Below are 63,817 nucleotides of genomic sequence, written 5' to 3' on the forward strand. Positions count from 1 at the left end.
TAAGAATATCTCTAAAAAGTTCTTTAAATAATATTTTATTACTTATTTGAAGAGTCACAACAGCATTTAAAACTCTAAAAAATACTCTAATTAAGATTCTTCAAATAAGAAATGATTATCTCTTTTTAATTTTGTAGAGTTATTTTCTTCCTCTTCAATTTATATTTTATTACTTTTTATTGGAGAGAAGAGAGAAGTGCTTTAATTATTATTTATTTTTTCTTTGAAAAAATATTTATTTAATTAAAATAATATTAACTTATTTCTATTTGAAGAACTTTGTGAAGAATAATATATTTTTTCACTTTTTTTGTCACATAGGTAGATAAATATATATTTAAAGAATAAAACTAATAAAACTTTGTAGAGATGCTCTAAGAAATCATTGACACATTTTGTAAACTAACATTATTAAATTTAACTACTTTTAATATGAAATAAAAAATTAAAAAAATGACCTATTGGATGTGGTCAATTGGTGTTGACACTTTCCATTGTGATTCAAATGATTGTACATACAACGGAAGCATGTATGTCATGTTTATTAATTCATTCCATGAAGGATGGAGCGTGAGCAACCGGATAAAGATGCGCGTGAGAACAGAATAATAAGTAGATATTATGGTGAATGATAAGAGTGCATGTGATAGGCCGTTAAAGATTCGATGGGCCTTTCTTTCTCCCCTAGTCGCCTCGCCTCCCTCTATGATTGCACATACTGCTGCGTTAAGATTTTTTGTTTTTTGTTTTTGATTTTTTGGTTTTTAGAACAAATTTAGAGAGTCTTCATTTATTATTTCTCTGTATTTTTGTGTCACACTATCTTTTTTCTTTTTTTAAATTAGGAGTGCGGATAAAATTTAAATCGATATCTTAATTCTTAAATTTAAATTTGGATGATCAGTAAAAAAAAAATATTTGAAAACAACAAATCAATCCCATAAAAACTAATAAATACTTAATAAAGTGAATCAATTTCATTGATAGATATATTAGAGATCATTTTCTTTTGATAGTGGAATTAAAAATAGCTCATTTAGGTATAAAACTTTAGATCGCAACATAGTTGGCCTCAGTTTAGCGGTCAGGTCCTAATAAACACCCAACTTTATATTTTTTATAAGAAAAAAAAAATAGAGATGAGTTGAAAAATTTTAACCCTCCTTCCTTAAGATTTTAACTCGAGTGACTAATTCAATAAAAGTGTTTGAAACTCACTCGATAAAACATGAATACGACGGACATCCGATTTCAATACAATATGGATTTAGGAAAAAAAAAAAAAAAGACGGAAAAGCAAGGATTTTTCATTTTTATTTTTAGTCAAGAGTGACATAAGGATGACAGATTACCCATCCCTTCAACTCACAACAAAAAAAGTGGTCCTAATCAATTGATAGTTCGATACCCACCTCGCTGCTTATCCTACACACACCTTAGGTCCGTTCTCCCTTATCCTACGCACCCCCTTCCCTTTCTTTTCCTAATAAAAACAAACAAACAAAGGCCCACGAAAACAGAAATAATGAAATTGAAATTGAATCCCATAATTCATAAGTTGAAACTAAAAAGATTTCAAGAAGCCCAAGAGGAGGAAGAAAAAGAAAAAGCCAAACATGTCAAGTGCAGCCACTTGGAGCAGAGAAGAGGATAAAGCTTTTGAGAATGCGATTGCAATGCATTGCATTGAGGAGGATGACTCAAAAGAACAACAACAACAACAATGGCAAAAGATTGCTTCAATGGTTCCTTCTAGAAGTGTTGAAGAACTGAAGCAGCACTACCAAATTTTATTAGAGGATGTAAATGCAATAGAGGCTGGCAACATACCATTACCTAATTATGTAGGAGAGGATCGTGCAACATCTTCAACTAAGGACTTTCATGGCCCCTCCACGGCCGCGGATAACAGATCAAATGGTGTTTATGGAAGTGGGTTTTCAGGGTTGAGTCATGACCCAAGTGGACATGGAAGCAAAGGAAGCTCAAAGTCAGAGCAAGAGAGGAGAAAAGGGATTCCGTGGACAGAAGAAGAACACAGGTATGTATGTTTTGTTCAGGAAACTTTCCATTTATGGCAATTCTTAACGAACTTCTAACTAACTACTTTCATGTACAAAATTCAAATCCCATGTTATCTCACAATTGTTCTGGTTAGTACAAGAACTTCTTGGTTCAGAACATATATAAATTTTTTTCCAGGTTATTTTTGTTGGGTCTAGACAAATTTGGAAAAGGAGATTGGAGAAGCATTTCAAGAAATTTTGTGATATCAAGGACACCAACACAAGTGGCCAGCCACGCACAAAAATATTTCATACGGTTGAACTCAATGAACAGAGACAGAAGAAGGTCCAGCATCCACGATATAACCAGTGTCAATAATGGAGATGTTTCAGCTCATCATCAAGCACCAATTACAGGCCAGCAGCAGGCTAACACAAACCCACCAGGTGCAGCTACTTTGCCAATGGAGGCATCAGTCAAGCACAGGTCTCAGCCCCATATGCCCGGTTTAGGCATGTATGGAGCCCCGGTCGGTCACCCGATTGCTGCTCTGGGTCATATGGCTTCCGCCGTTGGGACTCCTGTTATGCTTCCTCCAGGTCACCATCCTCATCCTCATCCTCCTTATGCTGTTCCTGTTGCATATCCCATGGCCCCGCCGCCGACAATGCACCAATAGCATTCGCTATTTTGTGTAAATTAAAACTTGCATCTTAATCCTTCAGGTGATGCAAATCAATGCAAAAGAGTATTTTATTTGTTATTAGGAGCAACCTTTTCGTCAATAAGGGACTCAGAATCTTTTCTAATCGAAATTTGTTATACTATATATCAAAACACAATTCTCTTAATAATAATGCCTTTCAAATTAAAGCCAGGAGTAAACTTTTGAAGGCTCAATACAATTCTTGTTCAATTTGTTTGAATTACACCATATTAGATAACAAAATTTGTGGAATATACAAGAATTCACAAAATATAATATTAATTTAGGTATAACAAGAAATATAAAAATAACAATAATATTAAATGGCTATATTCTACCGTATAAAACATCCATTCAGGAATATATAATCTCATGGAAGATCAAGGTGAATTTAGTTATATGATCTCTCTCAGACAGCAGTAATTCATGAGACTCCCTAACAAGCAACAATTCTAAAGTTGCATGAACGATCAAGCACAGCGGTCGTAATCACGTTAATGAATGTGAATAGATACATTAGACTCGGTAGAATCTGACTAAATCGAACCCTTTCACTCTATGAGAAGCAAAGGGCAGAAAAAAGAGAAATAAGGTTCAAATATTCTAGTAAGTTGCATTAGAATAATAAAAAGACAAAAAGAAAGTGTTCGATATCCACATAAAAACTGCATGGAGAAAACCTGAAAGGTAAACAAAATGCACAAAATTACAGGATAGAAGGGATGCACAAAGGTAACCGCTACAAGTCAGTCAACACCCCTTGATCTTACTCAAAGATGCCCTTTAAGAATTTAATACAGTAACCTTTTCCTTCCCCATTTCCACCATATTGGGCGTCACCGCCACAAGTCAGTTAACACCCCTTGATCTTACTCGAAGATGCCCTTTAATAATTTGATATAATAACCTTTTCCTTCCCCATTTCCACCATATTGGTGCGTCAGCTCGACGTATCTTTTTAATTTGCTTTTCTGCAAGATGGGGATATATTAATATGGGATAATTTACTGGGAAGGAAAAAACAAAACCATCCCAAAATGATGCATATCCAAGACTTCCCACCCCTCACTCTCTCTTTCCTGTACATTTTTCTCGGGTATAACTATCAAAAATGTCATTCTTGTCTCACAAATAAGAAATACTAGAAGTAAATGAACTAAACAAATTAAGAAATACTAGAAGTAAATGAGCTAAACTTGAACCGTGAACATTTAAACTATTAAGAAAAGCTCAGAAATGGGCTCCTCACTTTTGTTTTCAGCAGCGTATATTTCCCATAGTGACTGCAATTCTGTAAAGCAGGATGCTAGAGAAGGCCAGAAGTTCATCTGAATCTTCAATACTTCAAGAACAGTTACCAGGCCAGATTTGGAAGGAGCAGAGTCACCTAATTCGCATCCAGGATTTTCACCCAGCAATACCTTTATTACCAAAATTATGTTAAAAAATATAGAAATATAAGACATCATCATTAAACAGAAATATAAGAAAACACAGTATCCATTTACCTCCAAAAAAGAAAAAAAAAACACTACCATCACTAATAGAAGTGCATTTTGTTACAGGGCCAATCTCTTTGTATGAAAGAATCCAAGGTATCAAGGTACCATGGATGTTTTTAAATGTGTGACCTTCCCAAACATGGTGAATCCAATAGTGATGTTTGAATAGACCAATAATAAGAGCTATACAAAATTTCCAAATGAAAATATCTATTCGTGAAATGTCCATTTTTCAGGTACTGGAATTCACCTTAATCACTGAAGTAGCAGAAGAGGATATTGAACGGAGGTTGTAGCTGCAAACAAATATATAGCTCATATAACTCCTCAAATCAAAGAAATAAATACTGTTTAAAACCAAAACTGACTGAAAATAATGATGATAAAACGAAGACCATATAATTAAAGCACAAACCCGCCCTCGAGTATAACAAGCAACTTGCCACCGGAGAGAGCATTCAGCATGTGTGTCATCTGTGCATATCCAGCAGGAGTTACCTACATGGAAAAATGTTCAGTAAGAAATCAACAGTCAAAATGGCAAAAACCCAAATGCAGACATACAAATTCAAAACAACAAAATGACAAACCATTTATTTTCTCAAGCACATCAAAATTTAAGTTTTCAAAACATTGTAAACAAACCATTTATTTTCTCATGCACATCAAAATTTGAAAGTTTTCAACACAATCTAAACAAGCAGAACACAATTATAGGGAGGACTACTACAGGTGACTTGAACCATTGAGGGCCCCCATACAAATTCAAAACAGCAAAATGACAAACCATTTATTTTCTGAAGCACATCAAAATTTAAAAATTTTCAACACATTCTAAACAAGAAAAACATAATTTACAGGGAACACTACTACAGTTGAACTAATGCTGCACTAACAAACGAATAATTAGCAATGATGCAATCAAACTAAATGATCAAAAATGTAAATAAGAAAACTCATGTCAATAAGAAAATCCTTACATCACAGCAGCCTAAAGGATCACCCCTTGCGGCATCAAATCCAGCTGATATGATAGTGAAATCAGGATCAAACTCCGAAGCTGAAATTATGTGTTTGAAAAAACCATCAAATAGATAGAAGTACTAATCGATTGCAGACGATACACTTGTTATAACATACAAAATTACTACAGTCAGCAGTTAAAATGAAAATACATAGTTTAAGGCTACCCTCCATGGACTAAAGAAGAGAGCATAAAATCATTAAATAGAACATACCATGTAAAGAGAGTAGCACACAAACTGTGGGGTTAATTCCGCAATGATTTCAAACATTAAACACCACAAAGATTAATTGGCATTTCATCTTACACATACACAGCAGCCAAGAAATTGAAACACTAATGATCAATATTCAGAAATCCTATCCAGTTTCCCAGAACTAGGGATGGCATATTTCAATCCATGGAAATGGTAAGATATACATCATCCATGACCCTTCCCATACCCATCCTTATATCCATGGATCCTCAAAACTTGAGAGTGGTTTAGGATTCGGATGGAAATTTTCAAGATTTGGGTATGAAATACCAAGAAAAATGCCATCCCTAATCTTAGAATCACGCACAACCACCAGTGTTTCCCTTCCAAACAACTAGCATTCTCTTATATCAGCAGTACTTATAAAGGTGAACCCATAGTTTATGATCCTACGCATTATTCCACAGCAAAATGGGCATCGCAGGATATATAATTACCCAACAATCTTGAAAGTATTACACTATTACACACGTGTGCACTCCATTGAATTCACTTTATTGCCCCTTCAAATTTTTATTGAACACAATATTAAGAGGCTAGTGTGTTCAAGAAGCTTCTCAAATTCAAGGAGTAATGAAGTAAATTTCAATGAAGTTAACATATCAATGAAGTTAACATATATGACATAAGTGTAATACTTTAACAAATGTTGGGTATTATTTCTTCAAATGACCAGACAAAAAGCTGATTTTTGTGCAGAGAATAAAAAATGAAATAAAAAACTTAAGGACATGCGTAAAAGCCATAGAGACAGAGTGAGTCACCATAGTTCTCCTCTATTAAACAGTCTTATTCATATTGTGTGCTAAATGGTCTTTCAGACCATTAGTGAGTCAAGCTAATATGTAGCTGGCCAGCACTGAAACCCAAACTTTTCAATCGCATGCACAAAGATACTAAGATGAAGTGAATCAGTAATGTAATAGTTCATGAAAAGTTTCCACACTACGACACAAATATTAATACCAAATACCTCTTCTTCATATGAACATACACATGCAAGGATAGAAATTAGGGAGAGTAACCTATGGGAAGAACAACATTCTGAAATGCAAAAACATAATCATTATCTCCAACTCCACCACGATTCCACGGAACATTTACACAATATCCTTCTGCACCATCAATACCAACCTGCAGAAATGTTAATGCCAATTAAACTATTTAATATTAGTTTGTATTGCAAAGACAGAATTGGTTAGCAGTTAAAATAAAAAAATACAGAACCAAGTAGACCAGATGGAAGAAATAGATACCATATTGCAAACAAGAATAAAATAATGATGCATGATGCATGCACAGAACCAAACAGAGAGTATATATATTTTCAGAGAGATACATCTTACCACTTAGTTTTCTAAATGAGCAAGCAGACAGAAGTATGAATTCAAAATGTTCAACAAGAGAAATTTCTAATACACCACATGTATCGATTCATGCCACAACTCATGCAGTGAATATCAACTTAAATGTGTTTATAAACCCTGGACAGAAATATATTAAATAACATAACAAAATGAAATAAAGCTCTATCAGACATGTGAATAACCTAGAACATATGTCAGACCTCATGATGTCATTATCCATCTCAGAGTTTTTGGTGCAGCTCTAATGCTCTGTATTTCCACAAGACCTCCACTGGTATTTTACCTCTTAACAGGAGTATAGTTCTTTCACCACAGAAGTTAGCCCCTCCCTATAACATCAGGATCTTTTATTCAGAGGCCAGGCTTCTGACCAATAACTAAAATAGTACTTTGTTTTCCCACCACCACCTTTCCAGGTTGGGAAAATGTTACAAAAGCGAATGGATCCTTTCCATAGGCATCTGGAAAAGGTTAATCTTCATCATTTATTGGTATGGAACCAAAAGCTCAATAAAAATGGGAGAACTTTACAAAGAAACAGGGGAGACTTTATAAAGAAAAGACAAGGGGGATGTAACCGAAAAGCTAATAAATGCATTTATCAGCCTTTGGTAGGCTCTTATTCTCAGGTCTGTATGAAAGGTATATTCTGTATGCCTAGACTTGAGAACTGCTACACTTATAAAGAAACCGTTATCATAACTTCATTGTCTTAACCAATCAACAAAGGAAAAAGAAGAAAAAAATGTCAGCATCATAACTACAGTCTAAGTCAGCAGTTCCTTGCCGCCATCTCCTATATTTAAGCTATGTTTAAACATCATTACACAGAAAGCAGTAGATATACTAATTAGAATAGGTCAAGCACCAACTTAAGAGATGTGAAAGAGAAGGAAACACAGTTGCAATCTGTGTTTAGTGGGGGCAAAGAAAAGAAAATATTTTCTGCCAATGCTTGCTCATTGCAATATTTTAATAATAAAAAAGCTATGGCAAATCAACAAATAATTAAAAAAAAAAAATCATACGACACAAAAAATTAAAGTCATAGCAAACAGATAAATCCTTGAACCCCCAAACCCAAAAACCTGAAGGCACACATGCAGCAAATCACAAAACTTAAAATTTCAATCTTTTTAATCTATTACCTACAAACATCTCACATTCGTGCTAAATGTACAGCCACGTCAACAAAGATTTGGATGACTCGAACTGAAAGAACACTTTGATTTTCTTATCTTCAAAAAAAGTGTTAGCAATCAATTACCTCATTTGCAGCTCCAGTACCGGGATAAAACCTTCCTCCCTCATGTCTATGTAAGGAAATGTACAGAACCTATAAGTGGAACCATGACATCAGCACTGAAAAATAAAGCCAAAAAACCAATAGGTGAATTTCCATGCAAAACCTTCAACTTTAAGTAATTTATCCATGAGAAAATGCAATGGAAGAAGCAGAGAATTTGTGCAGTGCAACATTCAAATTCTCATAGCATGCTACTTTTGTTTTATCACATTATCCAATATCTGATAAAAAGTTAACATAGATTGTGTCAATAGAAAAGGAGACTTAAAAAGGTGAACAAACTGTCCGTTAGCCCCAGAAATAGCATTTATCTTTTTTTAACAAATTATCAATAATTGGAGTTCAGGGTAAGGTAAAAAATCTTACATAAACAACCATTTTTCTAAAGTAACAGATTGGTTAGTTAAAAATTCGATTAATATTCTCTGACATACCGATTTGTTCCGCTCAAATATTTCTTGGGTGCCATTTCCATGATGAACATCCTGCAACAATCAACAAGAATAAGTTACTTCCCCAATTCAATGCACGGTGTATCAGATCCAGCAACTATGTATCAAGACCGTATAGCAGAAAATTACCCAATCAACTATAAGAACCTTCTTTGCACCTGCAGCCAGAGCTGCTAAAGCAGCAACTGCGGCATTATTGTGCAGGCAGAACCCCATGGCCTGGCTTACACCAGCATGATGACCCGGAGGCCGAACCTGACAATTCAAAATACGTTAAAGATAAACAACAAAAGGACCAAAATCAGTCAAGATTTCACATACATGCAAATGACAAATTACTCATACCAGAGCAAAACCATTTTTAGCACGTCCAGACAAAATTGTTGAAGCAAGATCAGCACACAAACCTGCTGCAAGCCTAGCAGCACGTGCTGAATGCTCATTAGCATACGTGTCAGGAGTAAAATAACTGCCAATCAGAAATAACAAGTTAATCATGAACCCAATGGCGTTTAAAAACAAAAACAAATCCTGTATAACTAGGCTTCAAGACAAGACCAGGCTATTAAGTTCCCGATAAATTGACAAAAGATAAGCTCAGCCAACTCAACATTGCATATGCCTCTTTCCCTAGACAACCCAAGAACTAAATGTTAATATGTTATTTCTTCCTCAGTCTTCCAAAAGTCTTATCTCACCATCTCCAACTTACTAGCAATTCGAAATTGTTTTTAAAATTTCAAATTAATGATTGACTCCCGGATATTCAACTTACTAATTAATTCTTTATAACGTACTCTATTTTTCTATATTTTGAGAATAGAATCAAAATCGATTGAATTTCGAAGATTCAAATTCGAAATTCGAAACAAAAATTCGAATTTTCTTTTGACTTCCTTTGAATCTTGTCATTCCACCTCTCCACCTGAGGTCCAACCTCCCATTAATTCACAAGAGAAAAATAGAGAGAAATTTGTGTTTCTAACAATTCCCTAAACATATTAAATGGCACAACATGTTAATATGGTGATTCTTTTATATATATATATATATATATATATATATATATATATATATATATATATATATATATATATATTCTTTCTTTTTTGGGCTTCAACCTATAAAATCTTACTATCGATCATGTGAAAACGTACAACCAAAGTATAACATAACAAGCTCTAAAAATTTGTTATTTCTATCTTCTTCTTTTTTCAATATTTTTCTCATACCAAGGCTCAAACCCCCTTAAAACCAAAAAAATAATTTTTCACCAACTACAACGTTTGATTGCAAAAACTACACCATCCAAACCTATCTAAAAAATACTTCAACTCCCTTCTAGTTTGAGTACTTTAATAGTTTATTTTCGTGAAGATAATACACATACATACTCACTTTTTCCCTCTTTCATACAAAAATGTCAAACTCCCTCCAACCCAAATAGATATTATTCACCACCTAGATGTTCTCATTGCACAAATTTACGTACAAACCGATTATAGATTACTTAAATTTCCAATACACACACACACACATTAGAGAGAGAAAGAAAGAGAGATGAAAGACGGATTAATGAAAAGATGATTGGTTACAAACCTAGAATGAATTTGACTTGAAAGATCCACAGCTTCAATCTGCTCCAAAGAATGAACCTATGGATCCCGAAATCGAAAAATGAGAAACATTAAAAATTATCACAAAAGTAATAACAATGTCCACCTCAAAAAATAACAGATAAGGACATGTAGGCCACCAAAGCTATATATCATTATTGTTGTGACACCACCCAGCCCCAACATACATAAACTGGCAATCATTCCGTGTTGCCATACAACCTCAGACATTCAACAGTCAATGTCAAGTTAACTCTCATTGCAATGCTTTTCTGCTTAAAATTTTCAGATGAAAACACCTAATACAATATAGAATGACAGGATATAAAGATCACAATATGACCCCTTTACGCTTCAAGGCTCAAGTTAAGAAACTGGCCACCAACCATCTTAAGTTCTTCTCTTGTAATTTCTCTAGCAGAAATTGGATGGCATCTTCCCGGAAATATACCTGCAAAGATCAAAATCACATTTCTTGTGTGCTCCAGAAACACGGATTAACCAAATCCCTAACCTAAAACAGAAAATTTGCAAAAGAAAAAGTACCAGCGGTAGCAAGGCCAGCAGCAATAGCTCGAAGACGATCTGGTCTTTCTGGATGTGGACGTGGCTTCATCTCAACCTACTCTTGCAAAGAATAACCAAGACAGAATTGTAAGTATTTATAAAACAAAGAAAAAAAGAAAAACCGCCACTCTCTCCACTAACTTTAGAAAAATGAACAAAACAGGATATTGGATAAAATTAAAAAAAAAAAAAAAAAAAAACTGTCATCAGAACTAAGCAACTGTATGTGATCACATAGAATATGATGCAATATTATCTACTAAACTAAAAGAATTTGTTGTTTTGCCATAAACCAATTTACCATGGGATTAATTCTGTTCATCTGAAGTTCAAAAAATACAGTTTGTATCACTCTTAAAGAAAAGAAATGGATGAATTCCAATCGAAGTTTTAAAGTTCACCAGATTCACAGTTTCCAAAAACTTTGAATTATCATAAGAAAATTACTAACATATGTTGTCATCAGTAAATTTGCTGCTTATTTTAGGTTTCTATTTTCTGAAGCACAAAATCATACTATTTAAGGGCATCTCCAATGTAGCACTAAACCTAACACCAAACCACCTTTTACACCATTTTTGGTGTAAAATGCTTCTCCAATGTAACACCAAAATCAACACCAAAATGGTGTTATGAATAGTATTGCACCAAATATGGTGCAACACTATTCATTTGGTGCTAGGGAAAAAAGTCCCAAATATTCTTATTACTTTTTCTTATTTACTTATATGTCCTATTTTATATAATATTTTAAAGTTATTATTATTATTTTTGTTATTATTTTAATTTCATTTTTTAATTTTTGAATATTATACTAATATTTTAAATAAAAAATATTCAACACAAAAATAAATAATAAAAATAAAATGCCAATAACATTAATTACTAGATTACATATTACAAAATTAAATTAACACAAATTTAAAAAGCTACTACTACTAGCATAAATTTCAAGAATTTCTTGCTCGACACAAACAAATCAAGGATAAAGAGGCTCACATTGCACTCCGAAATGCACTAATTGATCATTTATGAGATGAATTTAGTAATTCGAATAACTAGAGTATTATTATTGTTATTGTATTTTTCTATATTAATGTAATGTTTAATTTTCATAATGTACTAATTTAGTTAATTAAATGCAAATTTAATAATTTTCTATATTTTTTTTGTTAATCGATAAAAATTTACTTATTACTTAATTATCTATATTAATAGTAATATTTATTGCGTTAATTGAATTAATTCTTGAGAATTAAAAGAATAAAAAGAAGAATATTCTTTTTGGTGTAAAATTTGGTGTAAATGGGTTGGAAATGAAATAGTAATTTGGTGTGAAAAAGGTACATTTTTGGTGTTGGTGTTACACCAAAATGGTGTTAAGCATTGGAGATGGCCTAAGGCATTATCTACCCCATCTCAATTCAAGCAGAAGTTTGAACAGAATATGTTGTACAGCAAAACCTTACTTCTGAGTGTAGCAACATTCTCTCATCAAACCCTATTGCTGTGCACCTGTTGGAGAAAGAAACTCCGGACTGCAAGTCTACAGACAACCTCCCAAGTACAAACAGAATCAGATGAATGCAATATCAACAACATTAGCTTAACAATTAGATAGCACATGCTAGGTGATTCAGAATGATCTATTGGAAGCAAGAGAATATGAGATTTGTAACAATATAGATAGACATCAAGATGGATTCAAGTTTCATCGAATCAAATTTTAATTGAGCTTCAAGAAAATTTATTTCAAGAAAAAACTAAAATCTAGAATTATTTGTTAAAGAGACAAAGACAAAGACCGAATATGAGACCATTCCAAGAATTTCAATAAAATTCAGTATCATGATAATGGAAAGCTACATACATAAAACATTTTAACAAAGGAATTTTTTACAAATAATGGCAAACATACCAACTACGCTTAGTAACAAATCACCTTTATATTTCCCTTTGAATTCTAATTCAACATCAGTTGGACCATCTTGTGAAGAAGGTGATGCAAAAAATCCATGCCTCAGGATGCCGGATTCCTTATGTTCCCCACATATCTGCAAGGAGGACATTTCACCAAATCATTTACAGACAACAACATCTTTTATGTTAGATAGTTGCCAATGCAGAATACAGGTACGGCAGTACCAGACTAGCATCACACCACAAGTTTATAAGAAAGAGAGATATACTAGTTACATACATCACAATGGACAACATCATCCAGGTTGACCATCGTGCAGTTGGTGCAAAACCATTTCATAATCTCGAAATGTTTTTGCATGGGCTCCCAGTCACTGTCATCTTCATCATCGTCATCGAAGGAGTCTTGGTTGTACATATCTTGCAAAGTCAATTCTCTCTGTACCCTTGCCTTTTTCTGTAGAGAAGTAACATAATAAATAATATAAGTTTTTAAGTACTTAAGCATAGCCAATTCCAAACAACCGATACATCATGTGATTCACGTACAAAAACAACATCAGGCTGTATATTTGTATCTATATCTTCAGTTGCATCTCTGCTGGATACTCCTACCATGTGTTCATTGGTACAATTTTCATCATAAGGAGTAGCAATGGTTCCATTAGAACCATGTCTTCTTTTACAGTCTTGACGTGGAGATAGGAAACTTTCTGGGCAAATACTATTCTCAGCCTCCCCGTTCGCTAAACGGCTAGTTTGAAGTGCTTCTATAACCATACTGTATTCCGAGTTCGCATGCAGATGTTCTGCCAAAATCATCTTTCATTAAAACTTCAAACCACTAGCCAACAATGGCTAAAGATTAAGAATGTTAAATGCACTTAAAACTTGACATTCATTTCCTTTTCTTTTCCGCATCAAAGAAAAATAAAAAAAGGCTCAATTACACAGAAGAAGAAAACAAATACATAGTTAAAAGGACCTAAGAGGGAGGGGAAGATTCCTAAATCAAAAAAATAAAGAAAACTGCACTAGAAACTAAAAAAAAATGTATCATTGCCAAATTTGATAAAAAATGACTCAGCACAAACAGCTTTTTCCTTTTTCTAAAAGTTACCATGCACCCCGACCCAAATTAAACCCTATGGCCTTGAATAAACTTATACGGTATCGGACTTTGACTTGCAGGCTCTCCCTCCAGCATAATAAACAAACACAAACCAGAAAAAAAAATCAACTTACAGTCTTTGTAACATAATACAGAGGAACAAAGAATAAATTCCCACTTAATTTTACATCATTTTTCCCATTTAATCTCTTGTAATTCAAGCTTCCTTTTTTCTTTTTTTCCTTTTAAACACTTAGAAAAAATGAGCGTTCATTGGGTTTTCAAAATATATTAAAGGGTAGAATTCTATGCTCTCTCTAAAACTAGAATATACAATATAAAATCAGCTAACTTCAGTACCAAACTAAAACTAAAATTAATTTTTCTCTCCCAGGGAAAAGCTTAACAGAGACAGTAAGCACAAAAACAGCTTATAGCTAAACTAAACATTTACATATGCGTAAATGAATCTATAAAATAAATTATAATTAGAAGACAGAAAAAAATGAAGGCAAATTTCAAGCCTGCATCACATTCTACTGGTATTAATTCAAAAAGAAAAAGAAAACCTAGATTGTACGGAGACATAAATATCTGCAAATAGATCTTTGTTTTCATTTTTATTCGTTTGAAAAAAAAAAGCCGTTAAAGTATCGACGAGAACGAAAATTCACAGATCAATTAAAGAATAATTAATTTTTTTTTCAAACAAAGTTTACTGTGATCTTAATTCTTACCAGAGGGTAGTAGGAGCCGTAGAGCAAATCGAGGGGTCCCTCGATGCAAATCCGGCAAATTCGAAGGATGAGAGAAGCTGGTTACTTAATATTACTGAAACGGTGCGCTTTGACTTGCAATTCTTTTTGTTTTATTTTGTTTTTGCTTCTTACGCTTTAGATTTTTGATAAAATATGTTGGCCTTTTTTATATTTAAAAATTTGAAAGGAGTTTTGAGTTGATAAACTATCAATATTTAATTTTAAAAAACCATCAAATTTAACAAACTGGTGACCTCCGCCCATATAAAAATATTATAATAACAACGGAACTTATTTTGAGACAAATTAGCACTCGCACATGTTCAGTGGATTATGATAATGGTAGTGTACATTTAAGGGCACCATACTCGATAATGTAGGAATGGTTAGATTAGATTAGACGTTTATATTTTAGATATTAGTTACTCTTTATTATTTTTATAATAGTCATTATTCTCTTGGCATAAAAAATAAAAAAACTTTTTTTAAAAAAAAGAGATAAGTAAGCCATTTACTTGATATTTTATCTTAAGAATATAAAATAGATATTTATTATAACAAAAATATTTAAAATAACAAAAATATATACAAAAATATCTTATCAATATTTTTTTATTCACGCTCAAACCAACATTTCTTATTTTTAATATTCAAAATTTTTTATTTTAATCTCTGTTCATATGATTTATTTAATTAATAATAATTTTAAACAAAAATGTATTTAAAAATAAAGATAATATTGTAAAATTATGGTGTAATGAGAGTTATTAATTATTATAAAAACAATAAAGAGTAAATAGTATAGATTGATTTGAGTAGGAAAAATTCCCAATCTTCCTTATATTTTATTGACTTTTATTAATTTTTTTTTATCATATATTGGCGTCCAAACTATATGATACTGTATCCCTAGTTTCGCTTATGTAAAGGCATTTTTGTGACTACTGACATATCCCCTCAAAAGAATTTCGAAACAATAATAGGCTAGAAAAAGGCTTTTCATGGTTCAAGAGAAGAACAATATCTCTCTTTCTCTTGTTCCTACTTGAATCCCTCCCCTTTAGTAATGTATTTTGCCTCTGCTTTAATAGCCTAAAAGTCACATAATTTGCTTATTTTCGGAATTTCTTTGAGGCTAACCTTTTATTAATTGGATATTGCTTATCTTACGAATTGACAATGCATCGAGATATTAACCATCGCAACTCAAGTGGTCTTCCTTTAATGTGCTACTAAATAATGTATATTTATAACAATGCATGAGATAAATAATGGCGTAAATGTGATGGAGATAAATTTACTATTTTAACCTGAGTTTTATTTTTCAGATAATAAATAATTATAGGTTTATAGTTGTACTAAATATTAAAGGAAAATTATTATTGCACCACCTTTATTTTGTCTTATATCCAACCACTACAAATTTCTAACATGTATTTTGCACCACCTTTCTTTTCACATTTGTATCAACTAGCCAATTTTGCATTAATACTATTAAATAATTTTAATAAAATGACAGTTTTAACCCCAAATAAATTAAAAGACCATTTTATTTTATAAAAACTTTAAAAATAAAAAAATATAATGATAAAAATATCCCTAATTTAATAAAAATAAATCCCAAAACTAGAATTTTTATTTTTAATAAAAATTATTTTAATATAAAATTATAATTATAAAAATAATTACAAAATTTTGGGATTTAATAAAAATCCCCTAAATTATTAAAATTTTAGGATTTATTCTTTTAAGAAATAAATTCAGTTATTTTAATAAAATTTTACAAAATTAAAATTTTTTAATAAATAAATTCATTTATTTTTATTAAAATTTTGTAAAATTTTAATTTTTAATAAAATAATTATTAAAATTTTGTAAAATCTAAATTTAGTAAAAATTAGTTGAGCACCTCTATTGGGATTTATTTTTTATTAAATTTAGGGATATTTTTATGATTATAATTTTTAATTTTATAAAATAAAATAGTCTTTTAATTTATTTAGGGGTAAAATTGTCATTTTATTAAAATTATTTAATAGTGTTAATGCAAAAGTGGCTAGTTGATACAAATGTGAAAAGAAAGGTGATGCAAAATACATATTAAAATTTTATAGTAGTTAGATGAACATAAGACAAAATAAAGGTGGTGCAATGATAATTTCTCAATATTAAAATTTAATCCTTTTTTGCTAGCTATATTATCTAATAAACTCTACACAAACCCACACACAGTCTAAGTGGATCTGGGCATTAATGATCGCTCCTTTCACTTTCCACACCATACCCCTTGGAGTAACTAAAGGAGTGGCTTGGGTATACTTGTACTGCATGAAAAATACATTTATTGCATGATGAATCTATATCTATATCTATATATATAGAGTTGAGACTTGAGGAGGTGATGTGGCATCACTATTTCTCATCTTTGTATATTCTCTATTATCTAATAAATAGAGAAAGTTTCTTTTAGATTTGGCTTTTCATCTTTTCATAATTAATTTGATTGTTATTACACAATAACAATTATGTAAATATTTTAATGAGGCATATTCTTTGTAATGAACATCCAAGGGGGAGTGTTATGAATTTATTAAAATAAATGTAGATGTTCATAACATATATCTTTTAGTCTCCCCACTATCTCTCATTAGTAACCTTTAGCTTCCCTATAACTCCTACTATCTCACAAGGAATTATAATCCATAATTTTTCATTAATTTCATGGAGTGATTATGTAACTATAAAAGGGGAGCTCATTTTTTTATTTTGTACACACACAATTAGAATGAATAAAATCACTCTATAATATATTCTCTCATTTTATTATTTATCTTGCGTTGCTTCTTTGTTTGTATTGCTGGCTATTAGCTTTTTTTGTTTTTTATAAGGCTGTCTCATCTAAAAAAAAAAGCAATTTATATTTTTTTTTTCAGTTTCATCAAGTGTAAATTAAGAAAAAAAGATAATACTAAATTTTTTTTTCAAAGCCGCGTGAAGCGCGGTTCTATTTTCTAGTATATATATAAAGCTGGGACTTGAGAATGTGATGTGGCATCACCATTTCTCATCTTTGTATATTCTATATTATCTAATAAATAAAGAATTTTTTTTTTAGATTTGGATTTTCATCTTCTCATAATTAATTTGATTGTTATTACACAATAACAATTATATAAATATTTTAATAAGGCATATTCTTTATAATGAACATCCAAGGGGGAGTGTTATGAATTTATTAAAATAAATGTAGATGTTCATAACATATATCTCTTAGTCTCTCCACTATCTCCCATTAGCAACATTTAGCTTCCATATAACTCCCACTATCTCACAAGGAATTATGATCCATAATTTTTCATTAATTTCATGGAGTGATTATGTAACTATAAAAGGAGATCTCATCTTTTTATTTTGTACACACACAATTGGAATGAATAAAATCATTCTATAATATATTCTCTCATTTTATTCTTTATCTTGCGTTGCTTCTTTATTTGTATTGCTGGCTAATAACTTTTTTTGTTTTTTATAAGGCTGTCTCATCTTAAAAAAAAAATTAATTCATATTTTTTATTAGTTTTATCAAGTGTAAAGTAAGAAAAAAGGATAATACTAAATTTTTTTTTTTCAAAGCCGCGTGAAGCGCTTTTCTATTTTCTAGTATATATAAAGCATACGACATGGGATATACTTTTACTTGACATCAATTCATGAAGCATAATACCTTAGTTTTCACATGTATGGCGATCACATAAATTTAAATATCCTATAAATACGTTTGCATGTCCTAAGCAATAGGGGGAAAGCATTTGAACTAGCTTGCATGTCTATATTATGTCATTCTATGCGTGTAGACTATCACGTGGCAATCACACCACCACTTTTGCATGATGAATTGTGCATATTGAATGATAGGGCTCAAACATATTCAATGGATCTTTGACACATTTGATTAGAATTAATCTTAGTGCATGTTTGATATGACTTATTTAATGACCATAAGTGTTTATTTAATTCCATAAGCTCTTATCATATTTTTTGTTGTTATTGGGTGATTTTTCTAATAGAGCTTTTGAATTTTAAATAAACTATTTTGCCCCTACTAGTAAAAGCTCAAATTTTGGGTTTTTGGGAGTAGAGGTTGAAATTTTTTTTAATGTTAAAATATCTAAAATATCACCTACTTATTTGACAATCTTATTTTATTCTTTTCATAATATAACTTTAAAAAACTTGCATATTAAAGTAATTTCATAAATTTTTAATAAAAATTTTATTTATAAAAACTCTATTTAAATAAGTTTTATTTAAAAAACTGTACCAAATGGAACCTTATTTGACCTTATTTTTGGGCTAAAACCATTGGCTTTTGCTTGTATAGTTTTGTATCTCTATGACTTAAATATATATTAACTTATTATATTAAGAATGTGTTATGTTTTTATAATTCAAATTTCAAAGGAAAAAAAAAAGATTATCAAAAAAATTATAGTGGTGCTATTAATACTCTATAAAGTCTGTGTGAAACCCTTTTCAATTGAAATTCCATAAATAGCTCAAAGCAAAATTAATTTTTTTTAAAATAGGAATTTAATTGAACACCTACAAAATTGTTTTTAACAAAATTTATACCGCCACACAATTCTCATAACCAATAATTTCTCACAATCTATAGCTATCGTACATGTGTGTGTGTATAATTTTTTTAACTGAAAATTTGTTTAACTATTTGGTTTTCTAATTTTTTATTACTGTAAATACAAGTAGTAGAGTTTTTATAAAAAAAATTAATTTGGAAGAAAATGTGTTTGTATTTTATGAAAAGGGAATCAAGTCTATAAATTGAAGTGGGGTATTTTAGAAAATAAAATTAAAATGGGGTTTTATAAGATCTTTAGAGTGTGATGAGCTCTGCTCAAGAAATTAACACGTATATGGCACGGTATTTCACTCCCTTTGGGCTCACAAGTTCCCCAACGCTAGGATCTTAAAAATTGGTCCTTCTCCCATCTTATGTATTTTGTAGTTCAAAAGAGTACACCTTTTGACACCCCACCGAATGTCTTATAAACTCCAGCCCAGCCCATGAGGACTCCTCTTGTGCAGAGAAATGGTCCATTCGGCAATCAGTATTCACAAATCACCAAAATTGGTTTACACTGAATTCAGCTGCAGCAATAAATGAGGTTGACGGTTTCGCTGGGCTTGGAGTCGTCATTAGAAATTCGAAGGGAAAATTTATGGCTGCTTCAAGTTCTCAAATACCCTTTTTTTGGTGATATCGAATTTGTGGAAGCTAGTGCAATATTGGAAGATATCAAATTGGCAGAGGAGTTGGGGCTTATTCCACTCGTGGTCGAGTCCGATTCACTCAATGTCATTAGGCTCGTGTCAAAGAGAATTAGTAGCAATTTAGAGATTGATTGAGTTATATTTGAAATCAGTGGTTTTATTTGTAAGAAAAGTGTGTTTGTTGTGAAACATATTTCAAGATCTTGTAACTCAGCAGCTCATAATGCTAGTAAAATAGCATCGCTTAGAGCTCTATACATGGGTGCAAGAGGCGCCTCTTGACATTGCATTTCTCTTGTAATGTTCCTGTTTAATGAATCATCTTTTTTCAAAAAATAATGGCTAATTAAAAAAGCAAAATTATCCAATTATGGCTCTGTAGCTCTCGTTCGTTGCCTTCGGGGAAAACCTTATGTGAAGTAGGCACACTATCTTAATATGTTGAGGTGATAAGCTTGTTCATTAAAAACTTGTCATTTGATAGGTTTGATAAGTCTCTTAATGAAACCTATAAATTAAATAATATAATTTCATATTATTAAAAAAAATTATGGATTCTGCCATGAGACCAATTATTCGGATGCCCAATCTCGATCGTTCAATTGTATCTAATAGTTTAGGTAATTTTATCTTAATGATACATAATTTTATCTTATTTTCAGTGACATAACATTTTATCCATTAAATAATAAGAGGGTTAAATAAAACTGAATGGCAGAATAATTAAATAAATAATTTTATAGGCTATAAAAATTCATCATTCAATTAATAGTTTCTACATACTTGGATAATAGCGTTTCTCTTTTATCCAGACGAAATCTCTCAAGATATTACGTTGAGAATGGAGTCATTGTTTGTAGATTGGGCCGTTCAATCCTGTCCTTCATCACGAGTGGATTCAATCCTTTCCTTCATCACGACTGACGAGTGGGGGAGCCAATTTGGATTGACAGATCATATTCCTACGTTTTAACATGTTTCTATTACAATTTCTAGAGATTTGTAGTTTACTTAATTTATTTTTAATTTATGATAAATAATATTAACATAGATTCGTTATCTAAATTATAAGTCAATATAATATAATTAATTAAATAGTTAATCGTGTCGTGAATGAGTCATGGTGTTAAAATTTTTAATTTAAACTCAACAAGTTATTAACTAAATTGATATGGACAAGCTCTAATTAATAATTACATATTAATAATTACGTCGAATTTGATCCAATCAACTGCGAATTCTGCGATTGTCAAAATTTAATACCTAATAATGGTTATTGCTACTTTTTTTATTTTAATGATTTTGTTTTTAAGGTAAAAGTCACGAAAGCCATGATGGTTCGAGAGAAAAAAAATTCGTTATAGTTATGGGCAAAGGTAGGAAGGTGGGGCGAGAGATGGGACACATGTTTTGTTTGGGATTAGATTTCCACGTGGGGATGGAAAGGTACTGATGCCTAATTTTTGCTTTCTACGGTAATCTCTCATGCAAGAAGTTAGTACTTATCGTTAAAGGACAAAGACGTCCGCAATGTACAATTATGAACCGCGGCAATACGTTGAGCTTTCGCATTTGGACACGCCTCCTCTTTTTTTTTTTTTTTTTTTTTGTAAGAAAATATGGATTGCATTAAAAAGACAAAGCATCAATTAATCCGGGAGGTGGAACATGTCTGTACTCACCTAAACCTGACATAAAACTCCCCATCCAAGCAACAGTATGGGCAGTGGAGTTCACAGATCGACGAACAAAAGAGAAAATTACTTCTCCTAGAGATTGAGCTAAAACTCTACAATCAGTGATAATAGTACTAAAGTCATTAGGATAAACAACCTTATCATGTAAAGCATTAAAAACTTATAAACTATCCATCTCTAAAACAACAGATTGAAAAACAAACTTCTTGAGCCAGCTGAGAGCTTCCCTTACACCAATAACTTCTGCCTCACGAGCTTCAAATCTACCAGAAAGGATGTCACTTTTCGCCACAATAAATTCACCTCCAGCAGATTGGATGACAGCACCAAAACTAATCATGCCTCTTGAACTAACAATAGCTGCATCAACATTACATTTGAACCACCCTACACTAGGCTTAAGCCAGCAAACTGAGCCATGAGCATATGAATAAAAAATTAGAGGGAAATAGACACTCTTGCGAGCTTACTGCCAAAGAAACATATTCTACCTAGCAGTATTCAACACAGATTGGACCCTCCCATTGACATCATTCCAAACTTTGTTATTTCTATTCAACCACAATCCCCAGCAAACCATGGCAGCTAGGCTACAATCATCAATATTACAACAAGAAAATAAATCCTCCAGCCAATAAACAAAGCTCACACAACTCCCATTAAAACCCATCACAGAGGATATCCAGCAAGCTTTAGCAAAAGGGCAAGTAACCAATATATGGTAAACAGATTCAGATGAAGTGTGACAAATGGAGCAGAAAGCTTATACCTCTACTCGACGCTGCAAAAGGTTGTCGGCAGTTGGAAGAACATTTGCCATTGCTCGCCAAAGAAAATTCTTAACTTTTGCAGGAACAGGAAGTTGCCATAATTTACGCCAACCACTACTACTAGGGGGAGAATGCATAGTATCAAGAATTCTGTAGAAGCTACAAACTGGGAATAGACCTTTGGAATCAGGCAACCAGAACCAAATATCCTTGTTAAGCCTTGAACTAAGAGGAATCCGGAGAATAAGATCTCGGTCCCCGTTGTTGAAAATATCATCCATAACATCATAGTCCCAACGACATTGATTAGGAACCATAAGGCTGTCAACTGTTGCAGAATTGATGTTTGCTGGTAAAGTAGAAGTAATTAAGCCACTGTCCATGTTTGGCAACCAAGGGGCACTACCTATAACTGTTTGCTGGCCCCCTCCAATTTGAATACGACTACCTCAAAGAATAGCTGGCTGTGCAGCCAAATTTGATCTCCAAACATAACTAAGATTACTCCCCAGCTGAGCCTCAGCAAAAGATGTGTTAGGATAGTATCTCGCCTTGAACATGTGAGCCACAAGAGTATTGTGATTGGTTAGGAGATGCCAACCTTGCTTTCCAAGCATTGCAATATTAAAAAAAATGCAATCTTTTAAAGCCGATACCCCCATGAGTTTTCGGTTTACACAATCTATCCCATTTCATCCAAATAATACCCCCACTGCCATTCCCTTTTCTGCCCCACCAAAAAGAGTTCGTCATTCTTTCTAACTCTTTATAAAGCTCCATGGGAAGAAGGTATATATTCATTGCGTAGTTAGGTATTGCTTGTGCAACTGTCTTAAGTAAAATATCTTTACCTGCTCTTGATAACAATTTTTTGTTCCACCCTTACAAACGCTTCCAAACTCTATCACAGATATAACTAAGAACAGCAGACTTGCTTCTGCCAATATATGATGGAAGACCCAAATAAGTGCCATGGTCGTCAGTGCCCTAAACCCCAAGGAGGCTGCAAATATAATGAGCAACCTCATTGTTAACATTTGCGGTAAAGGAAATGGAAGATTTATTGTAGTTAACCTTCTGATCCGAGGCAGCCCCATACATAAATAAAATAGTCTTCATCGCACGAGCCTCTTGGACACTAGCTTTGAAAAATATAAAGTAGTCGTCAGCGAAAAAAAAATAAGTGAGGTATGGAGCACCCCTAGCAATCCTTACCCCATGTAACAGCCCTGCTCTCTCGTAATGGTTAATGAGCGAGCTTAGACCCTTGGCACAGATAATAAAGAGGTATGGAGATAATGGATCACCTTGCCAAAGGCCACGGCTAGGAACAATAGGGCCTATTTCCATCATATCCTAAGAGATTTTGTAGGTTACAGTGGACACACATAACATAATCAGATTAACAAAATCAGAATTAAAACCCATCTTGAGCATAATAGAAGATAACAATCCTCATTCGATTATATCATAAGCTTTAGCCATATCAATTTTAAAAGCTGATGCCCATTCCTTACTTTGTCTTTTCCTCTTTAGATAATGCATAATCTCAGCCGAAATCATAATATTATCAATAATTGCTCTACCTGGAATGAAAGCACTATGAGAGTCCGAAATGATAGACCCCAATACCAACTTAAGACGACTAGCTAACATCTTTGCAACAATTTTGTAAAGGACATTACATAAAGCTGTTGGCCAAAAATCAATTATATTATTTAGGAATTAAGATCACAGAGGTCTTATTCAAATCAATAGAAAACACACATTGCCTAATATAGTTCAGACACGCAACAAAGACTTCATCTCCAACGATTGGCCAAAATTTTTGAAAGAAAGCGAGATTTATACGATCTGGTCCAGGAGACTTATTTAGATGCATGTTGAAGATCGCATCACGGACATCCGTTGGACTAAAAGGCTCTATAAGAGAATGATTCTGCTCGGCTGTAATTCTTGGCTCAACACATTGGAGGACCTCACCACAAGAGCCACATTCACAGGAGAAAATCTGAGTGAAATACTTGTTAATTATCTTGTTAATGTCTTCCGGAGTAGTACACTGCTGCCCTTGAATATTTCGAAGCTTCTCAATCACATTTTGCTTCTTCCGAGCTGAAGACATAGCATGAAAGTACCTTGAGTTCATGTCACATTCTTTAAGCCAAATGGATTTTGCCCTATACTTCTAAAAAATCTCATGGCTGTGCAATAATTCGTTATAGCACTTCCTAACTTTAATAAATCTATCCACACTAGCCGAATCACATTTAACCCGAAACAAAGCCATTTTCCTCTTGCACTCCAAAATACGAGTTTAGAAATCATGCGTGAGGTGACTACCCCAACGAAGCAGAGCAGAGCTATAAGAAGAAATTTTATTTTAAATAGGCACTCCTATAGACGAAGCCCAGCTATCTTTCACAACTTTTATGCAATCAGATTCACAGAGCCAACTATTCTCAAACCAAAACTTCTTACTTTTAGGGGATCTCTCCACCGGAGCAGGATCAAGGAAAATTAGAAGATGATAAGAGCAAGAAACTTCCAGACTAATAACTTTCGCTTTCAGGAAAAGGTGAATCCAGGAATTAGAGGCTAGGGCACGATTCAACCGCTCCCCAACCCAATCTTCAGAACCCCGAGAGCGTTCCCAAGTGAATTGATAACCAATCATGCCCAAATCGAAAAGACCTGAATCCGAAACAGCTTCCTGAAACCCATACAATTTCCACTTCGGGTGCACATGCTTCCCATACTTTTTGCTTGAGTGGAGGAGATCATTAAAATCACCCATACAAACCCCATGGTAAAGATGAAGACAAATCAAGAGAACGCAACAAGCTCCATGACTCACGATGACAGACAAATTCTGGAAAACCATAGAAGCTCGTGACGCGCCATTGTCTCCCCTCTGAATTCCCAACATCCACATCAATAAACGTCTTCCTAAACTTGAGTAATTGAACCTTGTAATTGGGCTTCCAAAATAAAACAAGCCCACCACTCCGGCCAACCTTATCTACCACAAACAAACCAACATAACCCAACTGGATTTTAAGCTTCTCTAACTTATCTCTATGGTATAATGTTTCCATCAAATAAATAAAAACAGGATTATACTGCTTGGCCATGTCTACAAGAACCTGAATTGTTCATGGGTGGCCTAATCCACGACAGTTCCAGTTTAAGCAACTCATTTGTCTCAGTGGGCCTGATTCACAGGTCCCACCGCTAGTCCGTTTTTTAACACATCTAAGTTCTCCATCATGGGAATTGTACCCATCTCTTTACAACCCACTATTAAAAGCGGCCCATTACTCGAACTTCTGCACTTAGCATCTGAAATAATTAATTGAAAATCATAATTAAATTCATTTGCCTTTACTATAGCCATGCCACTAGTAAAATCCCCCGAATTCTGGCCATTAATGCCCATTTGACTCCAACCTCTAACAAGAGTGGGAGGCTCCAAAGTAATAGGCACATTCCTATCCATCTGCTCTTTCCCACGAGATTTGTTCCCATCCTTCGCGGATTTTGTGGCCCCATTCTCACCCACCACCATTGCAATCCTTGAGTTTGAGTAGTTACCAAGATTGCCTGCCTCCATCTCTGGTGGTGTTGTCCTCAACTAACGCTCACTAGAATTCATCATACCTCGTCCAGGTGGCGCTTTCATCCATATACCATAGGGTCTAGCAGCATTACCATCCACACCATTATACAAAGAAGGGGAGTTGCGCTTAGTATAACCAAGAAGACCACATATGAAACAGAACACATTGAGTTGTTCGTATTTGAAATCCACCAAAAACAATTCCCCTCATGTTCGTTTCAACTGCATTCGTCACTTGAGAGGCTTCCTTACATCAAGAGACACCCTCAGCCGCATATAATTTTGCCAAACACCTTTGAGATTATTCTCGTCCGACTTTATAAACGAACCAATATAGTTGCCAATACTATGCAAGATCCGTTCAGATTGGAAACCAAGAGGCAAATTATAAACTTAGATCCAAAAGTTGTATGAAACAAAAGAACATTTTGGGGTTGCTCATCAGCACATAATCTGTGAACAATGAGAATGTGTTGATTAAATGCCCACGGTCCAGAATCGAGAACCCTCCTTACATCAATTTCATGAAAGGATTGAAACAAGAACAAAGTAAGAGATAAGTCATTGATACAAACACCCTTTCCCGGTCTCCATAATGCCGCCATAGTATTCTTTATAGCAGCAAAGTTGATCACCTTATCAGTTAAGAGACGTCCCAAGAGTTAATAACGAGAATCATTTTTAATCCTCCCATTATCTTCATCCTCATCTTCAGCCACCTCAAGACCACCATTCTCCTCTTCATCAAGTTGCAAACGTTCACATTCATTATGCAAATCAATTGCTCCTCGACTACTTTAACCAGCCATAGAGGAACGAAGAAGAAAGGACAATGAAATTGAAAGAAAAAGCTAAACCAGCTAAGAACCAATCTAACTTGTCAGTGAGATAAGACGAAGCAAACTTGCCAAGAGACAAGAAAAAATTTCTCTTTTGAACTACGGCTATATATAGTTATTGTAATTTTTCTCAACCTAAATATAAATTCGTGACAAGGAATAAGCTTTTAATAAGAAATATGCGACCTTAATAAAATAACGATAACTTAAAAGAAGAATACACAATTTTATATATATATAAAATAACATATGCTGAATTAGATATTGTAATTTTTTAAATTTATTTATGACTTTAATATTGTTAAAATCCCTTTTTGGTAAGTACAAATATATTTTATTGCTTTATTTGTTTATATGTAATATTCCTCTATTGTTTTAAATTCAGAAGAATTTAAAAGGGCTGCGTGATATCTCCAGTAAACTCAAATTGGCCGTGTCTTGTGTGTAAATTAGGTAGATGTGTATCCTTTGGGTGAGCATTTATTGATGATGCTAAGTTGGTGGAAGCAGGGAAATTTATACATATGGCCCAAAAATTCTGATAATTTTTAAAAGTAGTCAACCTAAGTTTTTCTATCATATCTAACCACACATAATTTTTAAACTTAAATCCCTCAAACCTATCAACAAAATACCCAACAAAGTACATTCTCACCCAAAACTCACCAACGCTCACCACCCTTTACTCACCAAAACTCACCACCCTCTACTCACAGCATCATCAATTGAAAAGTAAGAAGATTAATATTTGTCTTATACAATATGTGTTATTATTTTAAATTATTTAGAATTTATGTGGATGTTTTTAGTAAAACTGAGTTAGGAAACAAACCCAGAAAGTGTGCAACATGTACCTGTCATGCATGAGGTTATGCGATAGGTAGGGATGGCAAAATCCAAGTGCAGGTCCGGGTTTGGCCTTTGCAGTTCCGAACCCGGACACTAATTTTACTTTGCTGTATCCGAATATAAACCCAAACTTTTCAACTTCGGGTCCGGTACGGGTTTGACATGAAAAATAACGGGTTTTTCGGATTTCGGATTTTGAGCCCGGATTTGATTTCAGATGTGGAAAACAATCATCTTCAATTATTTCTTACAACTCTGAATTTCTAACTGCAAACGGATGAACACACAACAACATACATGAATACTCACACCCAAATCTACTTATGGTTTTTTTTTTTTTAGCAGTAAGCTAATCAGGCTTACTTAATATTGATGGTGGACAAAAATCCCTCACGAAGTAACAATACTCTCACAAAAATAAAATCTAAGTAAAGGGCAGAGCAATATTTGAGACGACATAAAAGCATAACAAAATACAAGTCCCAAGAAGAGAACTGGAATTATATAACCTAATCAAAAAAAGAGAAACCCATGTCTTCATCACTCTCCTTCTTTTCTTCCTTCTTCTCCTCAGCAGCAAGAGCCTCAACAGTTGTTCCCCCTCCTCCTGAAGGAACTGAAGCTTCAACTCCAATCTCAATGAAACCACCACCAACAGCACCGCCAATAATCACTTGGAAAACAACAGAGGTAGGTGTGATGAGGGAGAAAGAGGTCTGAACCCCATCAGAAGAATCAGTAGAGAGAAGTCTGAACCAGCTTTCTCTGGAGCTCGTATGTTGATGCTGTAGAGGCTTCTAAGTCTCCCCCCTCTATCTGCTTTCTACTCCATTCAACTTCAACCCGTATCACCGTCGTCGCCAATCGCGATAAAGAATACTAGAGAGGCGGCTGATAACGATGATTGTAATGAACACAACTGCCAAGGACAAGGTGGCAAAGTGGTAAAGCGATGAGAGTGACCACAATGAAGATTTGATGAAGGGAAGAGGAAGCAGGCGATGAGGCTGTGAATTGAAATTTGTAAATTAGAGCACACAATTTCTTTTAACTTCTCTATTTATATTAAAAATAGTTTTAAAATTTAATATAAAAATAAAGATATATGGGTATGGGTTCCAGATTTTTGGGTTAAGATAAAACTTGATTCGGGCCTAAATATGTCCGGGTTCATAGAATTACATCCGGATTGGGATAAAATTAAATCGGGTACGGGTTAAACCCGGTTCGGATTATGCGGGTTCATCCGAGTATGGAAAATATTACCATCCCTAGCGACAGGTGCTTATCGCATCGTGTGTGACAAGTGCATATCGCACATTTTGATAGTTTTATTTTTTTTAATTAAGTACTATTTTTTTTCTTAATTATTCAGCCTTAATGTAATCAGTTGTTCTTCGATGTGTTTTAAAAGATTGTGGGAGGAATTGATAGACAATCCTTTTGAGTACAGAAATGGAAAACATAAAGTTTTTTTTTTTAATTCAGAAAGACTGTATGTTTAATGCATTTCTCACAAGAGTATATGAAGTTTCACAAATAAATTTGAATGATTATAACATCTCATTGAAGTACTATAGCGTGATCTTTAGCGCATCAATGTCGTAAATATCAATAAAGTTCAAACCTTTAAAGTTTTCATCTAATTGTTTAATATTCGCCATTAGATTACCATTAAAATACAAATAACGTAACCAGTGGTTTGCCGCAATGTTTGCTTTTCTATATACATTGTCTACACCATTGCAAAATTCAATAACTAAGCACTAGTCAGTGATCGATAACCGCACTAGTTGACCACCAAAATCAAACCATAATTGATCTTTATCACATGCATCATGCACTACTTGGTAGTGCGTTGTGCATAATCACCACTAAACACATAGGTATCATCTTTGCAAAATGACCAAATACATCTTTCTTGAATAATCTTAATTGTTATTTTGTTAACTTTAAGGGTGTTTGCAGATCAGATTTTGTGGATTAGACATCAATCTATATTCGATTCATGATTTTGCGGATTGTAAATTTTTAATCTAATCCAATCCACAGATTGGCGAACTTAATCCAAATCCAATCCATTTGTCTGTGGATTGAATGCATATTTAACCCAATCCATTATTTTTGCATATTGATTTATGGATCAAATTTTTTTAATTTTGTTCATTGTACAAACTAATTAAATAAAAAATCTTATATAAAAATAATTTTATTACCAATCAAATTCAAAATTGAATAAAATTTCAATAAAATTAAGTGTTTAAATAAATATAAAATAATACATTCAAAGTCTCAAAATATAATATAGTGAAAAGAAAAAAATCTCATTTGTTTAAATCAATACATGAAAATTAACTAAAATTAATTGTTTAAAAAGCTATATTTAGTTATTTAATTGTTTAATCATGTTCATTATATATTATTATCATATAAGATATGTATAGTGTTAATGTAACTACATTTTAACTTATTTGTTTATTAGTAAGTAGTAACGCCGCATTTACAGGTTTTAATTTTTTAATTAAATAAATATATATTTGTTATTTTTTATGGATTTACGGATTTTTACGGATTTACAGAAGTAAATCTATATCCAATCCACCGACTATGGATTTTTAAATTTTCAATTAAATCCAATCTACCAATCCATGCATCAGATTTTTACGGATCAGATTTTTGTGGATTGGACGATTTGAGTGGATCAGATTGGATTCTGAACACCCTTAGTTAACTTCCTCTTGATAGCTTCCATCATATTTCTAAACTTTGAAGTATTTGTAATATGCCTGGGAAATGCTCGGATGCCAACATTTTCATCAAATCTAGTTTCTTCTTTAGAGTGGGTGGATTACGCTTTTCCCGTGATTTTTTGGCCGTTGTATTTGTAGCAAATTTTAAATTGTGTTTGTTCCTTGCATTCATTAAACTCAAAATAGAAATAAACACATACATAAACTGGTGTGATTTTGAGTTGCTATGTTTTTTATTTGCCAGTCACCTAAAAATACTTACTGCGTTTTGTCGTTTGTGTGATAAAGCTCCCTTGGTGCGACATGGTGAGCTTCGCATTGAACATGGATTCGCACCAAGCCATCATTAACCCACAACACCTTAACCTATAAAAAATGACTGAACAAAGTCGAATAGGTATTTCAACAAACATGTCGTATGCCATTTCTCTCAAATCTTAATTTCATTAAGTACTTTTCAAAATTCATAGAAAAATAACCCAAATACTCATCTATCATGAAATATACACTCAACTATATTCAAATGACGGTGCACTTTTAAGGAAATGGAAAAAAAAAATTACTTTGGGAGATGAAGCTATCGGAAATGAAGTTGTCATTAAACGCCCGTCGAACTACTATCAATTGTTACCAGAAAAGTCAAGACCTAGCTGTTGGATTTATAAGAAAACAGAAGGTTCATTTTTTTTTTTTATTTGGAATGACAAGAATACTGTTGTTCAAAATTGTTGAAATTGGCTACATAGGATAGAAAAAATTAAGGTGGCTAATTTTAAAAGGTCCTAAAACATTTGAGCCATTTTTGTAAATTTCTCATGGAAGTATAGGAATTGTTAATATACATGATCATATACCATACATTAACACCACAATTGTAATAACACAAAATAGAATCAATAAAAACTACATTTATGTAATTGATAGCAACTATGAGATTGATGTATGGTATGTGATAGTATACTAGAACAAGGTCCGTGGAAGTATCCTTCCATTGAACTAATGTAAATTTTTTTTATCTATATATTTATTTATCTATTTTTGTTTTATTTAAACATTATCATTACTTTCTTTTTTCTAAACTACTAATTAAAATTTCTTAACACTATTGAGAAAAATATTTCACATTTTTGTGAACAAGAAAATTAGAGATCTTAATATTTGAGTCTTAACTTGAGTCATAATATCATGTGTTACTCATACATTAGATAATAGATTTTATAATTTATAAAATTACTTAATTACCATCCAAATGGATGAATGTTATAACAATTGAAATTCAAATTAAAACTTAGATATTAAAATGTATAATATTAATCTTTTGTGAAAAGAGAAAAGAGCCTAGATTTGAACCCCAAGTATCCACTGATCCCCAATGGCAAGTGACACCTACTTGTTTGTTGATTTAAGATGGTTTATCCTATAGTTTCATATATTCCATTTTATTTTAAAAAAGAAAATTACACACATTTTTACAACAGTATTTTAATTTGCGGAAAAGTAAGGTGTAACCTCCGTTTTACTTCTTTTGGTAGAGCATGATGAAGTGTTTTTCAAAATGCGGTTAATGATGGTGATTGATTGCCAAAGTGCCAAGGTATGAAAAGTAAGTATAATTACAAAAATATTTTTCTTCTTTCTTTGATTTTTTGCTTTTTTTTTTTTGGGTGGGGGATATTTTATTCTATTATTTAGAACAATTTATTATTAGAGTACGGCTAACTTACCGTTTCTGTAACATACGCCCACCCAAAATAAGTAAAATGAAGGTGGGCTCAAGTGGACTACACTCCATTTTATTAGGGGGCTGCACCTTACAGAAGCGGTAAGGTAGCAAGCCCCTTATTATTAATATTCAAAATCATTACAAAAGCATTATGTTGAGGTTAAAAAAAAAAAATTACAGAGGCATTTATGTGTGTGGTAGCATGCGGTGACATGTAATTGAATGATGTAATGAAACCACTTTAAACTTTCTTGTGTAAAAGAACTCTATGCCGTTCTCAAAATCAGTTTTTGATTTTCTTAAATTTTATTTTTAGAATCATAATTAAAAAGTGTGATCACTAATCCTTAAAAATCCCTTTTAGTTGGTATTATAGGCAAGAGACTCAAGAAATTATTAATTATATCCATCTAGCAGTATTTTGTATGATTTGACTAGTAATAGGAACGAAACATACTTTTCTTAGAGCAAAACACACTTAAATGCTCCTTAAATGTAATTAGGATAGGTCATCTTACTCCCCCTCCTACAGGCCACAGCTAGAGTCTCTGGAATTATGGACATTTTGAATTTGTATAAGAGTTTAGTATGGAATGAAATTAGAAGGCTTATTAACAAGGATTTATGAAACAATCATTTTTGAAAACCAACGTCCTCTGAAGCCTAACTTGGTTTACTATTAATCATCATTGACATCAAGACTATCTAATCCAGATAATTAATCGTTGTACTTTAATTACAGAAAATTCTCAGCCGTTTTTATTCTACCTCTCAAGTTTTTGTCTAACATTTGGGTCAATATTCACTTGTAAATATTTTCCTTATATGTCCTACTGTCCAAGAAGTAACACTAAGAAGATTGAAAAGATTTAGATAAAAAGATGCCAAATTTATTACTAATTTCATATGGTAATAATTTTAGTACCAAGGACTCCTGTTTTGTCATTGATCCAACATGAAACATATTGAAGCTCATTGATCATTATGAGAAAAAGTGAGTTCTTTCTTTCCACCTGAACAGAAAAAAAAAAGCAAAAAAAGGAAAAAGGAAGAAGACTTTAGATCCAAATTGAACTATCTTCTAGTTTTGGCTGCCTTTCCATGATAAAGAAGAGAAACAAATTGCAAACAGATTTTGGGATTAAAACAAAAGTTTTAAAGATGTACTGCAGTTTTTGGAGGCTTCTAGCAACAAATGGAATAAAAAATCATTCATGAAACCAAGGAACAGACTAAAGCCACACAAATAGAAAAAAAAAAAAAGAAACAAGAAGAGATTAATCATATTTTTGCTATACAGTTACAAACTCATATCTACATATAGCAGATAATAAAACCCAAAAAATAAAATGAAAGCAAACAAGAAGTAGCTGCTTCCAAGTAGCAAGTAATGAAGAGCAGTCCAAACCCAAAAGGCTAGTCATGCCAGCATAGAAGCGTAACAATACATCTTCTTATTATGTAGAGCCTACCTCTTTGTTCTTTAAGGAACCCACCAACTCCTTTACATGATAACTTTCTTTTAGAATCACTAACACTAGAACTTTTAATCTCCATTTTCTCTTTAAATCTCCTCTCTCAATATCTCACTGTTGTTGTTGTTGTTTTTCTTTCCCCCCTTTTCCCGTCCTTTTTTCTTGGCTTCAAGACTTCAACGAACTTTAGTCCTTTCTTTCTATGATTTCTTGTGAATGGATCATTTTTGGGTTCTGGGGTGTGAGGAGAGGTACAGCTTGGGGATAATGATTGAAATTTTGCATGAAAAGAGCAAGAAAGGGGGTTCTTATAGGGAAACTTGGAATGATAGTGAGTGATCCAGGCTCCCCTGGGCCCAACAACTCATTAAAAAGGACAAAAAATGGTTTGCTGATGGGATATAAAATGCCTCTATGCTCTCTGGCACTGCACTTTCGGCCCCAGTTCACTGGCGTGCAATATACTCATCTAACATGATATGGAAGTGGAATGTATTTGAAACCAAAACAAATTATCTCACTCAGACATGTATGATAAAAGAAAAAATTTTGGCCGCGTTTGTTATCTACTATGGCATATGGGGTGTTTTAATTTTTCCCCTTTTCATCATATTCGTTTTTTCGGTAAAAAGAAAAACAAAGAATACACAGTGACCACAGAAACAAAGAGGAAAAAATTCAACAAATTGATACAAATTTTCAAATAAATTGCACAATCTATTAATCTAATACCAAAATTAGCATTATCTAAGACCAAAACAAGGTGCCACTCCAAAAGAGCGGCTGTCTCCGTGACAGAAAAAATCTATCCTCAACAACTAAATCATTACAGGATATTTCGTTAATTATATGTACAAGTCAAGATTCCTTTCAATGGGATCCTCAAAAATCTTCAAAACTAATCTCCCATTCACGGATCATGAATCTCCTCAGACTCAATGAGCTTGACAGTTTACTGCCTTAATTTATTCAATTAGTCTAATCCTTATCCCAACTCAATCAGGTTTCCGAACCACGGAAAAATCGCTCAAAAACAAATAATCTAAGATGGTTAATTGAAAGCAAAAGCCCCATTGTGGGGCTTCACCTTCACATATTCCTTTTCCCGTGAGAGACGCAATATGGGGTATCACATCAATTAAAGAAGACTATCATGAGATAATTCAAAGGCCCCCAAGCCAAGTGAGTATTCATTTCAAAGTTTGCATTTTTTTTCTGGTCATAAGAAAAAGATCACTAGCCTAATGTTTATACAATGGACAAGACAGCAGAATAGACATAGCTGTATGTGTGGTACGGACGGACATGGTCACGGGTGCACGTGAAATTCACGAGACAAACGTGGTCTCTGTCTGTGACGTACCTAGTTTTGCAGATGTAATTTTCGACCACATTTCTTATATTTGTTCTAGCCATCGCCGCTACTTCTGTTGGGGTTCTCTTATTTGGCCTTTTGTTTCTGTGATGGGAGCTTGAGCTTCCCATCTCTTTCTTATTCTATGCACTAACAAGGACAGGCGAGCTAAGCTAACTAGCTAAGCTTCCCATCTCTTTTCTTTTAACTTTTTGCTAGCTTGTTGTTGACTCTTAATTCTTTGATGAATTGTTCTTGTATTACTCTTTTAAAGGTTTTGATTTATTTCTCCCTCTATATTTCTTTGCCATATGATCATCTGTACTACAATTAGGGGCTCAGCTTAATCCTCCACTATCACGGTGCTCTTTGCGGAAAAAAAAAAAAAAAAAAAACTAGCTGAGATTCGTAATGAAACAGTGAATGGAAATGAATAAGGAAACTTACCAAACTGATTAATGATTTTATTAGGGAAATTATCACTGCACCACCTCTCTTTTGTTTTATGTTCATCCAACTACCATAAAATTTTAACATGTTCTTTACACTATTTTTAACTAATTTTTTATTTTCAAAATTTTTATAAAATAAAAATAGTCTTTTAATTTATTTAGGGATAAAATTATTATTTCATTTAAATTATTTAACTATTTTAGTGCAAAAGTAGTTAATTGATACAAATTTAAAAAGAAAGATGGTACAAAGAACGTGTTAAAATTTTGTGATGATTGAATGAATATAAAACAAAAGAAATGTGGTGTATTGATAATTTCCATTTGATTATAATGAGGACAGATGTCTTATTTTTTTACCAACGCAACTCAAAAATCAAAGTACTTTGGAACGGAAAAACAAAAACAAGAGTTCTAATCGTAGGGTGTGAGCATGCTGCAGTATTTGAAGTAGAACTGTCTTTTTTTTTTTGGGTTATTGTACAGTGTTTCAATTATTATTATATATATATATATATATATATATATATATATATTCATCCTCCTAATGTGTGCGCTCTTTTTTTTTTTTTTTTTAATGTAGACACACTTTTAAATCGTGTAGTTTAAGAGAATTACAAAAGTGTCTGCATTAAAAAAAATACTGACCCCGTTCTGAGAATGATAATATATATATATATGTGTGTGTGTGATTATATATGCATGTGTATAGGTATGCAAAATATATTTATTCACGCAATGTGTGTATATTTAAGACGTGCAAGGAAAACGTAGTTACAAATAATAATGAAAATAAAATTGTTACCAATAAAAAAAAAAAAAAACCTATAGCAACGGTTACTTACATTGCCCTAGTCAGAATGCACGCTTAAAAAAAAAATGTTCTTTTTTTTTACTTTTCCAGTTTTCCCTACATGCCCTAGTTAATTTCTTTTTTGCTAGAATACAATTTTTCTTACTCACCTACTATGATCAATCATTCATATTCCTTGTGTGGAAGAAAGACAAAGAATCGTAGTCCATCCAGCTATCCAAAAGTGCGCAACAAAACTTTCAACAGGGGAGAACCCTACCTGAAAATGACAGAAGCAAGACTCACTCGAGAAAGTACCAAAACTTTCAGTGAGGGCCTCAACATAAACTGACAGGCTGACGCAGCTGAGGAAAAGTTTCAAGTAGCAGTGAAAAAAAGAGATCAAAAGTGAGAAAAACTCTACTCTAGTACGAAATTCATGATCGTTAATGCAATAATTAATTGGAGTCCACAGTTTGACCAATGACTAGTCCCTCTCTGCACATGTGATGCAATACCAAAAGGCCAACTATTTCTATTAACAGTTTCTGGAACACTGCAAAAGCTTATAACCTTGATAGCTCCTCTTCTGTGAGGTTATATGTATTTGAATTTGGAACAGAAGCTGAAGCAGAAGCAGTTCAGCTTTAATCCAAAGCACTGCACCTTTAAACTTTTGGTACAGAAAATGGATTTATTCTAGGTGATTACACTAGTTTAGGTCAATAAATTTCTGAAAATTGACTCAGCATTGTACAAGATGAGTTCATTATTTAGTCAAAAACAGTGATAATGTTCATCATGACCTTGGTACATACTGTTACCGTAGATTTTTTTCTCAGCTGTTGATATGCCGTACGAGTGTAAGTTTGTAATAAGCCATCTCTGCAGAGATATTGATTACTAGTCAAAATCTTAAGAAGAAATAATAGCAAATGACAGCTTGTAGAATACAAGTTTAAAAACTTTGCTTCTGCAATTAATTTAGCAGATGAGAAACACAGCACAGGCACCATGCCTAAGGCTGCCTCGGACCCACTACTCCCTCTACCGACCAAGACAAGATGTTGAGGATCCAATGTACAATTTGAAAAAGAGATTGTAGAATCAAATGTACAATTGAAAAATCTGAATTGTTTCCGAATTTTTTTTTCAATATACTATTTACAATCTAAAAATGTAATTGATATTAAGTGAACAACCATAAGTCCATCACTATTCGCTACCATTTTCCTTGTGAAAGTAAATTTTATTAAAAAATAGATAGCAAACTCTTTAACAGGGTAAATAATTTCTAACCACAGCTGAGAATGAAGCAAGATTATGAGATCATGCATTAGATTAAAGAATAAATATGAATCCTAATATTCTTCAATGGTGGAGGCAATACAACAGGAAAGATACTAACAGTGAGTGTGTAGTCTTTCACTCCAAAGGCAAAGAACTTGTCCATCATAATCAGTTACAGTAGTTGTGCAACGTACTTCTCAAATTACCAATATTCTTGAGTAATTTCTCATTCTCTTGATTCCCACTCTCTATCTCAACATGTAATGCTGCAAACAGCAAGAAGGTGAAATAAAACAGATTCAGCATAGAATTTCTGGTAAAATGACTAGGTTAAAAGTTTGAATTCCCATATTTGATAGCTTTGCTATCTGACAGTAAAAGTGCCTAAAGAAATATTAAAAAATCATAAAATTTCTAGCAAGATCGACACTAATGATGTCAACTGATTTGCAGAAATATCTGTCCCTCTACTAAGAATCTATTGCTGCACTTCATTATATGCCTGGATATAGTATTAGCTTCTTGTTCTAGTGCCATGGATCTAAACCTCACTAAAGAGCGGATTTTATAAAGCAAGTTGTAAGTGATGAAATTTTGTGCAAAATAGATCCCAAATGTTAAGCAATCTCTTAAAACTACCTTTAGATGGATCTTCAATGCTGGTCATTAAATTTTTATCATGCTTTAACTCTGTCTTTATTTCCTCTAGACATAAATATTTTGAATATAGTGAAATTAAGATTGAATAAATATTCAAGAAATATTCAACGCAGAATATGTGAATTGTGCAGTTAACATCATTTATAAAAAGTAAATAAACAAAAGGTTCCAAGAACCAGATATATATAAATCAATGGTGACTAACATTATTGCAAATTGACAATTGCAATATATAAGGACACAAATAGATGAAGAGAACACACATCTACTGCTAAATATGCAATTGAAATTAAACAGGTGAATTAGGGTCTTTTTTGAACTAGCAGATAAAATATTAGGTTTATAAAATCACCAGAGTTGGAGGTGTGAAGATCCTCAAGGATTTGTTCCTCAAATGCGAGCATCGAATGCTTCAGAGAGTTAATTTTGTCATCCAAGAGATGAACTTCATTTTCAAGAATTTCCTTCTCCGACAACAAATTGACCAGTTCATTATTTTTGTCCTTATCAATGTCTCTCTGAAATTCTATGCATAGTGTGGTAAACTGTTCCCTGTAAAGGAATGCCACATTTAGTCAACAGTGTCTAATTTAGATGTTATATAAACCAACCTTAGTTCATATGCAACCCTACTTGTGAAATACTGTGTTAGAAGAATAAGAATATCATCAACAAACTTCCAAATATTGTCTTTTCAAGATAAATTCTCTGCACGAGACTGTGCATGCTTAATGCTTGAAGTTACATGGTATGAAATCGTCTAATGACCAGCATTGATTAATCTTAACATACAAAACATATGTTTCTCGCTTGCTCAACAATTAATTTATGTATTGACTGAACCTGTTATTACTCTATATTGGAGTTTCATATACGTAATCAAATGATAACTTACCCATTCCTCCAGCTATTCATTTCACTTAAGAGGCACCAAAAATTGAACCCAATGAAAAAAAAAAAAAAAAAGATAAAAGGAACTGCAAATCACAATCAACATGTAGCTAAAGACAGTCCTTGTGTCTGGCAAGCAAATCTGCTTTGAAATGCATTGATTAAGAATTCTTCTTCTTCTTTTTAATTTTTAATTTATAAGAAAAGCATATGTCTAGTGCTTTTAAGTTCTCTAGAAAAACCCATCAAGTGCTTCTTTGAAAAATAACTACAAACATATTTCCTAGTCCTCCTCCATTCCAACAAAACACTAAAAGGCAAGATATAAAAGCACAACAATTCAACAGCATGCAGTTGAAAATTTAACATGATACATGAATCAAAATTTAGATACTCTTATTTTGCCTTGAAAAAGATAGTTAGAAGAAAATACCGCCTATCACTCATTCTTTTCAGCATCTCATCTCTCTCCCTTCTCAAATTATCTAATTGCCCCTCCAAAAACTCAACCGATTTTCTCAAATCGCCTGTAATGGCCAAAACACTATACATAACACAATGAATAAAATGAAAATGAAAATAGAGATCATAAGAATTTAAAGAAAATGTGACATACCAGTAACAGAGAGTAATCCGATGATCTCAAATTGAGACATGAAAAGGATCTTGGTTAACTCGGCTTCTTTGACCGCCAAATTAGTCTCGATCTCCGTACATCTGACGATCTCAGATTCGATCTCTCGTGTTATCTGGAAATTCGATTCGATTTCTTCATCGATCTGAAATTAAAAATTACAATTAAGCCATAGATTTTGGAGCAAGAGACGAAAAAAATTATTCGATGAGTGGCTACCTGATCAAGCATGTCCTTGAGTGAAGAAATATGGCTGAGAATCGCTCCTGAATCGTCCATTATTCTCTTCTTTCACTGTGTCCTTCCGATCTCCCGCTTCTTCACTGGCTAATGTTTCGCATTTTAAATAGTTCTGATTTCCCGCGTTTCACTACAATTTGGACTATAAAAAGCGTTGTAACTCACTGGTGTTTTAGTTTTTGAAATAATAATTATCCATAGAACATATGCATTTTAATTGTTTTTGTTTAATAATGATAACGATAATATTGATTTTGACTAATCGTTATAATCTGAAAAAATAATCTTATCTCACTATTAGTTTATTTTTATTTTTTAATATGTTATTTTCATAAAATATATTCATTTAGCTTTACACATGATTACTCAATTGGAATAATACTTATACATCACCCATTGATTAGGCTAGGATCACAGATCAATAGTTAATGAAATCAGTTGATGTTACACGCAACCGTAAATAATTAGTGACGTGTAACATTTTTGTTTATACAATTATATATATCATCCGGGTTTTATACTTTTTTTATTGCAAATATTAAATTTCTACGAAGTTTTTTTTTTTTTAATTTAAATTTTTAAACATATAATACAACAACATTTTGTGTAAAGTTTTGCGCCAGTGACAAGCTTCTATTGAAAGATATGGCTTTTACACCATACATGTTCTAATTTTTAAACATATATATATATATATATATATTCTAATCTTACACCAACTGTAAAACGATTGTTAACAAAATATTTGCTAACCTAAACATAATTCCATCCATGAGGGTTATAGTCGACACCACTTCCACTAAGCCATAAAACCTAAATCAGCTGCAGCTACTAGTGCTTCTTCATCAAGCCCATTTCTTTGTATTAACATATATATTAACATCAGAATGCATGGAAACACTGGTAAGTTAGAACTTTAGAATCTAATTACAGGACATATCCATAGCGACGTTTGCAAATCACAACCACCATAAGTCAAACACGAAATTTTCGCTCTTGTATTCCAAAACCTCATAAAAGCACCGAAGAATCAGATATATTTTCCATCCAGTATTTCAGAAGGAATTGTGATCAGTAGACCTTGCGCTAGAAGTTGTGGCTTTCAGCTGTAAAGATCAGAGAGTGAAATTCCAAGCCTGAATCCAATCCTCTGTAGATCACCGGAATTCACCTGCTTTGAACTCATGGGATGACACAAAAATCTAACTAAAGAGGGCAAGCTCTTGGTAGAGGTGCAGCAATTCTAATTTCTTTTCAAATCAGAGTATTCTCACTTCTTTCCACTGTTATGGCCACATACCAACACAAAATTTTCCCTGTAAGTCAAAATATTCATGTTTTTTGGGCTGTAAAAGGCTCATTTTCTCCTGCTGTGGTAGGTTCCTCCACCTGAATAATAATGATGCCCATGGCGTGATCCACCAGTTCTCCTGCTGGTTCCTTCCCATGAGCTACCTCGGCTTGCAACTCTGCTGCTGCCACTTGGCATCCAATTATTCAATATCTGTGTTCCCAACCCATTATTATCCTCTTCTCTATCATTATACTCCAATACCAGCCTCTTTATATCTTGTTTCTCCTCCAACTCAGCTGCTTCTTTCTGTTTTGTGCTTTGCACAAGGGTGCAATCTCGAGGAATGTACATTTGCTTTGTCTGTTGCTTGTTTCCACGCTTCACAAGGACTTTCACCTGAACTTCCTTGACTTCTCCAATGTCCTCCTCTAATGCCTCATCACCACTTTCCCCTCCAACCGTCCTCCCATGATGATCCTTCGAAGATCCTTCAAACACGTTCATTGGGATCATCATATTTAAAGTAGGCCGGCCTCTTAGCTCTTGTTTGCGCTGCTCCATGCTCTCCTGAACTACAGCCCGGAGCTCCTGCTCAAAATTTGCTAGTTCCTCAGGGTCAACCTCTGCAGCCTTCTGTCTGAAACGAACTTCATCGTCCTCATCAGAAGCAGGTCCGCCGCCCTCATCATCATCCTCGTCCTCATTGTCACATTCTTCATCATGATTCCCTTCATCCAAGTCTTCTTCATCATGCCCGTCTGGGTCAATTGTGCCACTTCCTGAATCGCTGTCAGTGTCCCCAATGTCTTCATGCAGTCTACCATTTTCCTCAGTACCACGTACTGCACTTTGTCCATTAGCTGAAATGGTGTTGGAAGTAGGTCGCCTAGAAGGCTTTTCAGTGTCAGAGTGCTTCTCGGTATTAGTTTTATCTGTTGAGACATTACGTTCATGCTCTTCAAGCTCTGTCAGAGCTGCATTAACTTCCTCAATGGAAGAATGTCGAGTCATGTTTGGGCGCAAGTCCGCAAATAAATCCTGCAAAGGCTTCAATTTATGAGCGCACACACGATACATGGATGGGATAATATTGTCTCAAACAAATTCCAGATAAGGTTAAATGTTCGAATAAGATATAAAAGGAACTAAACAATGCCAAGGGAAGATATGGCCAAAATAACCCAAGGATCTTTACTATATGCAAGATCCTAGCTCAAGTTTTCTTAGCAACAACCCTGTCCAATAAAGATTCATATTCCCTAGGTGAAATGATTTCCGAAACACAGCTCAAGATCGATATCAAACAGAGTACAATTCTGTTTATTAAATATTTATATATATCTTTAATCAACTTGTAGCCTATAAGATGCTTTTTGAAATTTGTGAACTTTTCTCAAGGAAGCCTATGAAGGGATGAAAATCAAGGAGAAACCAAAACACTAAGATTTCTCAATGCAAAAATTCCGCGTCCTAGGTCCTCTCTTAAAAAAATGTTATGCACGACAATGGCATCATTGTTTTCAATGCAAAAGCTCAGTGTATATCTGTTAAACTTAGTTCTATGCTTTACATGATTATTCACCATTAAAAGTGTTCCATAAGTTAATCAACAAACTCTGCATCTTACATAGCTGCTCTCATTTTTTTAAATCTTGGACCTAATTCTCTCTTTTGGCACCAACAGTATAATCCTGAGTTAACCCTAAGGCAATAGATCATATAGATGCAGCTTACAGCTTATCCATCCTGAAACTGAACTTCAGGTGACAAGGGTTATATCTGCCATTCAGTACATTTTAAACCATTAATCCAGCTTAGCCTAGATATATACTCTTGATACTATGATTTAGCAAGGTTGCCTAGCCAATTTAATAAACTCATTTGTGAGATAAATGATGAACCCAAAAGAAAAGGAGAAAAGGGTGGGGTTAATATAATATCTAAAATCCTAGGATTATTTATTTATGAAGCACAGGTCGTCAAACATTTGGCAATCCAGTGGGAGTCCACCTTTGCTGAGAATATACCTCTGGAAGTGTATCAAAAATCGATCAAGTTTCCTCTTGGAAGAGCCTCGGTCAAAGTAGTGACCACAAGTCTCAAGAAGAGTAATAACCATCCTGATCCGGAAACAATCTTCTGGTGGGTCCAGTACGTCTTGCTAACAGCATGAATAACCAGATATTAGTCACCATTTAAGAGAAGGTTAATTAAGAATTCGTGACCAAAATTAAACTGTAATAATAACAATAAAAGTAACATGAAAATCTATCTAGATTTTTTCAAGTTATGCTATTGTCTAACATCAAGATTTATCTCAAGGAAAACTATCTTGTTGACAGAAGCACTTGCGAAAATACACGTATAACTTTCTCCACTTTCATGGCTATATCAAAATTTCCAGGACATGAAAAGAAAATCCATACCTCTGCTGTCCCATGGCCGAAGACAAGAATCAAATAAAGTGTATCAAAGATAACAGATGAGTCCACATGTTCATAGTTGTATAGCTCCCCGAGAAACCGCATATGAGCAAGGCGTCTCTGCTGCATCCCATAGTCATTCAATTCCAGACCAAGCCTAATCTCCTCCAAAACCTGAAAGTAAATGATGCAACTGTTACAATTTCAACAAAAGTTATAAACACAGCAATTTGCATGCAAAAGCTTACTCTACCTACAAGAGTTTCCGGGTAAATTTTTGTATTATTTTTTTCATCATTAGTTGTTACAATTTGGGACTGGCTAGGAAAGGTTTAATTTGCTATCCCAGGATAGCTATATATCTTCACCGAAAATGTCATCAATAATAGCAAAAATTAGTTTGCCTGAATTCATCACTTAAAAGTCCCTTTAGTGAGTGATGGGAAAGAAATAGTGTCAACTCAGCTACACCACCTTTTTCACCTTTAGGAAAGTACTAGCAAGTAATTAGAACTCCATTCCAGAAATGTATTTCTAACTTTGAGATTCTGCTGTGGTTATGCTACTTGTACAAATTACCTTTTCCGTAGCAATGATAAGAGTTCAACTGAACATTTATACAGAAGCAAATGCTGCCAGGTAACTCACTCAAGTAATTAGAACTCCATTCCAGATATGTATTTCTAGCAAGACAGGGATAAAAGCAGATCTTAGGTGTGGCTAGAACTATCTCAAAAACTACTCTGCCAGGTAACTAACTTGATCTGGATCCAGTACCAAAAATTCCAAGTTAGCAGGGATAACCACCATGCTGCAAACGCTTACATGGAACAGATTCCCGATTACAAAGAGCCTACCTGGCATCAATCTTCGCCGTTAAACAACAACTTCGTCACAATATTTGGACATTTCAAGGATCTACCTTCATTATGTCAGTGTACTCAAGCAATTGAACACACCAAATGTGACATTATAATCTCCGTTTCTACTTTCAGAAACAGAAAAATTGTTATAGAGTGCATTCAGGAGAAACCATGAATGCCCTGAGCCAGTATTCTGGGTCTTATACCATCATATGCTTAACCAATGGTTGGTTAAACTAACATAACAACCAAGACTAACCCACAAAAAGAAAAATGATTATCAGGCAGATCATTAGAGAACATTAGTGTACATTTTAAAATCTACATCACTATGAGAGTATACCAGAAATACATTAATAACAGAAGCAAACCTCATCAACAACAGCTACAGCGAACTCATCATGATAGCGACTTAAACCAGCAGTGAGCGAAGCAATCAAGTGAATCTGACCATACTTCCCTTTATGAACCTTCATAAAGCACTTCAAAAGGTATGACTCACAATCACTCCAAGGTAATTTACGGAGTTGCCTCAGCACATGCTCAATGGAAGACTTATCAAGATCAGAGAATAGTAACTTCCTGATATACTGCAAAATCATTATGTGGAAGGTTATTTTGTGGTATAGATAAAAAAAAATTATGAAAGATATTTAACCACACATAAGATAATGATCTATACCTGATGTAATGGAGGACGAACTTTAGATACTCGTGCAGATCTTTCAGGAGGTTTGCACAGGTAGTAAGCATTTTCCACAAGAGTTACATGCCGGGGGTCCAAATTTTTGACATTCTTCAAGCGCATTAAAATCTCCAACATGTTAGCCATCCGTATACTAGTTTCAGGGGAACGATACAGAAAGCGGCCACACGTCTCAAGAAGATTGCATGCAACATCAATGTTATGATGAGTGAAATCATCCAAACAAGCCTGGGAATAGGAGGAAGCACGAAAGCAGTTAGCAGACATCCACTAAAATGGTGCAGCTCAGAGTAATAACAAGAGTGATAAAAGAAGAGCAACTAAGATAGCTGCAAGGTACAATATCAATGTAGTTTCACTTTAACTCTTTTGGAAAGCACCATCAAAGAAAAGAAAAGAGAAGGAATAAAAAAGAAGCTTTCTAGGCAAAACATTTAATTATTGATTTGTATCTCCACATACTGTAACAAACTATGTATACGGCACACATAAACACGCACAAATGCATACCATCTCTACACACACAAAAACAAACTAGAGATCTTTCACTCAATCACCTACTAAGCATATACCTTTAGACAACTAAAAACAAGACCAGCTGGAGCAATTTTGAACTTGCATAGTTCTCCGATAAACCTAATATTCCTGATCTTTGTTTCAATGTTCATTTGATCCTGCAGTGGCAAATTATGACTCAGTATGCAAACAATATAAATTAATGAAAAAAAAAAGAGAATAAATACAGAGCCGATGACCTTTTTATTTATCAAGAAGTTGAACTCTTCTTCCAACATCTGTATCAGCATGGAAGAGACATCCTTCATACAAGTTGAAAGTGTGGCAACCATGCGTGAGTAGTATGGCAGCAGTTCCAAAGATGTTCGTGGTACGTTAAACAATGCCCTTACTAGCCTTTTCCTATTTGACTTTGAATTTAAATAACAAAACTCCACCTGAAGATATGTAATAAATAATTATAATCTTCAATACAGATGCACTCTACAACCAGAAAACAGGAGTATTGAACAGTAAAAGTCCGAAAGAGGTATTATTACAGTCAATTGATCTATAAGGTCGCGGCTGACACAGCCTGGGAGTCTCTGCAATAGAGCATCCAAATTTGTCCCCTCAACACCTTTAAGTTTCTCCTTTTCAGTTTCCACCTTTCTTTCTGTATCCTTTTCTTTTCCCTTTTCCTTGTCTGGATCTTTAGCCTTTTCTTTATCTTTTTCTTCTTTATCCTTTCCTTTTCCTTTCTCCTTGTCTGGATCTTTGGCCTTTTCTTTCTCTTTTTCTTCTTTATCTTTTCCTTTCTCAACTGATTTTCCCTCTGGCGAAGCACCCAAATCTGCAGAAACCTCTGCAGTATCTTGGGCGGCCAACTGACCTTGGTCCGGTTCAGAAGCAGGGTCCTTACAAGAAAATAAAATTTTCTATAAGCAACTGCAAATTAGCTATTAATATTTGTATAGAAAAGATTAAACACACATATGTATTTATGTTACTAAAGCACAAAGAGCAATGAAAAGCCCAATCAACCACAGTTCTGTGATAATCAATGGAAACTAGAAGAGACTCAAATAAAACTGGCCAAGAAACCTAAAAAATCCACCATTTTGCTATTACGTTATCCATGGTCCTAATCTTAAGTTTCTTTGCATTAGGTATTTGATTTTTTTTTTTCCAGTTTTGAACTTTAAACATTAGAAATAAGCGATATTTCAAAACTTCTGTCAAAACGCAAATAATCATATAAAAGCATAGAAAATCAAAGCAGATCTATTGAATACCTAGAAGTAATCTAAATTGTCAGCAACAATTTGCACAGTAGTATAAAACATCTGACTCTTACAATTAGAAGTAGAATTTGAAAATTTTACAACTTTTAACGCTAAAAAATGCAAAATCTGTCGGCATGCTATAACTGTGTGGGGAAATGAAGAAGAATTCCAGTTAAAAGGACTTAAAAAATTCAGACTTCATACAGTTGGTTGCTCCAATGGCTTCACAGATGGCTCATTCGCTTTATGCTCTGCTTCTCCCAGTAATACTGCTGGCACAAATGCTCTGAACAGTACATAGATTGTTGAAGTTAAATTTCAGTATTAAACAAACCAGCATCTAAGTGATATTCCAATCAACAGAAAGCTTCAAATAGTTGTTATGAAGAAAAAGAAAAATCTAACCTGAGATCAGGTAAGCATTCATAGAAAGCCCTAGTCTCTTCATCATCCCACACAGGTTCTGGCACAGAAGAATCTTTGCCAGATGCAGGAGAAGCATCTTCTCCAGAGGTAACCCGAGTAGTGTGAACATCCTCTGGCATGACTGGAGGCTGCATATCAAGTGCCTCTGCTAAACTGGGAAACACAAAACCTCCAAGGTGAGCGGACCACGAAAACCAAGCAATAAATGGATAATCATCGACTATATCCAGTATCAGACAGCAAACTGGATAATGATCTCATTCTAAGCCTCCCAATAAACACTATGGCCAGAAAACACCACTCAAGTTGACACAGGAGAGAGCAAACACACATAATGACAAGTCTTCAACTAAGAATGTACAACACCAGAAATAAATATCCTCTGGACAGAAGACTAGGACTATGTTTCCATAATGCAGCATAACCCATCACACATTACTAAGGTAAGTCGAACTATTCCATCAGCTGCAATGCCTGTCTTTTGACCTACTGCCAATTACTGAAAAACCTTCAGAATTGGTATGTGAAGGGCAAGATCAAGAACCAAAGCACCAACTAGAGACAAGGAATTAAAAATCCAGAACATATATATTCATCTGAATAACTGAATCTAAGTAAACATCTACGGCAATCAATTAACTCAGTCCACATTCTGACTTCAAGCAGTAGCATTATCATCTTCAACAATGGTTGTCTAATTAAGAGATCAATCTAAAGCTTCAAGTACTGAGTGCCCACAACTCATAAGATCTCAAATTTTCCAATTTAAGTAAAACATGAATTCTAACAAGAAAATGACTATACTTCAGACCACTGACCAGAATCTTGCTATCGCTTGTCAGTACAACTCATATCACCCACAAAATAATAAATTTAGTAGGTATAATAACTCTAGGACCGGCGACAAAAGCCTCAACCATAACAACATTCTAAACCAGATAGCTTTACTTCGAGAACTATTCTCTCAGCTTATGGCTCTTGGTTCAGCTTTTATACAACCAGAAATGAGTACGATACTGTAGTGACTGAAAAAGTTGTCGTAGACAAACAAAGATGAAATAAAATCATCAACTTACGAGGAGACATTACGGTACAAATGGTCATAAGATTTTCGTAGCTTTTCATATGAGGATGAATTTTCTTCACTGAGCTCTCCTTTAGCATTTAAAATCTTTGCATTTTCATTTTCCATTTGCCGGAGTGACTGCAACAGGTTGAACATCAAATAAGGCCTTCAGAAAGAAGTAAAGAACAATAATCAAGCATGAAAAAGGATGAGATCCTGAATCTGATACTGTCGATTAGCAGAATCCAAAAATTTCCAACCATAGAAATCTAGATACAAGGACCACTAAAACAACTAATACATTAGCTTTTAAACAAGGCTATAAACTCTTACAGTATGCTCTGCCTGAAGAAGTTCTTGGACAGCATTGTAATATGTATGAAATGCCTTCTTGAAAATTTTCTTTTGATCTGCCGTGATATTAAGGCCCTTAAAAAACTGTAGCAAAATGTCAACAGATAAATTACGCACAAGAAATAACATCAAAGAGAAGCAACTAGGGGAAGAATCAAAAGACAACTACAACTACAGCAAATACATCTAATGTGAATTAGAGATCTCAATAGGAAAATGTAAAAAGTATAGAGAACGGAAAAGAGATATTAGACAAGTAACGATCATTTATAAACAAAAAAGAAAAGTTTGAACCTCTTCATAAATTTCTTGTCCAGGTCCAGACAGTGGGAGTCCTAAAAAGATTCTTCCTTGTCGAGCAAAACTAGCAAGAAGCGTCAAATTTGTCTGCGTAGTATCTCGGTCCTTTAAGTGTTCTATGCTAGTAAGATCCTTGATGATATTAATGAATATGCTGCTATCTTCTATAATCCCGATAAAATAAAGTTCCAGAAGGAGTTTCAGGGTGCTGCGCTTCTTCATGGCCTTCAAGTTCCTGTCAGCATCTAAGTCCTCTCCAGATTTTCCAGGAAAGAATACTTTCAAGAGTCCATCAATGAGGCATGGTGAGAAGTCTTTGTACCGTTGATGAAGCAAAGAGCATATCTTTAGAAAGTAGACAAGTGTCAGCCATAAACCCAGTAACAATGTATATGTGTATATATAAATATTGGCAATATACTTACAAATACAGTTGCTCTTGTTCTTGATACAGAATGGAAACTTAGTACAATCATCACTCACCAATATGAACATGATCAATTGGTAACGGACCTCAAGAATACTCAGCATCGTACACAAGTTTGGAGGTCAAATCTACAATTTTGCCAAAATACTAACAAAGAGCAGGCAAATCACAAAAAGCAATAGACAAGCATGCTTGTCATGCCCTTAGGGTTCATTTCAAGTTCAAGTCTCAGATTAAAGAGAATTAAAAGTAAAATAAATAATTAAAAAAATTAACTTGAAACCTAATATGGATTGAAGAACCTCTAATTCACACAGAATTATCTTGGAGGCCATAATGTATACTATAATTACCAAAAATAGAATGTCAAATTGTTACTTAAGTAATTTCAAAATGCTAACATTAGCTACAATAGATAATGCTGAGCTTCTTTATACAAGGAGATCAACAACAATAAGCCAAATACCAAAAGACATTCAATCGAGGGACAAAAGATAAGATTAAAGAAATTATTATGATAAAAGTATAATAAAAGAATTTTTTTTTTAAAAAAAATTATATTGGAAGATGTAAAGTGGGAACCCCAAAAATTTTCAAGTCAAATATTTACAAAGAGTACCTGAGCTGCTGCTTGTATGTCCGAACTTCTAAGCTTGGCATCACAAATAGCTGTCACAGCCTCACTGACAAATTTGCTAAGATTGACACTTCTCAACTCATCCATCAGTCCTTCTCGCTGCTCTTCATTTATCTGCTTTAACTTTTTGATAGTTGCTGTGTTGCGCTTAATGCTGGAATCCAATGTTCTGAGGAATCCGGAATCTGGAACCAACATGGAACCTTATCAAAATATATGGTGCAGTAATTCCCACAGAGGTCCTGAATTAGATCCAATGCCTTAAAGTTCTCAAAGAGACTAAGAAAAACTGTATTTCTTATTTCAATTCACAAATATAATCAGAAAATTATTGAACCTTGATATCATGGATACGTCAAATGAAAACAATCATTCTCTTCAAACATCTCTATGATCAACCCTATTTGCAATTTCTAAATGCAAGCTTGCAAAGCAAAGCCCAAGGCCTCAAATGTAAGACAAATTGGACTGAAATGCAAAATATAGTGCATCTCCAAATGCCTACAAGCCTAAAGAATAACATTTTAAATGTCACAGCTTACTAAAAACATTATCTGAAATACCTAATTGCTGTTTTATATCATTATGGCAACAAGTATGAACAATAAATAACTATCATCACTCATTTTCATACGAGGTTTAGAGATTGAAAAGTAAGACAAACCAGAAACTTCAAACATATCCATTTTATGGACCAAAAATTAAATGTTAACGCACAATCCTCAAATTCTATTAACTATTACTAACCAGGCCTTTCAGGATTCAAATTGCTTTGACAGAGCGCCATCTTTGCCTCAATTGATTTCTTAATTTCCTCAAGGCGAGCAACAGCTTCCTGCAATAGAAAGAAAAGAATTACAAAGAACTTCACAACTTTGCAGAGAGACCCCAACAAAAAAATAAAAGCAAGCTATAAAGAACCCTTTCTTAGATTACTTTTTAAAAAAAATCAGTTTAGGAAAATTTCAACCACAGCCCAACATAGAGACACCATTAATGATTTTATCAACGATATGAGCAGGAAAAAAAAAACATAAGGAAGAGCATAGTCTAGGACATAGAACTTAGTTCCTATTTTTGCTAAGTATGACATAGTTTCCTAGTATATGAATGCTATAAAACTTTCAGTTATGTGTGTTTGTTGCAAGTCAGCTAAAATTGCTTCATAATATGACCCTTTTTTTTTTTTTACCTACAATCAAGGCACTCTAAATCAAGCAATGTGAATATCAAGTTACAATGTAATAACTCTCACCTCATCACCTTGCTTGTCATTATGTTCACCACTGACACGGTATTCATCCTCATGGTGATCCATCTTTCTAATGATATTCGCTAACCTATACAAAAACAATTGCGAGACTCAATGCTAAAACAGTAATAATAGGCGAAAAACAAAAGCGATATGAGATTCTTGTACCATCTTTACACTATTACCAAAAACAGCTCAAACTAAACAATCCGATCCACAATAATATAACAATACAACCGACCATTTAGAATATACGTGCACACATATGCAAATTATAGATAGTCATTACCATTCAGGGGGAAATAATGGAGGTAATTATTAAGTAAAAACAAAAGCTCACAAAAACAGCACAATCTGATTTAATTGTAAATGATGCAACAAAATCCTAAACTATTCTGCAAGCACAAACTCACAAAAGACAAGAAAAATCAAAACTTTCAAGAAAATGTAAGCTAGGCTTGGACACAGTCCAGTTTGATTTCTCTCTCTTCTGTTACCGATTGAAGCAAACAAAAATTATAGTTTTTCTCCTTAACTTTTATTTTTTTTAATTTTACCGAGAATTTCATTTTCAACAACAACAAACACTCTCACCAAAATCTGAGCCCCACGTAGGCAATGAACGAATAAAACCACAAGTTGGTGTCCATCCATGGCTAGAAAGGTTTCTTCCATTTTTCTTTACCGTGATTTCTTTTTCCCCCTTGTTTGATTATCAAGTAATTAATTGTTTGCAATCTTAGTTTGAGATGGAGGTTAAGTAATATTAACATGGAACAATCTGTAAGGAATCGGAACCTTGCCAGTTCAGTATTCTTGAACCTAAACTTCTTCCAAAATTTTCCAAAACATAAAAAATTCAGTATGCAAAAATATAAGTTCATGACCTAATGCCCTGTTACGTAATAAAAAAAATAAAAACTTAAAAAAGAAAAAAAATACATCATATGAACAAACAGGAAAATACCCAGATGAATTAAACGGAAAAACGAGCAACAAAATCCATAAAGCACAACGTTTCGACAAGATCTACGACTGAAAAACTGAAAGAGGAGAAATCTGAGTCGACTCACCGAGTTAAGGGGTAAGGAGAAGGCGCCTGAGGCTGGAACACGGCACAAATGATGAATTAAAATTACTGAGTCGGGGGTATGTTGAAACTTTTCGAATGGTTTCTGGGAAGTGATGGTGATGGTGGTGGTGCAAATGCTTCTTGCTGCTTCTTAATAACCGATTTGGTTATTTAGGCCGGAGGAGTACGATTTCAAAGGTTTTTTTTTTTATTAATTATTAATTTCACCCATCAGAAGCTTCTATAGACATTGGACCGTTTAATTATTAGTTAATCACAATCAAAAAAATTATAAATGATATTATTAAAAATTAACAATAATTCTCCAAGAATTCTTAAAGTTTTATTTTATTTTTACTATTTTTTAAGTCTGAAAACGGACTATAAATTATCAAATTCGACGATACTATAAAATATAATGATAGTAATGTATTTTCTTAGTGCATGGCAAAATAGTTTTTAGTGGATATAGAATTGAGAGGCTTTTTGGGAAGTTTCAACAATCCCTCTACTTATAAATACTTACACACACACTAGAATTTAGAAGGGTAGAGTTATATAATGGATTAAAATTTAAGGGATCTTCATACATTGAAGTAGATTGTATAAAATTATATTAGATTGTATATTTATTACGTGAAGTACTCACTAATTGAATCTATTTTTTTTTTCATAAAAAAGAGATACAGGTGGCAAAATTTAAAATAAACTTTTTTAACCTTTTACCTCCTCAAGATTTGAATCTGTGGACCAGTTAAATAAAGCTATTTAAAAGCACTTGAGCACAACTTTGGGAGCTACTCACTAATTGAATTAATTTAGAAGAAGATAAAGTATAGTAACATTAATTTATTATTATAAAGTATTTAAAATTAATTTTCTGGTCAATAAATTAATAAATATAACCTTTTTTTTATTTCATTACATTAAAGAGATAATGTTTTGAAATATTGTGTTATTAATATTGAAAATTAAATAGGAAACATAATCTTTTGAATTATCGTTTTTTGGAATAGAAGATTTATTCATGAATTCCCTTACCTCCCCAAAGTTTTTCTTTTTTCAATTAATAACTTTACTTTTTTTTTTTCTAGTAACTTTATGACCAAATTAATGATAAATTCATTGGTATAGCTTCTCTAAATGTACAAATGGGACTTCAATTCCTCCGTTTGATCGGATCGCACCTCAGTTTTTTTCAATTTTCTTTTCAATATATTGACTCAAAAAATGAGATTTTCTAAAAATAATAACAATTATACAATCTAGACAGTGAAGAGGGAAAATAACTAAATCTTGCCCTCATTTATAATATGATATACTTGGGCCGTCTTTTCTTCGTCCGGCCCATTTTACGGCCACTCACTTAGAAGCACAGTATCACAAATCTGTAAGGACCAAGGATGATCAGCCTGGTCTCTCAAAAGTAAAAAACATGTTTGATTTGCTACAAGAAGATGATCTACAAACCAATTTAGTAGTCTTATTGTAATTTGTAAGAATCATGCACCGCTGTAGTACTTGCCTTTCTTCATCAATTCATGAGCTAACTTAAACTGAACCCTATAGTTGTAAAATTGATCAAAAGTGAGGAATCATTGGTCAGTTGATTAGATAAAATGTAACTACAATCACTCTGTCCTTCAGTGTTGAGAAGTCAAAATCAAAATTTCGGCACTCTCACGTCGCGTTTTCCTTCACAGAAACCAGGAGCAATGACTACTTTGCCAGTCCTTTCCACTGTTGTTTTGAGGAATGCAACGCAATGCAGTCATTTGGTATTTCAAGGCTGAAATGATACTGATCTTTTCATGATGAAACAAATTCCTGCATCAGCCAGGATGATATACATGCGTCAAATACAGATAATAAAATGGAAGCTCCTACCGAAGAGTGAATGAACATGACAGAACAACAAGAAATAGCTTTGGGAATCATCATGATAATAGACACTCAGACTACATATATGATGTGGATAAGCAAGGAACGAAAGATTGTGCAACCACATTATGTCACTGGTAGTCATTTAGCTATAAAAATGAAGCATGGCTGATGTCATTTGAAAAATCAGTTCAGAAGGTTCCAATGATCAGCAACACTAAAATATGGACTATGACAGAATAACATACCTTCGTTTGTTTTTTATCGCTTTTTCTTAGCTTACGAGAGCACTAATTGATCATTGAAAACTCTTTAAGATGTCTAGCCATGCATGGACGATAGCATTTCCAAATTTTCACCGGAGGACAAGGCTGGAATCCCTAGTAAAGTATTCTTTCCTCTTTGTTGCTTCTTCCCAGATTAATGCTCCTACTCATTCTTTTTTTTCTTTTTTAAACTTTCAGAAAGAAAACAGACCTGAAGCACAAATGGGGTGCAAGAGCATCCCATGAAAACTCAAATCACTCCAAGTACTGCAGCTTTCAGAGAACCTCAACCTTATTGTCGAGAATGTAGTCAAAGCACATTACCTTGCAATTTCTAATACTAACATTGCTTAGACACCGAAATTTTTTATCAAATAAATCACAGAGGATGGGGTCAAATAAATCACAGAGGATGGGGAAGCGACACAATGTAAGTTGCACAGCAGGTACATCCATCAAACCAAAAAGTCCTAAAAGACCCAAAGGTTTTCTGCCCATAATTATTCAAGCACAGTCCTCAGAATATAATAACTTCTGACAAACCCATGTACCACAAGTGCACTTCAAAATGCGATAGGGAAAAACAAAATGACCAACTACAGTGCAAAAACCTTCAACACAGCATTAAATAACACAATCAGAACTCATTTCAAGCTGTTTTGATATTAAGTAAATAAACTATCCAAAAGAGAGAAACTCTCACCTACTTCCGTTTTCTTCTGGTCGGATTGCTCCAATTAATCACCTATGCTCAACAAGCAAGATTATAAAACCTCTTTCTTTCGCATTAATTTTAAAATCTTGGAGAGAAACAAATTGGGTTTGCTTGGTAAGTGGGAAAATGAAAGAAAAATAAGAAATATAATAGCTTACTTGATATTTCTTATTTCTTTTGGTAATTCAAACAACATAATACACACAAGCCTCAAAAATTTCATTTCATACCTAAGCTTCCCTATCATTTCACAAGAACAGAGCAGTTTGAAAAAGAAAAACAGAAGAAAAAAAAAACTAAAAAGCTACATGGAATCATCAAGTTCCTTCAACTTCTCTTGCTTCTTCTTCATTTCACTCTCATACTTTCTCAATCTCTCATTCATCTTCTCCTGCATATTAACAAAAATAAAATAAAATTTACTTAAAATGAATGAGCTGTAGTATGCGTTGTTTGACTTGAACCGGAGAAACAAATTGACTACTCCTTGAATGCCCCAAAAATTATAAAAAAGAACTAATAGAGATTCTGAATCTTCCTAAATTTTCAAGCACTTTCTCGAGAACCAAACAAGGCAAATAAGCAAAAATGAAAGTAAATAAAATCAAAACTAAGATAGAGAGCGCTAATAATAATAATAATAATAATAATAATAATAATAATAATAAAATTGGACCTTGTAGCTGATTTCCATACGATGCATAACGTAGAAACCTAGAATGCCGCCGAGGATTGTGCCCGTTATGATCCGTACGGACGCCCAATACGGTGACGCCACTGCCATTTTCTCTCTCTGCTTCTCCCCGTTTGTTCTCCACTGTGCGTTGCTTTTCGAAACAAAACGCACCGTATTCTGATTCTCACAGCTTATGCTATTGCACGTTTCTGTTTCTCATTTACTCTGGACTTAAACGCACCGCTTAATACCTCTTTCTATTATTAATTTTTTTTTAATAAATCTATTTTCCATCACTGAAAACGCACCGCTCCACATGGCTGGTAGATCCGGATGGCAAGCCAAGCCAGAGCCCGACTCTAGAGGTGGCAAAAAAGTCCGTCTGGACCAGATTCGGTCTAGACCCGGCACATTACCCGGACCGGATGGAAAGAAAAAGTGGGTCCGGTCATTAAAAATCAATGCCCGATTGTTTCTGGGCACGGGTCCGGTCACAGCACGAAGAACCCGGAACATGAACCGTGTCCGATTTTGTTAAGGTAAAAAAAAAAAGAGCGGAAAATATAAAATGCGGAAAAACCATTTTGCCCAATTGCCCTAACCCTAAATCTTGACTTCAGAGAGTAAACACAAAACACACACACTAAAACAATTTGTTGTTGTGGGCTGCCACCTTCCTCTGTCTCTCCATCAGTCGGCACCTCGCAACGTTTGGTCATCTTCTCAGTTGCAGCCTGCAGCCACCGCGCCTCTTCTGAGCCATCGTCTTGCGCGTTTGGTCATCTTCTCAACTACAGCCACCGAGCGACGGCGTCAGCTATCCAGCCAACGTTTGGTCATCTTCTCAGTCACCGGTGTTATTTATCAGCCTCAACTTCGCCGTCACAGCCACCAGCCTTTTAATTCAAAACCAGAATAAAAGCCCGTGCCCGGATAGTGTCAGGCATATGCCCGGCCCGCATAGAAAAAACTCGGGCATGGTCCGGGTTCGGGCATTTATGTGTGGCACGCGGGTAGGTCCCGGGCACCCCCAAACCCGGATCCGACCCGGACTTCTGCCAACCCTACCCGACCCAATTACTGAAATTAAAGGTCCGACTCATAAAAACATTGATTATTTATTCTTTGATTTGGGATGGGTTCGATCCTATTTGAGCAAGGGTTGGGTTGGATTTTTTCAAGTCTGCATAGTATTTTCTCTCTCACCTTAAATATTTTGCTTTGTTTTGTCTGATTTTACTTTGCTTTGTCTGATTTTGCTTTGTTTTGTCTGATTTTGCTTTGTTTTGTCTGATTTTACTTTGCTTTGTCTGATTTTGCTTTGTTTGTCAATGAAGTAAAACAAAATTGCTCTAGAGCTATTATATATTTAGATGTCCATAATTTTTCATAAAAAAGAAAAAAAAACACTAATGTCTTATACAAATAAAAACGCACAATTTCATAATTCAATTTCACAACTTGACATAAAAAAAATAAATAAATAATTTTTCTCATATGTATTGCACCCAAAATTACTCTTTTATATACGCACACATGTAAATATATCCTCTATAAAACTAAAAAGTCATAATTTTTCATAATCTTTTTCCAATTTCAAATCAATTCAACTCTGACCCAAGTTTGATCAGGCATTAATTTTTTGGCCCGAGCCTAACTCGAAACTCGAAAATTCGAGCAAAAACCCAAAAAATTTGGGTTAGGTCAATTGGACAAAAATTCGGGCTGGGTCAAATTGCCGTTCCTACTTGTAGACAACTATAAAATATTTATACACACAATTTACAAACCAAACCAAAACCAAATAATATTAATATTGTAAGGTTGAAGTAATTGTACAGACTGTATGGAAGAAAAGTTTGAGGACCCTTGATGCTTAATGAAATTGGCTCGACGTTCATTAGCAGTGTTAACAATATGTTCTAATTCAAAAATACATGCACGCACTTAAAAAAATTCAAGGCATGGCCTTTAGATGCTTTGGTTTTCTCTTTTGATCTCAATCAACTTGTCATATATGCACCGCGGGAAGCTGAGAAAATGGTCTCGGTTGATTCCTTCTTCTTTACAATGAACCCAATGACTTGGATGGTAAGTAACATGGTACCAAGTTGAAGCTTTCGTGCAAATATCTTCATGAATAGAATCTGACTCATTTGTCTTGTTGTCAAACCAGCCACTGCCTGCTTTTATGATGGACCTCACAACAAAAGTAAGCATCCAAAAACCTATTTCCTTATTAGATGATTTTTCCATTTCCATGTGTTGGATTTTTAATCTAGCATTGTTGAATCTTTAATCTAACGTTGGATTTATATGTGGATAATTATCTATTGCGAACTATTATATAGGGTTAAACCCAATTAAAAGTAATTTATTAAGGTTTTTGATAATATGATTGTAATGGATCTGATAGAGTGTGAGCCTTTAATGTGTAGATACTTAAAGTAATTTTTTTTAATATTATGGGATGAAATAGGAATACGTAAAGGCAATAAGAAAAATTGTCTATATAAGTGGTCATGGGCCCTAGGTCACATGTATCATTCTATTCCTTCTGACATCTTATAATCAGAGAGAAAACACAAAGAAAATTAAAGGATTCTTCAAGAGAACGTGTGATCTGGAAGGTCAACCACACTACTCCAAAGAGCAATTAAGCACTATGGATTCAGATACGCTTCCGCATATTTTGTTATTGATTCTTCATGATACAACATAAATATTTTTGGATTATAAGTGATGTTTTAACAAGTGGTATCAGAGACTCTTCATGTTGAATCATTAAGAATCAAATTGATTTTTGATCAATAAATTAAGTTTTGGTTTCTCGAATTCAATATTATAGAATTTGAGAACAAAATTGTGGTTCCCTTCTGGTAGTAAGCAAAATAAATATTTAAAAAATTCAGAATTAAGAAAATAAATTTGGAGAATTCGTTCTTTATTATTTTAAGAATTACAGTAAGAGGCAGTAATAGTCACCGTCAGTGTTCAGGAAAGGGGTGGCTGAACAAGTAAGCTATCGAGTTAAAACAGCAGCCATAAAGAAATTGAAAAAAAAGATTGAGGAACAGTCGTGCCAGCAGGAAGCTATAGCCCGGTGAGAAGTAAACATGAGGAAGGAAGAAACAGCACCCATGAAGAAAGAAAAAAAAAAAGGAAGATATTGGGGTTTTTAAAGGATGGTTTAGGATCTAGTTCAAGTCAACTCGCATCGGTTTAGCCCTGAATTAGTTAATGGTTTGACCGATCAACTGTTGACCGTTGACTATTAACTAGGTTTTAACATAATTTTTTTATTTTTTGGTAATATTTTGTGCAATTTTAAATTCAAATATTGATATGTTTACATATATTTTGAGATAAATTAATTGAAGCAACATGTCTCCAAAATGACTTCTCTTGTGGAAATTAATTTGTTTTGGAATATAAAACAGTTGTGTGTATGTAATTTCTATGAATATCGATAGCCTAAAAATAAAGTTTATATTTGATAGAATTGCATGTACACCTGTGGTAATAAACATGTAATAATTATTCGGTTTTACATGTGAAAAATAAATATTTCTTTTGGCTGATTTATTTTTTGACATGTTCTTAATATTTTTGTCCAAATATGAGATATTAATGGAATGTCTGATATCTTGAGATGATGTTTACTTTTATTTGAATTTATCTTTATTCTAAGCTTAATATGGGCTTGTTTTGTTTGTTGTTCTTTATTCAGTTATGTTTGCTGCTAATATTACTGCCAACATCAATTCTATTACTATGCTAAACGGCTCCAACTTCAAATCATGGCAAGAGAACCTCTTAATAGTTCTCACAATCATGGATCATGACCTTACGTTAATGGTTAATTCTCCCCCACCTTTTACATAAGAGAATACCCTTGATGATAAAAATGAAATAAAAAAGGTGGGAGAGATCAAATCACATGTGTATCATCATTATAAAGAAGACCATTCCAGAAACATTCAAAAGGATCGATGTCTAAAAAGGTATTTACAACCAAGGAGTTTCTTTCAGAAATTGAACAAAGGTTTGTTATGAACAAAAAGACTGAATTTAGTGAAATACAAGTGTGCAACCCAAGAGGGGGGGTGAATTGGAATTTTAAAAATTTATCTTAACAAATCCACACAACAAGCAATCTAATGTCTTAACAATAATTGAAAATAATAAGTTCAATAATAGCGTAATAATTAAAGAGTAAGGAAGAAGAAAAACAAACACACGAATTTTTACGTGGTTCGGCAATCCCCGCCTACGTCCACGCCTCCAAGCGATCCAAGCTCGAGGATTTCACTAACCAAGCCTTTCCGAGGCTTCAACCGAATACAATTGACTTCGAGGTGTCAATAAACCTTTACAATGAAGAGATTATCTCCCAATCTCTCCACTCAAGTGTTTCACTCACTCAAATTCTTACAAATGAAATGAAGAAATGAAGATTACAATAAATCTCACTCAATGAGTAGATATACAATGATGAAGAACAATGAATGATTCAATGTTTTGTGTTTGACAAGTTGAAGGCTCAAGATATCACGTGTGCTTTTTGTTCTTGCTTGTTGGAGAGCTTCAAAATGAGTTGGATTTGAGTTCTTATAGCTTGAGCTCGAAAACTAGCCGTTGCTCACATTCTGGGCTAACCAGTTTGCCGTTTAATGGAATCCGGTAAGCCGGATTTATGTTACCGTTAAGACAAAATTCAAAATTTTGCCTAACCGGCTTGCCGGTTTCAGGAATCCGGTAAGCCGTTTTCGTTCTGGTGCTTTCTGCCTCGAATTCGGCCTGCCGTTTATCAATATCCGGTAAGCCGCTTGCTACAGTAACTGCTACAGTAAAATATTTCCCGAAATTTACAGTTTAACCCCAAAACTTTATAAAACTGTAGTATGGCCCAAAACGTTATAAAAGTTTGCAAATAGGTCCAATTTCAGAATTTTAAATAATACTTTCTCAAACCCACAACTTTCTGAAATTATGACTTCGCCCAAACTTTATGAAATTATAGAATGGCCCAAAAACATTTAAATAATTTTAAATAGGTCCAAATCCGAAATTTAAAATACTATCAAAGATTTTAAAATTACTTTCATTTTAGTCCAAAATGCTTTAATTCCATAACATCATTTTCTTATTATAAAAGCACAATTCATAAATCTTTACTTAATAAATACATGTGGTTTGTTATCATCAAAATCAATATTTATAGCCATATAGGCTAACATTTAGTACGCTCTTGATAAGCATAATTTCAATGAGGTTTACGGGTCAAGGAAATATGAGGGAATATATCATAGAGATGTCTCATCTTGCTTCTAAACTAGAAAGCACTTAAGATTGAACTCTCTGAGGACTTATTAGTGCATCTGGTTTTAATATCCTTACCAACACAGTTTAACCAGTTTAAGGTGAGCTATAACTATTACAAAGAGACATGGTCTCTGAATGAGCTCATATCACACTGTGTTCAGGAAGAAGATGGGCTGAAGAAAGATAAGACAGAAAGTGCTTAGTTGGCCTCAACCTCTAAGGCATGGACAAAGGCAAAAAAAGGAACAAGGATAAGGAAGTTGTAGATACAATACCTCAAAAGAAACAGCAAAAGAAATCAGATGATAAAGGTACTAGTTATTTCTTTTGTGGAGCTAAAGAGTATAAGAAGAAACATTGTACCAATTATCAAGCATGGTGTGCCAAGAAAGATATGATTCTTAATTTGATTTGTTTTAAGGTTAATTTAACTTTGGTACATGTTGTGCAATTTTTATTGAACTCGCAAGTGCACGAATCTATTGTAGAATACATTAATGGTGACGAGTGTCGATCCTACGAGGAGGTGGATTTTAATTGTGTGTAAAATTAATTTTCTAAATGGGTGGATGGATTTGTGGTGAAAATGATTTGGAATATCTTAAAATTTAAATTGGAATGACGGAATTAAATTAAAGTGGAAACTATTATAATGGAAGCATTTGGGTATCTGGATCCGCATCAACATGCACCATGGGCTAAATATTTCTTATTAATGCCAATTAAATCATAAGGGGGGATTCCACACCTCATAAACCATACTCTAATTAATATGGTGTTAAGGGCTTATTGTGCCAAATAATAATAACCTTGTACTAGGGAGCCAGTGAAACCAGAGCGGTATCTAGACAAAATTATTATTATTTGTCGACGAGAAATCAAAACATCCACAAAAATTAGAGGGCAAGAGAAAATAAATTTACCAAATAAAGCCCATGACACATGTTGAGACTTCACCTTCAACCCAAGCTTGAAAGAAAATTAGCTACTCATAATTGAATTAGGGGCAAAATAGAAATTTATTAAAATACGTAGAAAATACAAGATAAAGAAGGAATTACAGAAAATAGAGCTCAAAAATAGATTTAGAGATATCAAATTGGGGGGGAGGCCCCTTTTTTATATATACATTGAGTAAATCATGGCCATCAGATTAAAAACAGTTTAGACGCTCAGGACTGCGCCACGTCATCAGTCAACAGTACGCGGTTTGACCACGCAGTTTGAACAGTGACACGGTTTAACCATGCGGTTTGAACAGTCAATCGGCTTGAACAGTGGCGTGATTTAGTTGAAAATAATCTTGTGTATATGCATGTACCGTACGCGTAATTTTTGGTCCACTAACATGCTGTCACGTCACCGATCAACAGTGTATATAAATTTTATCCAATAGGATCGTGACACCTCATCAGTCAATGCCACATCATCGGTCAATGCCACGTCATCGATCCGTCTATGTAAACAGTGTCGTGAACAGTAACGTAGACAGTACCGTACATGTGAACGATGCCATTTTTCCTTTTATACTCCTCCTAAGATTTTCGACCGTCCTGAGTTCAAAAGTGATATCCGTTTTGCCGTCTGATCTCTCATTCATTGTGAAATGACTATGATACCCCTAAAATACATAAAATACTTAATTATAATACAACACACATAATTAAATGGCAAGCAACTTAAATACATAAAAGTATGAATGTTATAGTGGAACTTGAAGTGTAAAATGACGATTTTCTCCTTTATAAATATACATTTTATAACACTCAACACACCCTCCAACTAGCTTATTGTTAGTTCCTAGCAAATAAAGCGAAAACAAAATTCAAACCCAAAATATTTTTTTTTCTGTTCAATCTTGTTTATTCAATCAGACTAATGATAGCAATCAGCATGATATCACATGCTCTCACCAAGATAAAAGAAATATGCCCTCAGCTTAGAAATAATATGATCTCAAGTTAAATAAAAATGCTAGTCAATCTAATTTATTTATTTATTTTTTTTAATGCACCACTATATCTTTTTAGCCCATATAACTAGCTTCTACTTCAGACTATAGTTCTCTAAAATTAAGAAGAACTTTTATTAGGACATAATGTAGGTTAGGGACATAGGTAACAAAGGAGGAGAAATAAGGAAAACAAAGTGTATGTTTGAGTAAAATATAGAGATTTTTTTTTTTGCAAGTTGTAAGGTGGATTTCACCTATTATTGTTTTTTTTAAATAATTTTTTTTTGCTTTTATTTGGCATAACTTCACTAAACAAAATAATTATTTACATTTTTCTCAAACATAAATAGGTGATGAAACTTGTAAGATATCAGGTAATACTCCAAATCGGAGTGGGTCAAGATGATAAGTTTGACAAAGAAAAGATTTTTTTTTAAAGGCTCAAAAGGGTTAACTATGGATATTTCACAAAAAGGATG

At 33.6% G+C, this 63,817-nt stretch overlaps 6 protein-coding genes and 1 pseudogene across 7 annotated transcripts; 1 reads left to right on the forward strand and 6 right to left on the reverse strand.

Annotated features, from left to right (window-relative positions):
- The first annotated feature begins 1,517 nt into the window (after positions 1-1,517).
- LOC18048665 (transcription factor MYBS1) lies at positions 1,518-2,879 on the forward strand. Its single transcript, XM_006440857.2, has 2 exons — positions 1,518-2,041; positions 2,203-2,879. The coding sequence occupies exons 1-2, from the start codon at positions 1,617-1,619 to the stop codon at positions 2,684-2,686; spliced, it is 909 nt and encodes a 302-aa protein (XP_006440920.1). The 5' UTR covers positions 1,518-1,616; the 3' UTR covers positions 2,687-2,879.
- Positions 2,880-3,053: 174 nt separating this feature from the next.
- LOC18048666 (histone deacetylase 15) lies at positions 3,054-14,679 on the reverse strand. The gene is made up of 18 exons (XM_006440859.2): positions 14,572-14,679; positions 13,273-13,532; positions 13,004-13,180; positions 12,746-12,857; positions 12,273-12,349; positions 10,783-10,858; positions 10,623-10,687; positions 10,220-10,275; positions 8,966-9,089; positions 8,750-8,875; positions 8,603-8,653; positions 8,130-8,198; positions 6,521-6,629; positions 5,196-5,275; positions 4,631-4,713; positions 4,466-4,511; positions 3,963-4,134; positions 3,054-3,684 (listed from the first exon to the last, which is right to left on the reverse strand). The coding sequence occupies exons 2-18, from the start codon at positions 13,501-13,503 to the stop codon at positions 3,563-3,565; spliced, it is 1,776 nt and encodes a 591-aa protein (XP_006440922.1). The 5' UTR covers positions 13,504-13,532; positions 14,572-14,679; the 3' UTR covers positions 3,054-3,562.
- Positions 14,680-28,098: 13,419 nt separating this feature from the next.
- On the reverse strand, positions 28,099-29,390 carry LOC112099552 (annotated as a pseudogene).
- A 4,120-nt stretch (positions 29,391-33,510) lies between these two features.
- Positions 33,511-33,914, reverse strand: LOC112100355. The gene has a single exon (XM_024189590.1). The coding sequence runs from the start codon at positions 33,686-33,688 to the stop codon at positions 33,548-33,550; it is 141 nt and encodes a 46-aa protein (XP_024045358.1). The 5' UTR covers positions 33,689-33,914; the 3' UTR covers positions 33,511-33,547.
- Positions 33,915-36,340: 2,426 nt separating this feature from the next.
- Positions 36,341-40,110, reverse strand: LOC18048667. Of its 2 annotated transcripts, XR_002906563.1 has the most exons (6): positions 39,900-40,110; positions 39,663-39,825; positions 39,480-39,573; positions 38,508-38,707; positions 37,614-37,761; positions 36,341-37,090 (listed from the first exon to the last, which is right to left on the reverse strand). XR_002906563.1 is itself a non-coding variant. In XM_006440861.2 (5 exons), exons 1-5 carry the CDS (start codon positions 39,957-39,959, stop codon positions 37,664-37,666), a joined length of 615 nt encoding a protein of 204 aa, XP_006440924.2. In that variant the 5' UTR covers positions 39,960-40,110; the 3' UTR covers positions 37,510-37,663. The 2 variants fall into 2 exon arrangements, 1 of the variants encoding a protein (XP_006440924.2); XM_006440861.2 differs by lacking the exon at positions 36,341-37,090 and having other exon boundaries at positions 37,510-37,761.
- A 520-nt stretch (positions 40,111-40,630) lies between these two features.
- On the reverse strand, positions 40,631-52,762 carry LOC18048668 (regulator of nonsense transcripts UPF2). The gene is made up of 18 exons (XM_024186962.1): positions 52,523-52,762; positions 51,453-51,537; positions 50,945-51,032; positions 50,180-50,382; positions 49,128-49,478; positions 48,813-48,917; positions 48,490-48,617; positions 47,393-47,566; positions 47,192-47,273; positions 46,262-46,618; positions 45,962-46,159; positions 45,779-45,880; positions 45,183-45,434; positions 44,872-45,090; positions 43,641-43,811; positions 43,188-43,375; positions 42,897-42,916; positions 40,631-42,308 (listed from the first exon to the last, which is right to left on the reverse strand). The coding sequence occupies exons 2-18, from the start codon at positions 51,513-51,515 to the stop codon at positions 41,278-41,280; spliced, it is 3,732 nt and encodes a 1,243-aa protein (XP_024042730.1). The 5' UTR covers positions 51,516-51,537; positions 52,523-52,762; the 3' UTR covers positions 40,631-41,277.
- Positions 52,763-55,521: 2,759 nt separating this feature from the next.
- LOC18048669 lies at positions 55,522-56,290 on the reverse strand. The gene is made up of 2 exons (XM_024189256.1): positions 56,060-56,290; positions 55,522-55,774 (listed from the first exon to the last, which is right to left on the reverse strand). The coding sequence occupies exons 1-2, from the start codon at positions 56,165-56,167 to the stop codon at positions 55,688-55,690; spliced, it is 195 nt and encodes a 64-aa protein (XP_024045024.1). The 5' UTR covers positions 56,168-56,290; the 3' UTR covers positions 55,522-55,687.
- Between the last annotated feature and the right edge of the window lie 7,527 nt (positions 56,291-63,817).

The sequence above is a fragment of the Citrus clementina genome, unplaced genomic scaffold (genome assembly GCF_000493195.1).
Source record: "Citrus clementina cultivar Clemenules unplaced genomic scaffold, Citrus_clementina_v1.0 scaffold_3, whole genome shotgun sequence".
In the NCBI taxonomy this organism is placed as follows: domain Eukaryota; kingdom Viridiplantae; phylum Streptophyta; class Magnoliopsida; order Sapindales; family Rutaceae; genus Citrus; species Citrus x clementina.

Bases quoted from the DNA above. Each gene is read 5' to 3' on its own strand.
- LOC18048665 (XM_006440857.2), top strand. From the start codon at position 1,617: ATGTCAAGTGCAGCCACTTGGAGCAGAGAAGAGGATAAAGCTTTTGAG. The intron at 2,042-2,202 runs GTATGTATGTTT...ATTTTTTTCCAG, and splicing joins TGGACAGAAGAAGAACACAG to GTTATTTTTGTTGGGTCTAG.
- LOC18048666 (XM_006440859.2), bottom strand. From the start codon at position 13,503: ATGGTTATAGAAGCACTTCAAACTAGCCGTTTAGCGAACGGGGAGGCT. The intron at 5,276-6,520 runs GTTACTCTCCCT...ACATAATTTCAG, and splicing joins GAATGTTGTTCTTCCCATAG to CTTCGGAGTTTGATCCTGAT. The intron at 3,685-3,962 runs GTGAGGAGCCCA...CCCATCTTGCAG, and splicing joins ATACGCTGCTGAAAACAAAA to AAAAGCAAATTAAAAAGATA.
- LOC112100355 (XM_024189590.1), bottom strand. From the start codon at position 33,688: ATGGAGATTAAAAGTTCTAGTGTTAGTGATTCTAAAAGAAAGTTATCA.
- LOC18048667 (XM_006440861.2), bottom strand. From the start codon at position 39,959: ATGGACGATTCAGGAGCGATTCTCAGCCATATTTCTTCACTCAAGGAC. The intron at 39,574-39,662 runs GTATGTCACATT...TGGCCATTACAG, and splicing joins CGGATTACTCTCTGTTACTG to GCGATTTGAGAAAATCGGTT. The intron at 37,762-38,507 runs GTGATTTTATAA...TGCTGTTTGCAG, and splicing joins TCTTCACACCTCCAACTCTG to CATTACATGTTGAGATAGAG.
- LOC18048668 (XM_024186962.1), bottom strand. From the start codon at position 51,515: ATGGATCACCATGAGGATGAATACCGTGTCAGTGGTGAACATAATGAC. The intron at 46,619-47,191 runs GTATGAAGTCTG...TTTTCTTGTAAG, and splicing joins AGCCATTGGAGCAACCAACT to GACCCTGCTTCTGAACCGGA. The intron at 45,435-45,778 runs GTATATGCTTAG...TCCTATTCCCAG, and splicing joins TTGTTTTTAGTTGTCTAAAG to GCTTGTTTGGATGATTTCAC.
- LOC18048669 (XM_024189256.1), bottom strand. From the start codon at position 56,167: ATGGCAGTGGCGTCACCGTATTGGGCGTCCGTACGGATCATAACGGGC. The intron at 55,775-56,059 runs GTCCAATTTTAT...GTTAATATGCAG, and splicing joins GTATGGAAATCAGCTACAAG to GAGAAGATGAATGAGAGATT.